This window comes from Glycine soja, chromosome 10, assembly GCF_004193775.1.
Source record: "Glycine soja cultivar W05 chromosome 10, ASM419377v2, whole genome shotgun sequence".
Classification (NCBI taxonomy): domain Eukaryota; kingdom Viridiplantae; phylum Streptophyta; class Magnoliopsida; order Fabales; family Fabaceae; genus Glycine; species Glycine soja.
In genome coordinates, this window is record NC_041011.1 from 48,141,071 (window position 1) to 48,213,159 (window position 72,089).

Consider the following 72,089-nt stretch of genomic DNA (forward strand, 5'->3'; position numbering starts at 1 on the left):
GAAGATATAAATAAAAATTAGATTATTATTTTTTACTATTCAACATGCTAGAAAAGATAATATAGTAGTGGTAAGAGAAAAAACATAAGAATATGTTTGAAAAAATTGAACAACAATTATCAAAATATAAAATAATACAAAATAGTAGAACGAGAAATGAAAAAAATGTAAATAGATCATAAAAGAAATAATAAAATATAAGAATAAGATGATATATATAATTAGTTATTATGTGATGCTCTCTTAAAGTAATAGATGATTTTGAATCTCCAACTTATATCACTCATGAAATTCATTGGATGATGGATTGTAATAATAATTTTTTTTTATTTTACTTACACACAAAAAATGTCATTATTAATTGTAACAACCAAAATATAATGCGAGAAAGAAAGTGTTAAACTTAGAAGAGAAACAATGAGCAAATGAAACATTTGTGAAAAAATATATAAGACTTATAAAAAGGTATGGTAATGATTACAGTTTTTTAAAACTGAAAAGTAAGAATTAATTTGTAACAAATTAAAGATGTTTATTAGATGTAAAACAATGAAACGGAATGAGGGATAGGAAAGCATTTAACTCCACCGTTAGTCGGTTGCTGCTGTCTGCTACGCAGTATATATAGGTGTGAACCTTCCTAAAATCATTACTTTTAATTAATATGATTTAAAAATTATAGCATAATAAATGGTTTAAATATGACCTATTTAATTATAAAAGCAATTTTAATAAATAAATAATGGATATTTTATCCTATATTTTAAAATTAATCATTATTTTAAAATTAATCATAAGAAATTAAAAGTAAAAAATTATTTTAAAAACATAACTTTTAATGTTATTTTAAACATAATTTTAATATGTTCAATTATGTTGAATATTTATTCAATCAAATTAACGGTTTTTATATAAGTAAAATTTTGATCCAACGACCAATAAGATTCCAAATTTCTTTTACATAAAATATATAAATTTAACACTAATTCTAGATCAATATTTTTGTATTCTCACCCGTTCAACATTTTTTTTTGGAAAAAAATTATATTAATATTTAATTATATTGAGTCAAATCAATGGCTAGTGTTACATTTAAAGTTTAATTTAATGACCCACAAATGTTCAAGTTTTCTATACATTCATTATATTAAAAATAATATAAATTTCAACTCATCACAAGAAAATGGAGTATTGTCTTAAAATAAGTTAACTATTAATAATTTAATATATATTAATTAATATATATTAAATTATTAATTGTTTACTTATTTTATGACAATTGTCAATTTTCTTTTATCATGATTTTAAATTATAAAATATATTATTTTTAATTAAAAATTCAAATTTTCACCGATTATTATTCATAAAATATATTATAAATTAAGTAAATTAAAAAATAGGCTTATATATATATATATATATATATATCTTAATTTATAGATTTTTTTATATCCTTAATTGTGGTTTTGAAAAATCATCTATAATTAATAGTGAAATATTAAAAATTATTTTAAAATTAAGAAAACCAGATAATAAAAACCTAAATTAAATAAATTAAAATTTTGATGTGGAGGAATAGAAAGTGCATAAAAAATTATACGGATAAACATGAATCCCTTAATGTGTACCATTTTTTGTTAATTTATTTACAGTAGTGCGGATAATAATTAAAAGCGTTGACCGTTGACTCATGGAAAGCATAGTATCTTTTTAACTATATATAGCCTGCCTTAGACTTCTACCATGCCAATTCATTGAAACAATTTTCTTTTTTCTTTAATTCCATTTCTAGTTTTCTACCACTATGAGTGCTCCAAAATTCTCAGTGTTTTTCTTGCTCCTCGTTGTTTTGTTGTCTTCAATGCAAGAATCAACCTCTCATTTAGACAACCATGTAGAATTGGAAAGGAAATCATCAGAAGAAAAAGTTTCTTCCATGTTTATTCAGAGCTATTCTGCTATTCTCTCCTCTTTGAACTCAAGGAAGAGTAAGTTCAAGCAAATTCATGCCGTTTCTCACCGGCGAGTTCCTAGTGGACCAAATCCTCTTCATAATTGATCACATATACTCAAAATTCTAGATGCCATGCATATAAATAAATTAAGAGTTGGTGGTTGCCGCTAAGGCTTTTTCTGGAGTATAAGAGAAACTTCTCTAGTGATTATAGATAAAAGATAACTACAAAATACATGTTTTTGGCTCTGGTCTCTCTAGATTGTTGCCTTTGAATGTGTTTCTCTTTGTTGACCGAAATTTTCTCCATGGTAAACCTTTTATCTGTTTAATAATTGAGTTTTATATTTTTAAGTACAATAAATATGGTTCTTTGAAAGTGAATGGTACATCGTGATGATAAAAACAATTACTAGTATATATTTTTTAAAATCATAATTCTTTTGCAATCATTAATAAATATTGAAGTATATAATCAACTTTGCAAAAAAAAAAGTATATAATGATATATATAATCCATATGTGTAAACAAACGAAGAAAATTGAGTAGAAAAATATATTGTGTTAAGTGAATTACATAATATATATAGAGAGAGAGAGAGAGTGGAAGAGAGTTTTAACAATAATATGCTCTATTTACATTTTGTTAAACAAAAAAAATATTAATTAAGTTGAAGATATAAATAAAAATTAGATTATTATTTTTTACTATTCAACATGCATGAGAAAAGATAATAATATAGTAGTGGTAATAAGAGAAAAAACATAAGAATATGTTTGAAAAAATTGAACAACAATTATCAAAATATAAAATAATACAAAATAGTAGAATGAGAAATGAAAAAAATGTAAATAGATCATAAAAGAAATAATAAAATATAAGAATAAGATGATATATATAATTAGTTATTATGTAATGCTCTCTTAAAGTAATAGACGATTTTGAATCTCACTCATATCACTCATGAAATTCATTGGATGATGGATTGTAATAATAATTTTTTATTTTACTTACACAAAAAAAATGTCATTATTAATTGTAACAACCAAAATATAATGCGAGAAAGAAAGTGTTAAACTTAGAAGAGAAACAATGAGCAAATGAAACATTTGTGAAAAAATATATAAGACTTATAAAAAGGTATGGTAATGATTACAGTTTTTTAAAACTGAAAAGTAAGAATTAATTTGTAACAAATTAAAGATGTTTATTAGATGTAAAACAATGAAATTGCATGAGGGATAGGAAAGCATTTAACTCTGCCGTTAGTCGGTTACTGCTGTCTGCTACGCAGTATATATAGGTGTGAACCTTCCTAAAATCATTAGTTTTAATTAATATGATTTAAAAATTATAGCATAATAAATGGTTTTAATATGACCTATTTAATCATAAAAGAAAATTTAATAAATAAATAAATGATATTTTATCCTATATTTTAAAAATTAATCATAAGAAACTAAAAGTAAAAAATTATTTTAAAAACATAACTTTTAATGTTATTTTAAACATAATTTTAATATGTTCAATTATGTTGAATATTTATTCAATCAAATTAACGGTTGTTATCAAAGTAAAATTTTGATCCAACCACCAATAAGATTTCAAATTTCTTTTACATATAATATATAAATTTAACACTAATTCTAGATCAATATTTTTGTATTCTCACCCGTTCAACATTTTTTTTTTGGAAAAAATTATATTAATATTTAATTATATTGAGTCAAATCAATGGCTAGTGTTACATTTAAAGTTTAATTTAATGACCCACAAATGTTCAAGTTTTCTATGCATTCATTAAATTAAAAATAATATAAATTTCAACTCATCATAAGAAAATGGAGTACTGTCTTAAAATAAGTTAATTATTAATAATTTAATATATACTAGTTATTAGTAATTAATATATATTAAATTATTAATTGTTAACTTATTTTAAGACAATTGTCAATTTTCTTTTATCATGATTTTAAATTATAAAATATATTATTTTTAATTCAAAATTCAAAATTTCACCGATTATTATTCATAAAATATATTATAAATTAAGTAAATTAAAAAATAGGCTTATATATATATATATATATATATATATATATATATCTTAATTTATAGATTTTTTTATATCCTTAATTGTGGTTTTGAAAAATAATATATAATTAATAGTGAAATATTAAAAATTATTTTAAAATTGTATTAATGTGATCAATTTAATCCTTCATTAATATTCAATCTGATTGAACTAAATCAATAATTATCATTTATTGTAACTTTCAATAAATGACTAAATATGATTAAATCAGAACCATGGTTGTAATGAAACTAAACAGCTTACCCAAAAACATTTCACTACTAATTATAGTAATTAGTTAAATTAGTTCCTAAAATTTATAAAATGATAAAATGGTATTATAATAAAATTATATTTATTTAATACATTAAAAATTCAAGAATAATTTAATATTTATATTTATTATATGTAAGATTTAAAAATAGGTGTTATAGTTATTAAATAATAATAAATGAGTGATAAATGTATCAGCAAAATAATTAAATTAAAGGAAGAAAAATAAAATATCAATATCTTCAATGAAAGAAAGAAATAAAACAAGTGAATGACCAATTTAATCTTTGAAATTATAATAACCTGTTAAATTGGTCCCTATAATTAATAAAATGATAAATAATTCCTATAACACAAATATATTTATTTAATAATTAAAAACATTTTAAAAAAACTAATATTTGTACTTACTTTAAGAAAAAACTAACTAAGCATATATAGTAAATATTAATTGAGGAGTCATAAATGTAAAAATATATCAACAAAATAATTTAAAAAAAAACAGAGAAAATATCAGTATGTAAATAAAAGAAATAATTTAAAAAAATAGGTATTTTGCCTAACTTGAGTAAGGATGTATTTAGTATCGGTTTAACCTATGCAAACTTGGGGAAGAATATATAGACATAGGAAACTAACAAGAAACATGATAAAAAAAAAATCGAGGAGGGGAAGGGGGGATTAAAATAGAGAATTAAGGGAGATGATGAAATAGAATCAGGATAGCATCAAAGCAGTATCTCAACAAATCTTAACAAATATAAAAGAAGAAAAAATAAAGAATTAAATAATGGCGAAATAAATATCTCTAAGGAAGAAAACAAAGAAAACCAGATAATAAAAACCTAAATTAAATAAATTAAAATTTTGATGTGGATGAATAGAAAATGCATAAAAAATTATACGGATAAACATGAATCCCTTAATGTGTACCATTTTTTGTTAATTTATTTACAGTAGTGCAGGTAATAATTAAAAGCGTTGACCGTTGACTCACGGAAAGCATAGTATCTTTTTAACTATATATAGCCTGCCTTAGACTTCTACCATGCCAATTCATTGAAACAATTTTCTTTTTTCTTTAATTCCATTTCTAGTTTTCTACCACTATGAGTGCTCCAAAATTCTCAGTGTTTTTCTTGCTCCTCGTTGTTTTGTTGTCTTCAATGCAAGAATCAACCTCTCATTTAGACAACCATGTAGAATTGGAAAGAAAATCATCAGAAGAAAAAGTTTCTTCCATGTTTGTTCAGAATTATTCTGCTATTCTATCCTCTTTGAAGAATTCAAGGAAGAATAGGAAGTTCAAGCAAACTCTTGGCTTGAAAGTTCCTTCTGGTCCAAACCGTCTTCATAATTGATCGCATATACTCATGGCTCTAGATGCCATGCATTTAAATAAATTAAGAGTTAGTGGTCATGAAGTTAAATTTATTTATCTTAATTTTTTTTCAGTGCAAGTTCTCGAGTGATTTAATTTAATAGATAATATATAAAAGATTATATTACTGCAAAATTTATGTTTTTGGTTCTGGTATCTCTAGCTGAATTTAGATATCTTTAGGACGACATCATGTAATCATATAAAAAAAATCTAATCATATGCTATTTAAGAATTAAAATTCTTTTTTAATATTGATTTGTACCCAGAGTTGAATGATCGATGTGATTTTATACGTTTGCATGCTCATGGATGCTTCATTCTCATTTCTCTCGTATAAATATATATATATATATATATATATATATATATATATATATATATATATATATATATATATATATATATTTGATTTGTGGTAGAGCTTAAAAAAAATGGAGATGCAAAATAATTAATATTATAATTTTGATAATATTGTTATTTTGGTTATAAAAAAAGATAATATTGTTTATTTATGAAAGATCGTAAGCATTTAAAGATATTATTTAAATAATTATATTTTTAAAATTTGTCTTTCGTGATATTATTTTTTTTTAATTAATATCACTTCTCGTGTTTTCTTTTACCATTTTTTAATTTTATACCGTCTACTACTGAATCAAAAAATTGAAAACTGTATCTTTATTTTTTGTGAAAATCCTTACTTGTAAAAAAGTTATATGAGAATACACAAAAAATAAAAAATTTCTGTGATTTTTAACGAATTTAAAGAAATTATATTTTTCAAAGTTACAGTGTTTGCAGCAAAAAATAACAAGAAAATAACAACTCATAGATAAAAAAAATTGCATAAAAAGCCCACAATAAAATTACATGCAAGGAAAATATGCCAGTACAAGTCATTGTATAAGCTTTCTTATAAAAAGTATAATAATCATAGAAAAAAATTATATTACAAAAAGATAATTAATTAATGAAATGAGTGAGGGTGGACATAGGACAGAGTCAATATTGTTGTTTAGTTTTAAAAATACTAGTATGATACCGTGCATTTACACAGGTTATTCTCGTTGTCACGCATATTTAAAATATATATGCTTATCAAATTGATTTTTTATATTAAGGCAAACATAATTAGCCATTTAAATTCTCTAAAAATGAAAAAAAATATTTATACAATAAATAAATAATTAAAAACATGTCAGTACAGGTCATTCAATCCTGTTTGGATAACAGACTAAAAAGAGTTTTTGTATTAGAAAAAAAAATTATATTTTCGATAGAGAAACATCTAAAAACACTTATGATGTGTATTCAAACAAATCAATTTATAAGTCTTTTTAATAAAAACTATAAAAGTCAGAGAAAAAAATTATATTACGAAAAAGATAATTAATTAATGAAATAAGTGGTGGCGGGTACAGGACAAAGAGTCAAATAAGGTGATTTACTTTTAGAATATAGTCACTTACGGTCACATTGATGGTTGTAGTTTTGTGATGAATCTTGACATCGTGATTGTATCATCTGTATATGATGGTAGGTGGTTGACACCTATAAAAAATTGCTTGACTTTTTTTTTTTGGTTTATAAATTTAATAATTTATTGTTATTTAGTTTTTAAATTTAATTATTTATTTGTATTTTAATTTCTGAATTTAATGCTTACGAATATTTTGATCAGAAGGACGTGATAATCATCGACTATCACATCATTGTTAGAAGAAACAAAAATAATTGTTTGAATTAATGAAAAAAGCTAAAAATAAAACTTGTTTGCTTTATTTTTATCCATACCAAGCAAGATTTTAATTTTTTTTATTTTTAGGAAGAAAGTGAGTATTCGGTCAAAGAAAAAAAGCACCAGCTCGCGTCTGCGTCTCTTTTCCCCCAAAACAAAACGCACAATTCACGTTCCCAAGCCACTGCGTCTCTTCCCCTTTCCCCCAAATACAGTGCCGTCGGCGATGACGACTCCGGGTGAGTGCGCCGGAGACGATGAGCAGACAGCGGACAACGGTCAGCGCTGGCCTGGGTCCGCCGGCGGTGACGGGATTCACCAAGTGCGTAGGCGAGCTGCATGTTCTCAATGGGGTTATGTCAACGAACATGGGCTTTGGCTGCGTTTATTCCCCCTCATTCAAGTGAGTATAATCATGGGCGGCAGATATTATCTAATCTTTAATTTCAAAACTTTAAGATATTATCTAATCTTTAATTTCAAAACTTTAAGATTTTTTTTTAAAAAAAATTTAAAGATATTATCTAATTTGTATGATCTTTAGATTTAAAAATATTATCTAATCTCTTAAATCTTTAGATTTAAGGATGCTACCTTTATTTTAGAGTTTGATTTCTTCTTTTTACGATTAAAAATTCTTGAGCTGAAAAACTTGTAGCCTGAAGAAGTCATAACCGTGAGAGAATCAAGTGAAGGAAGTCGTCTTTCATAGGTAAGAGCTGCTGAACTACATTCAAGTTGTGTTTTTTCGCTGTTTTGTGTTGTGTCTTTTTATTCTTTGATCTTCGTTGTGTATAAAGTTTGTTTCCCCAACAATTTTATTTTAGTTTTATGAGAACCGACAATTATTAAAGCTAGGTTTTGAGGTTTGTTAACAGTATGGAGCCATAGAGTCTTTTGACATTTGTCTTGGGTAGTTTTCTTCATGAAATAATTCACCTTTGAGTGACCTTGGAAAAAAACCTGAATCCCAAGTCGGCTAAAAATAAATTTAAGATATAGTATATAAAAGAAGGAAAATTCTCATCCCTTGAGCTAGTTTTTGGAGAGGGCGTGTCTTGAGCATATCTAAGAATTATTCAAAATGGCTACCACTTATTGACTATTATTGGTTATCTTGCCTTAAATTTTTTAACAAATAAAATACCAGAACAGAGCACCGTATCACCCATCTTATTCATAATGCAAATTGATGCCTGATGTGATTGTAAGTTATTTCCTCTTGCTGAAACTTTTTTCTACCTTGCAGTGATAGTGGGACCATAAAACCAACATTATCGATTAGCATGGATCAAAGCTCAAGTTTGAATGCATTTGTCAATGACAATAAGATCCCAAATCCTGCAACTGAAAAGACTCAAAATGGAAAGCGCAAATACAAGAAGAAAGAGTACAATTTGCCTCGCCGTGCTTCAAAACGTCTTGCTGGAATCAAGGTTGATCCAGCTATAGAACTTAAAACAAGCAGATTCAAGCGAGTTGCTATTAATCAATCATGTGAGAGCAAAATGATCACAAACATGGATGAACACCCTAGTTGCTTGCCTGTTGGTATAGTAAATCAACAGTTTGATGCAGTAGAAGGTGGGACAGAAAGTAAGAGCAAATTTGACTGCACTTTTGAAGAGTATATGAGACTCCTTGAAAATGGAGAAAAGGTTGATGGAATGTCAGATTACTCCCGTGACTTTCCCATTGCAGAAATACTAAAAGACCCATGTATTGCATTTGCAGTACAAGTTCTCACTGGAGATACATTTGAAACCTATTACAAAAAGTCCCAAATGCCTTCTGAATCTTTGGCAGCTGTTGAAGGGCAGAATATAATAGACGTTGAACAAGAAGAGTGCAAAACAGTGTTATCACCCCCAGAAAAACTTATTATTCCAAAAGAGTGTGTTGCTGCTGATGAAATTGGTCATACTGACCAAGGGAATGAGAATTTAGGAACTTCTTCTGAAATGCCACTTGAAATTTCTCGGATGGATTCGTTGCTAGAATATGCAAAATCTCTCTTTGATAGTGGCAACGCTATCCCTTTAGACACTGACTCAAAAGAACTTCCTTCAGCGACAACCCAGCTCATCAAATGCTCAAGTAAATTGTGAGATGGCAATGTAAAGCGTCCAGATACCTTAGTCGGAGTTAGTACTATAGCATTTAATATTCTTTTTGTTGATCTAACACTACTGTTCTAGATAGTTTCTGTTGGAGCCAAAATGCTCCAACGTAATAAAAGTAGATAAATGTTTGCTTGAGTTTAATTCTTGTAACGTCTCAACTTCCCATTAAACCTTTAACCTCCTTTCTTTAGCTCTTTTAATAGTCTGCAATTCTTAATTATGGTTTTGTGTACATTGTAGAAGTTGTTATCATACCCCTTTTTGCTGGTCATTAAGGGTGTGTTTGATTTAGAGAGGAATGAGATAGATAAAAATAGAAGAGAGATAATTTAAAATAGGAAAAATAGAGTAGAAATAAAATGATAAATTGTGTTGTTTGATTTAAGTAAAATAGGTGAGAAATAATTTTTTTTGCCTTGAAAATCCCAAAAAAAAAGAGTCAATTTTGTTGATCTAAAAAATTGATTTTTTAGGCCAAAAAAATCTATTATTTTATCTTAAAAATCGATTTTACTGTAACAGGAAATGTGAAAATTTTGCCCACCACTTATATCTTTACTCTCTCATATCAAACTTTACCACTTCATTTCCGTTTTTTGTCTTTTATTTCTTTCTGTCCAAACGAACAAAGACTAAGTGAGCTACTGACCCTGCAAATTTGTAAATATATCTCTTGTTCTGCGAGTGTAACACTTGTACTTCACAAAATGAAAAAACTTGTATCTAGAACTTCAAAAACATGTGACTATAGTCTCACACTTTGTCAAATACGAGACTATAGTATGTGTTTGGTGGCTTTTGCAGCAATCAAACACCTGTTTGTCATTTTCACTCATTGGTCAATGTTTCAAAAGGCAAATGTGTTGTGTTTTTTGTCATGAACAACAAAATGTAGTCAAACAAGACTTTAGCAAAAGTAATTCCTGTGTTTTGAGTTAAGAATCTCACAGTAAATTTTACTACGAACTTTTAAGATAAATTTTTTTAAATATAAATTACTTTACTTCAAATTTAGTTTTAACCAACATTAATTTGACAAAATCAGGATCATCCAAGATCAAGTTTACAAAATTACTTTACGTCGGAAATAATGCTATTTGTCACGCAGCTAGCTTTGGAGAGCTGAACACCTGATTAAGAATAGGAATTACATGATGATATAAAAATGAGAAACCATTTTGCCTAATACTGAATTCTCAAGGTTTTTTTACTTGCTAGTTGTAAATTATAGTATTAATTTTTTTTTATTGATAATAGTATTACTATAAAATATTTTTGTTTAAAATTGTGTCTAATGTTTATCACAAACCGTGAGTATATATAAAATAAATATTCTACTCTCAATATATAATTTATTTTATAATTAATGATAGATCATAATTCAAACCTTAAATCACTTGATCAATAATTATAATGATCAATAATTATAAATCGTTACCACTTATCTCAATTCTTATTAATTTATTATATTAATTTAAATGCACACATTTTTATTTTTTTTAGAAAAGATATGTTACTAAGTTAAGTGTAACTTTATATAACACTACTACTACTATGCTAGTGGAGAGAGAGAGAAATACTATATGAGTCTCTAATTATAAATAATAAATCAAAACCAAAGTTGATGCTTTATTAATTTTTAAAATTAAGTCCTTTAACTGAACTCGTCTCCATCTCAATATAAAACTATAGTTTAGGTGATTAGTTCGTACCACACTTGTTTTTTTGTTTTAACCTTATATCAATAAACGATAGAATATTACTTTAAAAAAAAAATACATTGGTTCATAGACATTGAAATGTTAAATGCATGATGATATTTGGGTTGAAGTTTCTTCATGTTTAGTAAACAAAAAAATAATGTATTTCATTTTATGTTCTTGTAATTACAGTATTTTTTTGTTTTTAATTATTGCAATTATAATTTTCAAAAGATGTAAAATAAATTATTATTATTAATTGTAAATTGAATTTAATGTTTATGTATTATCAGTGTTAAAAAATTTATATCGTTAACTAATTAGAAAATTCGTATTACTATGAATTTCTAAGATAATATATAATTACTATAAAAATTAATAAATTTATCATATACCATAATTTATAATTAAATAATAATATTTATGATGAGAATTAGAATAAATGATTTATAAATATTATAATGATTACAAAAATCATAAAAACATAAAAAAGGACTATTTTTTTTATAGAAAAATTGAATGGATTTTAATATTTTGAGAGATTAATAACCTGAATATATTTATTCTTAAGTAAAAAAAGAAAAGGAAAAGTTTTAAGTTTTCAATTAGCAATAATAGGGTTGATGAAGTTAAAGGAAAAAAAAAGATAATGAAAGGGAAAAACTGAAAAGGAAGTCACATATGTGATAAGAAAAGAAGAGATAGAAAGAAAATTAGATAAAATATATTATCGGAAAAAATAGATATGAAAGAAGAAGTAACTAGTAAGTCTATCTTTAGGGTAAATAATTACTTTTTGTTTCTAAATGTGTAATTCGTTGATAAATACGTCTTTAAAATTCAGTTTCTAAAGATGTAAAAAGTGTAACAAATATATCTTGTCGTTAACTTACGTAATGCTAATGAAATAGTTTACATGACACAAATAGACAAATTTGTGACTGAGCACAGCCATCTCTAATAATCAACATAAGGATATATTTGTCATATAATAATATTTTTCTTGACTTTTCGTCTTTTCACTCCCTGGAATAGGAATAAGGCGAATAATCATTTTTCTCCCTAATTGTGTAATTCGCTGACAAATGTATTCCCAAAAGATTAAAATACAAAATTTAGTTCTCAAAAGTGTAAAAAGTGCGACAAATATATTTAATTGTTAACTTTTGTCCGTCACCATTGATAAAATAGTCCAAATTCAAAGAAATGAAATATAAGATATATTTATCTTTTATTTATAGTAGATTGTGACTAATTATTATAATTTATAAAAATTTAGAAAGATTAGTATATTATTATAATGTTTATTTTGGTAGACCGGTTAATATTTATTTTGGATAATTACTATTGTGACAGATAAATTATGGTCGATAATCAATATTATGTTTATTTTAAATTATGTTTACCAATATATATTTTTAAGTGATTATTGTAATGTTATGCTTTTAACGATAAAAATAAATGAAAACTTACCCTAAAATTATATTTTACCCTTAAATGAAATTAAATTTCAACTATAACAAATTAATCTAATAGGAACATACTGATAGTTAGGTCCAATAAATTATTGACATTTTCGTCCAATAATGATAATTTGTTGACATTTTAATTCAATGGAACGCATTTATGTAAAAAAAAAATTACTGACATTTTTCTCTAATAAAAAAGAATATTAACATTTTTGTCCAACAAAAAATTACTACATTTATGTCTGAAAATGGTATATCTTACCGACATTTTCGTCTAATCTGGTTAGCATGATCACATTAACAATCATTTAAGTGACAAATTCGTCCTTCTGTGTCAGATAGACTATTTTATCAACGATAAGAGATGAAAATGAATGATCGAATATATTTATCGTACTTTTTATATTTTAGGACACTAAAGTTTATATTTTCGTCTTTCACGTTTATTAACAAATTATACATTTAGGAACAAAAAGTTATTATTTATTATTATTTTTTTAAACGGTTTTATACTCTAATTAGCGTTTGCAGTTTACAACTTCTCCTACCCAGCTGAACACCGCAATAGGATTTGAAATTGAAGGTAACTCTCTCTCTCTCTCTCTCTCTTGTTTTTCCACTTCCATTTTAGATTTTCAATTCCGATAGGTGTTTGTTTCCTGAGTAAAACGGAACATCATCACTTTTTGCCTCTTTCATTCAATGCTTTCAATTTGACTGTCTTACCTATCAAAGGTTTTGTAGCCGCGGTCTTCATTCGATTTATGTATACCTCCTTTTTCCTCTAAAGACGACTTAATCAACAATGAAATGCGCTGATTAGTGGTTAATAACATAACTGTTTCTAGAATGGAAAGTTGCATTTGTTATTTGGTTATGCTTTATGAAGTTCTCTACAGCCATTGACATTGTTTGAAATGTGCTTGAACGGCTTTAGTTTTTCATTCTTCACCTGGATTAGACTCTAAATTCTAATGTTGCATTTCTAACCGTGTAATAATGAAGTTGCTCTTTTTTTCGGTAGTTTTTCGTTTCCCTTCTCCTTATCCCCCCCCCCCCCCCCCCTTCTTTTTGTCTGCAATCATGGAATATGATGCCCAATCCCTTCCATTTGCTAATTTTATTTTTCTGAAATATGTTAATTTTCAAAGATTTCAAACTGTGCTTGATTTGAAAAATTTTGTTAGCGATCAAAGCTTTGGATTTCATTTTATAGTTGCAACATATCACTACTTGATGGAATTAGGAGTTTCAGAGTTTTTAAGTTCGTGCAGAAGTGTATACCTAACGATGGTTGATGGAATGGAATGGAATAAAGTAACATTACTATACCATTGTTGATGAAATGTTGTAACGTCTTCATTTCATTAGGGAGATTAATGAATAATAAGTTGGTTTCATCCCATTCCATCCCATATCCCCCAAGTTTTTTATTTTTTGGGGAGTGGGGGTGGAGATTGGATGGAATGGAATAAAATGAAAACTAACGTCATTCCATTTCATACTTTTCCTTCAATCCAAACATAATCCATCTTCCTTTAATTATCATGGCTGCAGCAGTAAAACCTTATTAATCACTGGAGGTTGTAGTTGAAGACATCGTTACATTATTACCTCAGTCTTTCTGTGAAATAATTTGCTATTCTAAATTCTAATTTCCTTTTTTTTTTTAAATTTTGAATTTTATCTTGTAATGCAATATTTTATGTCCTTTTCCTTATTTATGTCGTATTTGATCAACTGTGTGGTTTTTCTTCCTATACATTTGCACTGCCTTCTATTTAAGTTATTATCAATGTTAGTATGTTCCCAACAGAAAATCTATAATTGTTAGTTGATATGGCTGGGTTATTTTTATTGGAATGCTTGGTTTTCTTGTGTATTCCATTTGTTGCTTCATCAAATGCTCAGTTGATGTATATATTTATAACTGCTCTGGCATTCTTCATTGATTCTTTCCTTCATCATTCCTCTTTTTTCTTTTTATTTTTCTTTCATAATTTGCTTTGGGACCTCAAGGACTTACGCACAAACTTATTATCTTTTGCCAGTTGACCAAGCCACTTGAGGATAGCTTTGCATACTTTTGGTGTTTGAAGAGCTCTTCCATCTGCCAAAATGAAGTAATACTAGCAGTCTGGTTTATATTAGTTTGCTTATTTGATTTGCAAAAAGAAAAGTATTTTCATTTGATTGAAAGTTGGATACTCCAGATCATTTTATACTGTATATCATAATGAGAAACCTGTTCCTCTGAGGTGAACTGATGAATTTCAATACTATGTGTCTTCCCTTTGTTTTCACATTGCAGGGGACGTGTAAGATGGAATGAAGATAATATTGGAGAAATTGAAGCAAACAAGCCCATGAGGCAAAAAATCACTGAACCTAAGACTCCATATCATCCTATGCTTGATGATGACAGTATGTAATGAAAATCAGTTAAACTGCATTTATCCTTGTAAACTTTCTTGCACATATCAGAATAAGTATCTTTGTATGCATGTGGCTTTCTATAGGAATATTATTAGCAGGAAAAATGAGATATTTTGTTACCTTCAACTCTAGTATTGCGTTTAGTCTTCTGGTAGCGAGTATTAAATTCTAAACTTGAGTTTGTTTTCCACTTGATTTGGTTTCTATATGTTAAAAACTACTTTTATGGTTTAATGCAATTCTCTGTTTTGGAGTTTGATGAATATACTTGTTTGTAGTTTTACTCTCGAGACTACTTTTTAGCTTGATGTTATAAGTCGCTTTATATGAAGCTGCTTTTCATATGAATAACCCAATCTTTTAGGTTCTCCATCCCCCGTGCTAGGAGATTTTGACGGATATAATGGTGATAAAAATCTCTCACCAAATGCTGAACAAACTGGTTATAATAATGGGGCATATTGTAGCAGAAAAGGAACTAGACAATCTGACGGCTGGACATCATCTGAGGATGAGGCAGAAGAAACTGAAGAGGATGAGGAAGGTAATGATAGGTTGTCATTTGGTGTTTCTAACAATGACCATTACCTTTTTTTCATTTTTTACTGCAATCATTATTTCTTACATCTTCTTGCTCATAAGAGATTGTTGATCAATTTTTCCTACCTATAATTTATATCTTTTGAGGGATTTCATGCTAAATAACACTTATGAAACTTTAGGATTTAACCGAGTCAAATGACATTTATAATCCATTTAACTGACCTCACCTTGTGAGATATAAGACTTTGTTGTTTTAATTTATCATATTATTTCCTTACTCTGGTATAAATTAAGTGTGACATGGAAGGATAAGGTGGAGATAAGTCAACCTGTTTGATTTTGACATGATATTTAATATGAGGTTTCAGTGTAAAAAAGGGGACTTAATTTAAATTTGCTGTGTAAGACAGCTACAAGAAATGCTTGTATAGTACAGTGAGTATAGTAAATATTAAACAAGTTGATTCTGTCTGAGTTAGGACAGATCAGGCATCTTTGGCCCTCACCGAAAAAACTCTGGGCAATTTTTTTTCATTCTCCGCCATTATGGGGTAAATCAAGGGTCTGGAGTAATTTTTTGTATTGATAGATTCCATTATTCTATTCTGACCTAGATTATTTTCCTTGGTAACTGTCATAGCTGCCCCTAACTAAGTTTTCATCACTGGGAATATTATTTGAAACAGATAGAAGTTTGAGTTTCAGAGAGCACAGAAAGGCCCACTATAATGAATTCCGCAAAGTCAAAGAGCTGCAACAAAAGGCTTCTCTGGAGGATGGAAGTGATGAGGATAATCATGCTGAGGTTGCCAACGGGGAGAAGAAAAATGACTCATCTTCTCCAACGAATGGTACGTGAAGGAGACCAACACTGAGAAGAAAAAATGTCTCTTCCAATCAATGCTTCCTACACGATCAACAAATAAAACCCACTCCAGTTTCATCAACCTTTGTGTATGGCGGGGATGGAAACAACAGAAGGATTTACTGTATTTATTGTGTCTTTTGTGTGTAAAATATCTTTTCTTTTTCCACCTGGTATGTACATCTGAACTTGCATGATTCGTGAAGTCTCTTGTAATATGCCAAATTAGATTTTTTTTGGCAAGCAACAAACATTCTGGTTATAAGAGTGATGATTTCGAAGATATAACACTCCAAACGTGGCATTTAAGTAATTAAGGTTGCATGATTGGATGGATCAAATCAACAAAATATTCATGCTTTTACCTAGGAAATTTTAACTCTGCAACCCCGGATGAATATTTTTTTTATATAAAGGATAAATTATAGAAGAAAAGAATTTTCATTTTTTTTCTGGCCCTCGAACTAGGATAGAATGGATGCCTTGACCACACAAAAAAACCAGACGCATATAAAGAGCCAAAAAATGTCAATTATTCAGAGTGACTAGTGAAGAAAAGTGATATGGCTTCTAATTCTATCTCCCAAGCAGCTTCAATGGCCACAGAAATCTGCACCCAAATAGCTTCCATATTCTCAAAGCCCACCCATCCATACCCTCCCCCACTGGACCTTTTGGTCACCGAACTCGCCTCCGTTGCCTCCCAAAACGGCCGCGTTTTTCTCTACGGCGTGGGCCGCGAGGGCCTCATGCTCAAGGCCCTGTGCATGCGCCTCTTCCACTTGGGTCTCTCAGCCCACTTCGTCTTCGACATGACCACTCCCCCCATCGACGCTGCCGACCTCCTCATCGCCTCCGCCGGCCCCGGCGGCTTCTCCACCGTCGATGCCCTCTGCGCGGTGGCGCGCTCCAACGGCGGAAGGGTGCTGCTCCTCACGGCCCAGCCCGAGACAGGCTCGTGCGTGAAACACGCCAACGCTGTGGCTTACGTGGCAGCGCAGACCATGGCCGATGATGATGCGGACGCAGAAAGGGACGCGAAATCTCGGCCGTTACTTCCGATGGGAAGTGTTTACGAAGCAGCTCTGTTTGTTCTGTTTGAGATGGTTGTTTACAAGTTGGGTGAGGCCTTGGGTGAGAGCCCTGAATCCGTTCGATCGCGCCACACTAATCTTGAATGAAATTATATCAGCCATTCGATCTTACTATGTGTTATGTAATGAGTGAGAGTGATCGTTATTATCTTCTTCTAGGAAAATTATTCTACTTAAAACAAATTTTGTACGTAAAATAATTGTTTGAACTTTTGTAAAATTGTTATTACGTACTTTGTTCAATTATAGTTGCATTTGTTTCGACAACTGAAATAGGAGTAGAAGTATCAGCGAGAACTTCGACTCCAACTTGCTCCTTTGTAGGTTGAGAGTTCTGTTACCTCAATGGCGTTTTCTTCAATTATGAGTTCAGGAAACGACGTTGCCTTCGAGGGGTAAGACACGCTATGACTTTGTGCATCTTAGCCTTCTGCCTCTCCAGCATTGTGGGCATTACTTGTCAAAACTGGTATATCTGAATATGTTAGGATATAAGTACATGTATTAATTCTAATTACTTGAAATTTAAATTAAAAGAGTGAAAACAATTTGTGTTCAAAATGTTTACTAATTATTTCTTTGTTTACACCTGAACTGACAGCGGGGATATTTTGATTTTCTTTTCCCGATAAAGAATTTAATCTTATAAGTTCAATCCTAGAACTCTCATAAGAACTCACACAATTGGTGTTGGCAGTGGTATGCTCCTCCCAATGTTAGCAGAAGCATCTTCTATGGTGTTGGTGCATGGAGAGGAAGCTACCATTGTTTAAGGAAGATAAAAGAGAAAAAAGTAGTCACGAGAGGAACAAAAGCTCAAGTATGCAAGTAGCCAGGAGGTAATGGGAATGCCACTGACTTTGAGTTATGTATAGAGAGTTTTAAAAAATGGGGAAAAGTTTCAAAATTTGAATAATGTCAATATCTTTTAAAAATGATATTATATTATGACATTAATAGGTTTGGCTGTTAGAGTCATAAAATAGGCAATCATCTCCTATCTCTTAGCATGAAAATTGTAACCATGATGATGTGCATTAAATGCTGATTCGACAAGATATTAAAATAATATATGAATATTTGTTAAAAAACATTACATTTTCTAAAGATATTACTTAAATATATTATTTTTGGGGGTATATGTTATTTTTGTTATGTGAAATTTGATTGAGTTATGAAAATCAAATTTTAATATACTTGATTCAGATAAGTAGAAAAATCTCTTAAAAATGATTGAAATATGAGTAAAACTTTAAGCTTTGAAATTTTGTTAAAAATTGTTGATTTTAATAATTTTATTCATGCACGTGAAATTGGAAAAATACAGTATTTGTTGACAAATTGAAGTATTAATTATCACGATTAAGGAGAAATTATATGAAGTTAATTATTGCTGTCAAATTAATGTAATTAGAAATATCTTTGTACACAGTGGGAATTATTTAATTTTTCAAAACACTAATAGCCTACCGTCAAAATTGGAAATGCTCTATAGATCATGTCTGTATGTATTTAATTCCTATCTTTTATGAATACTTGCTTATTTTATTACATATTTTTAAAACGAATGAATACTGTCTTTGTACCCATTTTATATTTTTTTTAAATGTAAAAAATAGTGTCTATTGTTTCTACGGTTAAAATCCAATTTTGACCATTAGTCATATGTCTTTTAACAAGTCTTTGTCCATGTAAAAAAATTCATGTCTTCATTCCTTCCCATAAAAAGTCTGTGGACTGAATTGAAAAAAGTCTTCATTCCTCTTACAGCTCTTCATTTTCCTCAGATTCTACTCCGATCTCCACTGTCAGATTCTGCTCCATTCATCTCCACCTTCTTCTTCTTTATCTTCCCGCCCCATGCCTACTGTATCCTGCACCTCTAACGTTGCTCACCAAAACTTAAATGCACACCCTTCTTTCACAGCGTTGCAGCTCCAAGATGGGAAGATCTTGGCCTTTGATTCCACCGCTTCTAATAAGACACCAAGGACATACCATTACCATTACTGAAAATGCAAAGCTAGCTGGACAATGCCTGAAAATGGCGCAAAATTAACTGACACCATCAACAGTTGCCATCACCAAGGTTGAGAATACTGTAATACGCACTAACACATACAATGATCTGATTGTGGTATTAATGAACTAGGACGGAGAGTTGAATAGATTCAGTTCAAATAGAGGAAGCTAATCAATCTGTAACAAAAATGTCATTGAAAATGAAAACAAAAGCTTTAAGTGAAACCATAATTAAAAAGCCTGAGTTGAACAGTAAAACACGATTAACACCACTATGTTGGGAATGTTTAACTATATTTAGTTTGTTTGAGAAAAGAACACGATTAAAAATTATTACATTTTGAAATCTGTTTAAAAGGATGAAACATAGAGAACAGAACAGAGCTCTCTATTTTATCCTATCTGCACACCAAATGCTACCAGTGGAAAAAGGGTTTTGTTGTTTTAGTCTTGCTTTTTGTAGCAAAATTGAAAGAAAAACTTACCATTAGTGAAATGCTTATCTAGAGAACTTTCTGCCACTTGCAGGTTGTCCCGGAGACCTTGGAACCAAGTCTTCAACTAGCAGCTGCTGTGCTTTCTCAGGTAACAATTATCATTGAATATCATATTCTTGTGGGAACAGAAATATTGATATAATGGAAAATATTTTGGCATGTCTCACTCATAATATTTATGTTAATATAGTCTTATTCAAACATGACAGATTCAGTAGTAAATGAGTATGACTATTTCTTGTTGTGATTGAATCTTGTGCACATTAGCTGAACTATTGTTAATTTCCCTATATAAATAATTTACTCGAGTTGATGATCCTGTGCACATTAGCTGCAGGTAGATAGTTGATGATCCTCAAACTCATCCTAGACATTATTAGTTTTTATTGGTGTATTGGAAAGTTGCTACTTGTATATCTACTCAAATCTATGCCACCCCCAAACTTGTTTTCCATATATTTGCTTTTTTAGCTATATGCTACGATCCACTTAGTCTGTTCATAAGACTAAAGTTGAGTAATGATTTCTCTTTTTGATGTGTTTGGATGTTTTTATTATTAATAGGACATGATACTATGCCTATAAATTTCTTTGACATATGAAAGAGAAATTACAGTTAGACGCACAAGACTTTCTGTGCTTGTAATGCCTTTCTATAAAGCTACAGGAAAGGATAAACAAACGAAAGAAAAGAAAAAAGAACAATAAGAAAACCCAATTTCTGCCCCCCTTAACAATTAATCGTTTGAATCATATTACATCCATCTTCCGCCAGCATTTATTGAGTTCGAGATCTTCTGTTACTAAAGGATGCCAGTGCACTGACCTACTCTTGAGGATCATTTCGGGTAATAAAGCATTAATTGGAAAGGTGTGTGTTTATGAACAGTTCAGAAGAGAGGTAAAATCATAAATTAGAAGCTACTTCCATGGAGGTTGCGGATGTTTGTAGATAAATGGGTAGGGTTCCAAACCACTGTTTGGTTCTTTTCGTTTCCCACTAACCCCCGAACTTGAGGGTTGCGACATGGATCTTACTTGCTCCTCCGCAGCCGTTTCCTCCTGAGCAGGAAAGAAATAGAAGTGCCACTTTCGATGTAGGTAACACTAAAATTATCAATAATGGATCTTAGTAATTGTGTTACTTTTAAATTTAAGGATAAAGACTATTTTACAAATAAAAATACGGACTATTTTTTATATTTAAAAAAATAAAGATTAATTTATAAAATGAGTTACAAGGACATGAATCAAAATATCTGTTCACTTCAATTTTATTCTTTTCAATCTTAATTTTTTCTCAAAATTTTACTTTTTTCATCTCTATTTATTATTATTATCGAAATACTTACAAATTAATTATTGAATAAAAACAATTTTATTTAAAGTTATTCTCTTATCTTATGAATTACAATTTTATTTTAATGAAAATGAATATATTTATCGTAATTTACATTAAATATTAAATAACTTTCTTTTAAGTTAAAAATTAGAAATTTACTTTGACTAAAAAGAATTCATAATCGAAAATAAATTTTATATTTTATTTTTAAATATTTATTTATTAATAGAATCATTTAATAAAAATTCTTTTATCATCTTAAAAATATTTTTCTTTTGAAAAATAAATATAATTTTCATGATTAATAAAAATTCATGTAAAATATGAGCAATTTAGTATGGTTATAATATTTTTCAAGGAGAAATTGTGTTTAATTTGTTTCATAGTGTGACACCCTCTACCCCTCACATATATATTAATAAAGGAATAAAAATTTAAATATTAATTAAAAGTATTTTTAAAACATTTTTAAATACAAGCTTTTTAAATGGGTAAAAGGCTCACATTCACTTTCTTCTACATCATATTCAAACTTGTCCAAATAAATAATAAAGTCATCTCGACTCAAAGAAAGTCATATAAGTCTCATACAATTAATATAGAACATATATCCTAATGTCACATCCTATCAGAGCGTGGTGTTCCCGTGTCCTCTAGCATGAGGTTCTTCATAATCATCCACCTATTCATCTGTTCCCCCGTAGACATGGCAACGGGGCGGGGCGGGGGCGGGTTTTAACATACCCGCCCCCGCCCCCAAACCCGTCGGGGATAAAAATTGTACACCCAGACCTGCCCCCAACGGGGACGGGTTTCCCAGCCCCGCCCCAACCCCACCCGCGAAAATTGTAGTAAAAAAAATTATTTTTTTCACAGTAACAAAAAGAACTAATAACAAAAGCTTCTAAAAAACCTGTTTAGTGAGAAGATAATTAAAACAAAAGCTTCTAACAAGCTTAGAACATCTTCAAATTTTGTCTAAATATTATTACAACTCATAACCAATCCATATTCAAAACGACAAAAGCTTCCAAAGAGCTCATAACATTTTAAGTTCGTTCTCAATATCATTCTAGCTCGGAACCAATACATATTCAAAACAACAAAGTATTTCAAATCATCAAAACAGAAAAAAGTTCCAAATGAACCAAGTTTAATAAAAATCATCATCTTCAAGGCGGGAGATTGCAACAGAAGTAACGTCAGTTATAAATGGTTCTGTTGGTTCACCTATATTGAAAAATAAAAGTTAGAATATAAATATTTAACTTGACAAATTTAATTCAATCTTTAAAAAGAATACCTTCATCATCAGACTCCATTTCAGTGAGTAAAATAGCATTTTCATTTCCCACATTAGAATTAAAATTACCTATCAATATAACACAATATAAACAATGACAATCTTTAAAATATACAAAATTATTAACTAATTCAAATACATTCATATTTAAATGAATAAATTAAAAATTTACCCGATTTCTCAGCACTCCATAACCAACTTCTAGCACACATCAAAGCCTCTAAAGTGGTCCAATGAAGTCGGCTTCGATGAGGGCTTACAATATAACCGCTGGTACTGAACGCAGATTCAGAAGCTACAGTAGAAACAGGAATCGCCAACACATCTCTTGCAATTGCTTGAAGTGTTGGATACTTGACACCATTCAACTTCCACCACAATAAAATATCAAAATTTGGACTTCTTGGTAAAACTTCCTCATCCAAATAAACATCCAACTCTGTTCTAACATATGAAGTTCTAGCTCTTTTTTTCTTAATCACAAACAAATCAAATTTTTTCAAACCATCACTGCCAACATTACCAACATTAGCTTCCAATATTTGAGAATGACCACTAGAATCATTGTTCATTCTCAATTGATAATCATAAAGCAAGTCATAACACAATTGTCGGATTGACTTAACTTGATGATCAGCATCATTTCCATAGAAGATTGCATAATAATATTCAAGCAAATCAGTTTTGTACCTAGGATCCAAAACAGCAGCGACACCCATTATTTCATGAATCACACTCCAATACTTATCAAACTTTACCAACATGTTCTCGGCCATTTTTTTTATCAATTCATCAGAGGATTCAATCCACTCAAGTATTGCTTCTTTGATCTCACAAATCTTAGGAAAGTATTCATTGGCAGTTGGATACTTAGTGCCAGAAAACACTTCAGTGATAGAGTTGAACAATTTCAATTTTTCACAAATATCTTTTGCAAATTTCCATTGTGAACTTGTTGGCAAACAAGTGTACCCATTTCTCCGAAGTGCTAATCGATTAAATACATCTTCATACAAAATGGCAACTTCAAGCATCTTGTAAGTGGAATTCCATCTAGTCGGACAATCTAAAGCCAATTTCTTGGTGCAAGAGATTTTCAACTGATTCGCTGTCGACTCAAAATATTCCTTCCTTTTAGGTGTTGCAGTCCAAAATGCAACACTATCCCGGATCCTCTCTACCCCATCTTTCACAACTTCTAAGCCATCTTTTACAATCAAATTTAGTATATGTGCGCAACAACGCATATGAAGTAAGGCCCCATCCCTTAATAGTGAATCTGGTTTCAGCCTAGCCTTAATTTTTTCAACCATTGCATCATTTGTGCTACAATTGTCCAAAGTGATAGTAGACAATTTTTTATCAATGTTCCAATCCATCAAACATTCAACCAACACATCACTAAGTCTTTCACTTGTATGAGGTGCAGGAACATAAATAAACCTAACATAATAAGATTCACTATAATATTAATGAAACTTAAATAAGAAAGTTAATAAACCATTTACATTAATGCATGCAACAGAGTACTAATGAAACTTAAATTTTCAAGAACATACATACATTCACATAAGTAAACTATTTTTTGAAGAAAATATAATTACCTCAAAATCTGACTATGCAAAGTCCAATTTCCATCAATGTAATGAGCAGTCACAGCCATATACCCTCTTTTTTGATTGCTCGAAGTCCACATGTCAGAAGTAATGGCCACTCTTCCTTCAAGCCTTTCTATCAACTTCAACAATGATGATCTCTCACATTCGTACACTTTGAGTATCTCCTTTTTTATAGTATTTCTACAAGGGACTTGAAATAATGGTTGAAGAGAAGCTGAGTATCTTCTAAAACCAATATGATCCACAATCGAAAGTGGATATTCATGCAAAATAATTGCATGTGCAAGCTCTTTCCTAACATTTTCAACATTATAACTCCAAGTACCCAACTCTTGTTTACCTTGCAAAGTTTTAGCAGTAAGAAATGTCTGTCCTTTATCCGTTTTACCTTCCAAAATCTTCTTGTGAGGACAAATCAATAAATGTCCTTTTAAGTGTGATGTCCCGTCATTTGATGATCCACCAAGATCTTTCTTGCAATAATTACATCTAGCCTTAACTTTTCCATAAACAATGATCTTTTCAAAATGATCCCAAACTTCACTTCTACGCCTTTTTGGACGGTTTTGTGTTGCTGCACTATCAACCTCCATAGTATCGGTTGTTGTGGGAGTAGGAGCAACAATTGACGGGTTAGCACTTTCATTTGGAGTTGGTTGATGTGAACTTTCTTGTCCATTTGGAGTTGGTTGATGTGAACTTTCTTGTCCATTTAGAGTTGGATGATGTGTACTTCCTTGAGAAATGAGTGGACATTGTGGTTGAGAGGTACCTTCATTTGCCATCTAAAACCAATAATTCATAAAAAATCTATTAGAGTCACATTTCAATAATTCCTAATGAAGCAAGAAATGATAGGAATATTACAGCAATATCAACATTGAGCAAGTAAAAAAAGGAAAAAGGGACAGTTGAAATATGCTTAAACAATAATGTAGACCTTGGTAATACTCACCTTTAAATTGTTGGCTCAAGTTTAAATACTAATCACTAGTCTCTATGCTTATAATACTATCCCCTGTAATGGATGACCAAAAAGATAAAACAATAAGGGTTGAGAATGGAAATGGAACATATAAATAAAGTGATAAAACACAAACACAAGCAATCAAATTAATCATATTCCGATGTTAGACAAATTCATCATATTTGTTTGAGTATGCTTACTTTCAATTTCATAATACTATGAATTATATCAATAATGCAAAGTTTATTTGTTAAATAATAAGATCTGAAGCATTTGAAAGTGTTAAGACCTATAATAGTAAGCTTCTTCGAAAAAAAGATCTTTAATAGTAACATAATAGTAAGAGTCCAGTTATATTATAAGGCTTTTCATGGTAATTCTTAACTTACTAACATAAATTATAAAATTCTATACAAGCTACTGTTAGAGCAATCAAACAGGTCACAAATTAAACATTGATTGCATTGAAGGAAGAACCCAACTCTTCAAACTAATTGCACATAATAAGTTTTTTATTTGGCTAAACTGTACACACTAAGACAGGACAGGCAGCAGCAAAAGATAGTAAATAACTTAGATTCAAAATGTCAATCTCATCACTTTGCACAATGATGCTAAGATAAGTAGTTATCTTAGATACTTAATCAAACAACTTCAGAAAATTACAATTGAAAATCTCAGCACTAGTAAAAAGAACATGACACTCCGTCACAAGATTACATACAACCATGTCTTGTTAACACAGGAAAAGGGACTCTAATTAATGTTAGCTGAAATAAAAGTTGAAAAAAAAAGTTCTAAACAAATGCACAACATAGGAGTTTGTCTACTTTTCATGTTTTCTGTGTTTGTTTTCTCAAAAACAAAAAAAAATGTTTCCTGTGTTTGTTTTCACTTTTAATAAGCATAAGAGAATGTAGATCAATATTTTCTCCATTTTTTGAAAAAAGATCTAGCATTTTTAGAAATTTAATAAATATCAAAACATTGTTTTCATTATTTCTGAAAATGTATTTATAGACTTCCTTTCATCTTTTATAGTCTGCTTCCATTGATGCACACATAAACTTTAAGAATATAAAAATTAAAAGTACCAAAAAATACATTGTTCTAACTCTAATTTTCATTCATGAGAGAAAGAAAGACCTTAAGTTAGAGTATTCAAAGAGCTTGCCAGTAGAAGAGAAAATGATGAGAGCAACATCAGCATCACACAAAACTGAGAGTTCTTCAGCCTTTTTGATTAATCCTCTTCTTCTCTTCGAAAAAGTCACTTGCCTCGCCGTTGCGTTTTCATTTCAGCTAAGTAAATAAAGTTATCAAGTACAAAACTTCTCACAATCAAAAACTGAACAGGAAGACGGTAAGCTAGCTCAACACATATAAGATCCTCTTGATATATTTTCTATCCCTTCATAATTATTTAAAAAAAAATGGATCTATTGTAGTTGTGGTTGAAGAGATGCAGAGAAGTGAAGTCAAGTTTTTACAGTTTAACAAAAAAAGCACAGTGTAATCGGAGGAGAATCAATAGCGACGGTGGACGGCGGAGAAGGGAGAAACAAGTTGACTCTGAAATTCCATTAAAATTAAAGCAATTAAATTGGAGAGAGAAAGAAACGGACCTGCACCGAACAACAAGGAAGAAGCAACGCAGAGGAGGCTGATGAGTGATGAAGGAGGAAGCAACGCAGAGGGCTGAGCAGAGGGCTACGATTTGGTGAACAGTGAAGAAGGAGGAAGCAACGCACGCAGAGGAGGCTGATGAGTGATGAAGGAAATTAGGTTTTCACTTTTCAGGATCCTTCTCCATATATACTTGCTAATTTAAGGGTAAAATAAGGGTAATTTGGTAAATTCGCGTATACGGGTGCGGGGCGGGGGTGGGTGCGGGGCGGGTGTGACTACCCCCCGACCCCGGCCCCGGCCCCGCATTAAAACCACGGGTTTTCCCCGCACCCGCACCCAGACCCAGTTAATTCGGCTTTTCCCCGTTAAAATCGGGGCGGGGGCGGGTGGAACCCGACGGGTGCGGGTTGTGTTGCCATGTCTACTCCCCCGAACACAAGTTCAAGATCATCACAGGATCCAAACACAACAACACACAGAGAGTGAGTTATCACATTCCTAGCTAATAGAGAAACAAGACAATTAAATATACATATTATATAAATGAGATACCACTTGCTTAAACATAACTCACGTAACTTCACCACTTCGTCATTTAAAATTCACTTTTCAATTATCAATCACATTACACAAGAATCCCACACTTCGATCAAGATATAATAAAACATCAATTAACAAGCATATGCAATAATTATGCTAAGACTCAATTCTATATGCAATGTGGTACCATGTCAGTGAAAAACCACCCTGGGGCGCTTAGGAGTACACAACAAGACACACCACACAATGGGTTTGTCAGGTCACTCTCACTAAGTAAGATCATAGGGAGACCAGTCAGGGTCACGATGTTTTGCGAGAATGCTCCAACCATATGAGATCAGCATAGGCTTAAAGGAGCACTCAAACCCGGTGACCCCCAAGGTCTACACTCCGAAGAGTCCGTCAGGGCCTCTCCCTCCTGATTCAGGTCCAACCCCTAAAATAATGTTTTTTTTTACATGCAGACACTGCTCATGAATTATACAATACCCACGACCTTACACTCGTGTTTTAAACACGTTCAACACAATTGCGCTACGATTTAACACTGGTTCCTAAATAGGAAACCTACATTTTCTCTTTAACACTGCGCATCAACGCTTTTCTCAAGATAACGCTGGTCGGGTATTGTACAATTCATAGCTTACAACACAAGTAATTTCACATCAAGTGTTAACTACACACTTATCCACAACTAGAACTCATTCACAATTTCACATCTCATAGTGTCACAATCCACCATCACATGTTTACACGTATCTCACAAATTAACACATGTTCAACTTTATACTTATACTCAATCTCAATAACAATATTATAATCTCAAAGCAACATGTTATTCTACAATTCATCACATACTCACAATTTGAATTATCATTTCATGTCCTCAATATAACAATTTATATAAAAGACTATCACAACATGAGTACTAAAACCTCTCAAATAATATTACACAATCATATCCAAATCATAGGTCCAAATATACAATATCAAGAGCACAATTTATTAAGCAATTTTCATCAGGACATCAATATTTTATTTATAATCATAAAGAAAAAATTGCAATTTAACAAACATCCCAAAATAAAATCCCAATTTAATCCTCTAAGGATCCCTACACATGTTCTCACTAATCCCCAACTGTGAATAACTCATCCCTTACCTCTAAGCGGGCTCACGTGTCTTCAGCCAGCGATAGCAACATTTCTAGCGGTTCCCGAAAATTCTTTCAATTATTCATCCGACTGCTCCGATAGAATTCCCAAACGTCAGAGAGACGGAGAAGAGATTGAAACCTCCACTTGTACTGTCTTCTTACGATTCCTTTTTCTCCCTCCACGAATATTATCTCGCAAATCCCAACGGTGGAAGCGTGCGGTATTGAATTTCGAACAACATATCCAAATTTCACAATAATCCAACGGTTAACGAAACCGGGATCGTAGTTTTACCAAGACAGCTCTGGGTTTCTGCGGGAAAGAAAAAGGCTACAATGCGAAGGGTTTTTCTCTCATTTCAGACATGATATTGAAATTCCCAACGGTGAGAATGCTCGGAATTGTGTTTCGAACATGATACTCAAATTTCACGACGATCCAACGGTGAACGGGTTCGAGATCGTCATTTTTCTGAGACTGGTTTGGTGGGCTGCGGGAAAAAGAAAGGATTTTGAGAGGAGAAGGGGAAAAACGAAAATGAGACCAAAAGGAGGCAGCTGATTTAACATAACTATTTATACTTAGGCTACTCAGCCTATTATTTGCTCTATATTCATTTATTTATTTATTTATTACTAAAGAACTTTTTAAATTTATTTACGAAAAATTGGGATGTTACACATAGTGTTATTGTGTGTTGTTTTATTACGTATCGAAGAATTTAGATACAACGTAACACTGATAAATTATACGATAAATCAACTAGGAATAATAAAAAGTCACATCGAATAAAACAACCAAGCTTCTTCACATCTCTTTCGTACCTTATTTTTTAACCCCCATTTTAGATATTTGTTTCAATTATTTCACCTCGTAGTTCCTTGATTTACTTTATTAAAAAAACAATTATTTATTTCTGTCAATTTCATTAAAATTATAAAAATATCTGGAAAAATCTTCATCAATTACACGTTCCTTTCGGAGGTCAATAAATGTCACGTTATAGACGTTATAAAATTTATTGGGATGTTTAAGTTAGTGAAATATTGTTTTTCTGACCAAATAATTGTCCTACCATACCATTGCTACCAACCATATCAATGAAAGTTGATCTGATCAAAGAGGTTAATCTGTCACAATATTAAATTGTGATTTTGAATTTTTATCGAGACATAAAATTTAGGATTTGATTGTATTTTAAATAAGAGTATCTACTATATAAAAATACTTAACAAAAATAAATTAAAAAAAAAACAAGTAACTGAGCCAAGTTACAAGTTGAACAAATTTTTATTAATTCAAGTTGGGTTCATCCCGACTGGATTGGTCTCATTTGGGATCCTATATGTTTTTTTTATCAATGGGAAATCAGGACAGAGAAAAAAGCAAAGAAAGAAACTACCCCTTAAGTTCAAGAGGGTCGTTGAATAAGAGTCTCATGAGAAGAATTCCCTAACTTAGCAAGAAAATCGGCTATCCTATTGCCTTCACGTAACACAAGCGTTGATAAATTGCTAGGAGCTCTGCATTCGTATTAGTTGAGACCACCATAATTTCCGACCCTATATTAAGAAATAGAGAGGAAACACATCCAAATACACTGATAAAAATACGTTAGTTACTGTATCATTTACTATTTTTAAATAAAATAATTTTATCACAAAATTATCATTAAATTGAAAGTTTTTTCATATAAATTATGTCTATAATATTTTATATTAATATAAAACTATTCGACACATCATTCATATCAATTTAAATTAAAGAAAAATAATTATATATTAATAATATAAAAAATTATAAAATCATTTAATTACAATCCATTATATATAAAAAATTTATTAATTTTTAAAATAATTCAATGATTTATAATTACATACACGTTAAACTCTTAAAAATTTATCTTTATACAAAGTTTTAGAATGTACTGTCATGTACAAAGCTCACCATTGCTCAGTCCATATCTAATTAATAAATTTTTGGATTGAATAAAAGAGAACCAAAATGTTATTAGGGCAATGCTTGCTTTTACAGTTTTACGGACAATTAAATTTATCCCATTTGACACCTTTGCGGCGGCATTTGTAGCTTAAGAACAATGGTTCAGGTTAGTGACCCAGTCAAAAGTATAACAAATAAACAAATGTGCACAGTACTATTTTTTTTCCGACAAAAATAGAAAAGGTGTTTTATTATAATAAAACCTTACAGTACATCGCAATATAATATATATATATATATATATATATCGCAATATAAAACAATAGGACGCAAATAAAAACAAAAACTTTATGTAAATATATCTGGATCCTTGATTGAACAAGGTAATATTAAAATGAATGTATCTTGTATAAATAAAAAAAGTTAATTTTTTATTTGTAAGAGTAAACTAGTCTCTTTGATTTTCTTTTTCAACTAAACAATGGAAAAGAATATGGTTATTTTATATTTCTTTCCTATAATTTTTAACCCCTTCGAAAGAAACAGACCCAGAGAGATTAATGTTGAAGATTTCATTTGAGTTTAAATATGATTTAGTTTTGGGGGTGGGAGGTTGGTGAATTGATGGGTAGATGATTAAGAAAGTATGGAGATATTTTGATTTTAAATAAAAAGTAAAACAGATGGGCAGCTAATAAAGGCACCATATATCCATATTCCCATCATAGCACCCTTTTCTTTCTCTTCTCTCTCACCCTCAATGGAGTCCACCCCCGACACCCAAACGCCGTCGCTTTGGACAGATGAGAAGCATCTTCACTACCTCAACACCATGGAAGCCTCCTTCGTCCGCACAATGCTCCACCACTACGCCGTCGTTTCACCCCTCCGCCTCGACCGTTACCTTCCCGACACCTCCGAATCCACCTTGGATTCCAAGCCCAAGAAACAAGCAACCGCAGGTACCCCACCACCACGCACTTCTCTCTGTCTCCTTCACCAGGTGGCAATGAATCATAGCACAGCGTTTGGCTGCACATTTCATATACTATTATCATTAGTCTTTGACTCGACTAAGGTGGCGTGTCGCTGACACATAACTCTGTTTGACCAAACAACACGTACATCGTAATTCGTCCAAAATACGGAATATACCCTTTAGATATTTCTGCATAAAGTATTTGATTTTATTTTTTTCCTTTCCTTCTTTTTTATATTCCTCAATGGTCAATCCTCATCACAAATTCACAAATATCTTCACGTACTTCAAATTTGACATTCATTAATCTTTCTCACTTTTCTTATTTTTTATTTTGTGACAGATTCAATGGGTGGTAGTAGGGGCAGAAGAACGAAGAGGAGATCATCATCAAAAAATAAGGTGCAGAATTCATCACCAGCGGAGGAGCAGGTGAGTTTGTGTAGTTCTAAGTGTCTGTTTCTGAAGAATAGGAACAACCTAGTTTGCACTTTGCATGAGTTTCTTGCCGTTTTCCTCCATTCTAATGCGGGGGAATTTAATGCACGTTTTGTTTGCTCTCCCTATTTGTTGGCCCTTATCAATTTCATTTAATTCCACTACTTTTACACAACGTAGGGTGATATTTTGCTAATGTGGGGGCGCTTTGTCTTTTCAGTTCCTGTATATTTGGAAAAAAAATATTTTCTCTACGCAAAAATAACATATTTTTTCCCTTTATAAGAGATGTTTTGTGTTATATGGTACGGGGAAAATTAATACAATTCGTGCAGTACTGGAATTGAAGTCCTTAAGCATAAATGAGACAGCTCATATTTTGATTTCAACAAATTAAATTTGAAATACGAACTCAAAATGTAACTCATACATTGTCATGCATTTTAATGAAATTGTTTATTAATGAATCCAATTACACATTGATAATGGTCCCACGTTGTTTATTTTACACCGAAAAAATGGCTTAAAATGATGATTTTTTTTTACATATTGATTAATTGGACTGATTATTCTGTGGGCATGATTTGTCCCTTCACATTTCATACGCCTTCATAATATATAATTGGTTTAATTATCCAATAGTTTATATTTTAATTTTCAAAAGATTTACGTGGTTAAATTTTTTTAATTTCATAAGTTAAATTTTTTTAACGATAAATACTTTTAAAAATTAAAATATAAACTTTATAAATTAAAAAATTCATTTATTAATTATAAGAATTAAAAGGGATAAGTTTAAAGCTGTATAATTTAAATAAATGATTTTCTGCCGATTAATCCAAATATGACTATTAAGTTGGCATATATAGGGAGTAACGGGTGATTTACGTATGTCCCCACAGGACGGCTCAAAACTAGAAAAGGGAATAGAAAGTGCTGCTTGCGGTCAAGGAGGGGATGATAAAGAACCGATTGAGAACTGATGTATGTTTAGGGTACCCCTTTGGAATCTGCCAGCAAAGAAAGATTCATGGATTTTCTTTTTTCTTTTTATTACCAATTTTCTTCCCGTCTCTCTTTCTCTCTCTTTGCTTTCTAATTTTTTTGTTATTTTAACTTCTTCTCAACGTTTATCTGGTATTTTTCTTTTGGTCCAAATCAATATCTTGTATCGCGGCAATGTTTGGTCACTCATTTTCTTTTCATTTTTTCTGCTATTTTTTATTTTTATTTTTTAGTGCTTCTTATATTTAGTTGGTATTGTTTATTAAACGGTTTTCTCCTTTCGAAAGAAGCTTGCAAGAGTGTGCAGTAAGAGCAAGAATTTGAATAAAGTATTATTTCGATAACAAGATACTATTGTGCATCTATGTCCATTATGCATCTACCTAGCTAAACTATAGATGGTTGATGATTTTTATTTTTTGACGTTACATTAAAGTGCTGCGTACGTTTTTTTAGCAAACTTTAGTAGGGATTAAATGGAAGATATTTTATGCAAGTTCTAGGTAAGATCTCACGAAGATTATATGATGGTGGCCTGGGTACGTAGAATAATAGGCGAAGACTAGATAAAGCAACTTTTTGTGATATTTTCTTAGTTGCGTATATGATTTGATTCTTGTACAAAAAAAAATGATATGATGTTTATTATGTTAAATCATTAAAATGTCAATCAACGCGTAGAAGGTATCAATCAATATATAGTACGTCATAGGATTATCAATCTTTTGCCCATGATAGAGGTAGTTGGTGGGCTAATTCTTTCAAATCCAAGTTTGGCAATACACTGTATGCACTTTTCTTCATTTGGAAATTCAATGTGAGGCCACCCGCACCAACTTTACATCATTGCTCGCCCTTTGAAGTGAAGCCCTTTTCTTACATTCGCTGACCTTTTATTTTAGGAAAACCCAAACCTTATTTTGGGGTTGTTGTGATTTGAGATCAGAAATTAAAGGAGAAAAAAAATATAGAGTAAGTGACAAATGTTATAGTGTAATGATAACAAAGGAAGAGAAAGATATGAGACGGAAACTAGATGAAAAAAAAAGTTGTTTATTTTAGGATTAATTATATTTTTATCTCTGAATTTTTCCTGAATTTTTACTTTTACTTTTAAATAAGTTTTTCATATCTTGATAAGTGAATGATTTTAGTCTTTGTCATTAAATATTAGGGTCAAGTAATGAAATGAGATAAATTTTATTATTATTAAATTATATTCTGTGGTGGTTATTCTGACAATTAAAACCCTAAAAAATGCTTCACAGTGACTATTCTACTCACATCAGGGGATCTCGATCGCTTAAGTTTCCTGAGTACATCATGGACTCGAAACTCCCAATCTTCTTCAGAGTAGCATTTATGATAATCATTTAATAATTAATGAAAATTGTAGTTTTAATTTTATTGCAATGTCTTTTTAAATGTCAAATTAGAATAACAACAGAAAACAAAACCTCTCTCTCATTTTTGTTGAGCGTTTCTATTTCGAATCTGGGATTTTGTTTTGTTGTGCATTAATTCAGATCTGGGTTTGAAATGCTATTGTGTACTGGCAGCGCAGAGGACCCTTGTTTCTGCCGCCGCATACGACATCACCACCGTTGAAACCAGGCCACCTTCATCTCTCCATAGTAGAAATAGAGACCACCAGATCTAGGAACCCAATCACGCTCCTTTCATTGTAGGTTCTGGATCTCGAAAGTACTTTATGACAGTGACCAAGGGTTAAGCTTTATATATATATATATATTCATTTTAAAAGATCTCTACCCATAAAATTTATTAGAGTTTAAAAAAATAATAACCACATAAATTTTTTGAAATTAAAATATAAACTTTAAAAATTAAATAGTTCACTTATTAGCTATAGAGATTAAAAAATAATTAAACCAAAAAAAAGACCTTCCAATGTGGATTTATTTCGTCCTTCATTCTAGATATTCCATCTTCTTATAATAATAGTTAAGTCACCAAAAATGTTAGGAGCAAAATATATACCAAAAAGTGAAGATATAAAAGGGACGGAAGTGTTCGTTTGTTTTAAAATTTTAATAAAGTTTATTTTATTTATTAAATATGATCATAACATGCACTCATACTAATCTTAAAATATAAAGTTTTGCATTAAATATATATGATACGACGTAAAAATTCTATATTATAAACCAAACGAATTCACAGAGAAAATGGTATTCAAACATAAGAAGGTAAAGTCAATATAGAGCTTAAATGCACTGCGCAGCTAACTGTGTAGTTTAATGCTCCTTTATTCAAAGGGTTAAGGGTCTATTGCCTATTAAAGAAAATCATAGTGTCTATTTATATAGGTTTCAATTGGATGGTGACCAATTAAAATAAATCAATTCATAATTTAAATTTTTAAACATATATAAATAATAATCAAGTCATCAGTGTGATTTTGAAATTGGAACTCCATTCCATGTGCAAGAATTATTGGATTGTCCCCTCGGCTGAAACTATGCTTGTAAAACAAATACTAGTATATTTTAATACTATAAATTAGAATATATAATTTAAACAGTAAAATTATCGACCAAAGAAAATTAGTTTAGTTAGTTAAACAATTTGCATAATTGAAACTTCTATTTATGCATATAAAAAATAGTCAAATTATCATTCTTTTCAATTTTTTAATTAATTGTTTTAATATTCTTTCTTTAGATATATTTCGTACATTATTATCAGGACTAGTAAGAACATATATCTTAATCATATTAAATTATTATTTTTTATGCTTATTTATGTATATAATAATAATAATTGACAGAGTAAATTTACGAAGAAGATAAATATCATAATTATTTCATACATATCTACTTGAATTCGTTTTGATAAACAATTTAATCAAACATTTGTTTAATAAAAGTTTTTTTTCTATTTAAATGCTACTCATTTGCTGTCCATTTCGGTCTGCATGTCAATGCCCACTGCCCAATTACCTAGGAGTCTATAATGCTCGGCAATTACACACTAGAATTTACTATTTCCACCCCATTTTTACTTACACACTCCTCTTTCCCATTGTTTTTTAATTTTTTCCCAAACTACCCTAGTTAGTGCACTGCCCTAACCTTTCTCCATCCAATCTCTTCTATAAGAAATACACCCTCCCCTTCACTCGCTCCTTTTTTGCAGATTTTATGGTTGAAAAAACAAATTTTGTGGTTGATTGCTTCTAAAAAATCTGCTAAGTTGTGTGACTTCATCATTGGTTCATCAATTTTCATTATCAACACATAATTTTGAAAGTTGGTTTGGAGTGGGGGAGTTCTTTTTTTTCTTCAGAACAAACTTATATGTAAGGGATAAAGAAAGGAGGAGGAGCGTATTTGAGAGGATAGTTTAGGGAAAAAAATAAAATATAACTGAAAGAGAGAGTGTATTATTAGTAATAAGGGGGAGTGTTCACAAAAAAAAAAAAAGTAACCTCTTGAGGGGAATAGAAATAGTAACTGATTACACACTTCCTAATAACTTGAGCTGGGTCACTTTTTGTGGCCCAAATATAAGCTCTAGAGGTGAGTAAGACCGGTGTAACTTAATATAGAGTGTAATAAATAAAAATTTATTAAGTTTTTTGTTAACATATATCAATAAATTATATTACACTCTTATATCAATAATATATCTGTTATTAAATTTCATTTTTTTTGGAATTGAATAATTTTGTTTTAGCTAGTAGAGTAGTAGTAAACTTCCTCGTATAAAGTAACGAAACTAGTAAATGTCGGGGCATAATAAACTAATGTCTTATTCAATAAATAAAAACCTGGGAGCTGTACTGTAGCATCTTACATTAACAAGAGTGAGTTAGAGAAGAAGAAGGAGCAAGAGCAAGTGAGTGACGACGATGCTGGAGTTGGTGTTGTTGTACAAGAACCCATTGCTCCACACATCCCTAACCCTAATCCTCGCTTTCACCTTTGCTTTCTTCAAGATCCCACTCCTCTTCCTCCACGGCCTCCAGACCTACATCCACCCCGACTCCCAACCCCAATCCAGCAATGGCCTCAGAGCCGCCATCCGCCGCCCCGGCAGCATCGACGGCTACCAACCCTTGTCTTCCAAAACCGCCGCCGAAATAAAAAAGCGGAACAAGTCCAACAACAACAACAACAAGTCCGATTTCGACGAAAACAATGCTCAGATTTTCAGAATCACGCTCGACCACGCCCACCTCCAGTCCCGTCTCTTCATCGATCAGTTCTGCGTCGCTTTCACTCTCTCCTTTGCTGCCCTTTTCACCCTTCTCCTCCACACCTTTCTCGATTCCCCCGACAATCGTGGGTTCTTCGCCAACGGCGTTTTCGTTCCCTTTCTCGTATCAATTTTGAGTCTTTACTCGTGGGGCTCGCTTCTCGCCAAGACCACCTTCGAGAGATCCGCGTCCAGGAGATCGGAGAAGCACTTGAGTGTTATTTTTGGGGTTTTGGGGTTCTTCTCAGGGCTTTTGTTTGTTCCCGAGGGTGTGGCTTTGGTTTTGGAGTTTCGTTTTGGGGTTCCGCTTGATGGGTTTTGGAGGTTTTTCATTGCTGCATTGATGGGTTGCCTTGCTGGCTTTTTGTTCATTCCTGCTTCTAGAAGTGCACGTTGCTTTTGGCTTGGGACTGATCAGATTCGTTGCAATTTGTCAATGATAACTTGCGGGTGGTTTACCCGTGCGATTCTTTATGCAAATCAGATGCTTGTTATAGTTGTAGCTTTGTTGTGGATCACCCCCTTGGCTGAGATTTTTGTAAATAAGGGAAATGGTGTGGCAAAGAGTGGATTTGGTAATGCCGAGAAATTGGTTGGGAATGTGGGGTTCCTGGCTTCTGATTTTGGTAGCTTTAGGAAGTGGTGCTTGTTGGGGTCTGGTTTGTTGCAGATCGTGGCTTTGAGGCCTAACCTGCAGATGTATCTGAATGAAGCTTTGTTGTCTTGGTACCAAAGGCTTCATGCTAGCAAGGTTCCTGACTTGGATTACAGTAGGGCGAAGATGTTTCTGCATAATCACTACTTGTGCCTTGTGGTTTTGCAATTCCTCGGCCCTCCTGTGCTGGTGCTTCTCTTTCTTGGATTGTCTCAGATTGATAATGCTGTTTCCTTTGGAAGTTTTACTGTGTTGAATGATTTACTGCCCGGCTTTGCTTTCTTCAAGGAAGTGGCTTTGTTTTTGGCTTGGTGGGTAACCTTTCTCTGGGCACTGTTCTCTTCGGTGATCCTTATGCTACATCGCCATTGTGTTTTGTATGTTTCTTGATTGAGCCTTTGTTTTTCCTGAGTGCGATTTTATTGGGCCTTTGGTGAGCCTTTTGTTGTAATTTGAATACTTTCATTTTGGGAGGAGTGTTGGACTTGTAACAGAAGTTTTGCAGGTTAGTTGGCACGGTTTCATTCTTTAGGAGATATCAGATTTTCAAGTACAACTGTGTTGTATGTTGCTTTTGGCATAAGAACCATACACAATAAACTGACTATAGAAAGGCCAAAGTCATATGAAAGTTCACATTCCTTTCAAAATATCATGCAGACTTACATGTGTTGTAGTTTGTAAATTAGAGGTATATCTACAGCTGAAACATCTTGACATATATCATTCTATGCAATGGTAAAGTCTAGCACTGGATTAGCCATCTGTGTATTTTACCTTTGAGTATTATGTTTGTTCATCATCCTTTTGACCTTTTGTTTTTTTGTTTGTGCTTCATACTCTAGCTGGAATATAAACATTTTTTTAATTGTTTTTTCTGCCTAATGGTAACATTATTGTATCATTGTTATATTTGTACCGTCAGGTGCTTTCTTTCTTTCTCTCCATGATGACAGTGTATGAACATAAAATGATGAAACAAAGTACAAGTATTGTATGTTAAAATAATTTCAAACTCCCTTTAGTATTTCAAGATCTATGCTTACTGTCAGTTGTACTTTTAATTTGGTGTAATTGTGGTGCATTTATGTATAGTTATGAAATGTAAAGTCACTAAAGTGCATGTGACATTATATTTAGTTTTGGAATCGAGTTAAATAAATGCAGAAATAAATCACAGTTATGCCTTGGCGTAAATTTATTGGCTCATCATTCTCTGCCATAAGAACGTCCAGTTGTAAACAGAGACTAGAAATGTTAACATTTTGAGGTCTTTGGAATATGCTTTCTGTTCATAAATGTTTTGTACTTTGACTAGAAATGCAGCTTGGCTTGAATTTGCTATATCCTTTTCTCTCCCCCAATAAGAGCTTCACTACATTTACTATGTCTAGAAACTACAGCATGAGCCTTATTTTCTCCACATAACACCTGTATATGAATCTGAAATGATGTATGACAATCGGAATTCTGGTTGTAATATATTTAAACTCTTGTTCATTTAAGTGTTTGAAGATAAAAAGCAAAATACTAATTTACTCGTTGCAGATACATACCAAATTAATCATATGTCAATGTAAAGAGCATGACATATACATTTTTGGGAGTGTGCATGTACACATTTCTAATGATGCAATGCTGTTGTCTTGTGTATTGGATACCAATGAAATGCTGAAATTAACACATTATTTAAAATTTATGGTTAAGACTGTCTTCACTTGTTATAGTATTGGCGTATATACAAGATGGGTTGAGACATGGATCATATTAGGTGAGAACATGAGAAGTAAGAATAAATTAGCTGATCTTATTTATCATGTTTTTTTCACTTGATAAACTGAACCGTTGGTCCACAATGCTTTTATCTGTAGTAGTTTTAGCTTCCATTATGTATAAGCCAATTTCTCTTTTCAAGAGTAGGAAGCACCTTTATGTTGAGATTGACACTTTTGCGATGGCAATGCTTTTAATAATTGCTTTGCCAGCCTCTCAGATGAAAGAGTACCTGTGGGATTTGTGAGAAATAATTTTCTTGTTCAGTGATAGTATATTCTGTTTGATTTTAGGCGTCTTTCTACTTCTATTGTATTGGCATATGCACATTTCTATCATTCTTCCTAATCTTTGATCAGGGGCACTCACTGTACTCGTGGAAATTGATACTTTGCATATGCCTATAGGAGGTATGAAATCTGAACATCATAGGTTAATATGAAACTAAGATTCTTACTGATTTTATGTAGCCATCTATTGACAATAATATATTCATTGCTTCAAAATTAGGTAGATATTCCCATAGATACACACCGAACTTCTTAATCGTTGTTTAACATCACCTCATGCATGTGAGAGCATGTTTGTAGTGCACAGGAAAAGTTTGAAAGCTGTGTTTGGATTAGCATTTGCAAATTTGATCTTGGATAATCTTGGTCTTGTGTAAAATTGTTTTTAGTTAAAGGTTGGTTTGAAGGGTAGATTTGTGGTCAAAACTTTTGTATCAAAAGAAAGTGTGTTGAAATTTAGTGTGAAATTCTTAAATTTTATTTTTAATTTTTTTTACTTATAATAAAATCTTATTTTAAGAAAAATTTATTTTAATGGAAAACAATAAAAAATAATTTTTATACACAGCCACACAATTGCTTCCTGAACGTGTTTTTTTAGATTATTAACAAAATGTGTTTTTTGAGATAAAAAATCTGTTAGAAGCAAAAATTGAAAATGAAATAATGAAGTTGTTTTTCATTGTATTGTATAAAATTTTGAAAATAAGGTGGCATTTTTATTTTTGATTTACCCTTATTTTATAAGTTAACATATATAATTTAGTGAGTGCAAATTTTACACTGAAAATAAGTTAACATATATACCAAGGAGGTGTAGTTGGTTGAGCTGATCTAGAAGTTATTTGAAAACCTCTTGATTCTTGTGTCTTTTATATCCTATAGATAAAAAAAAGTGAGTGCAAATTTTACTTTTTTTTTTTTTTTAACTATCAGATCAAAATGGGCCACCTGACCTAACCTAATATGCGAAAGCGTGAAAAGTGTGCACTGTGCAGGACCTTGACCCAACCGTAACATCAACACATGTAATACATTCCAATATCAACAACTTCATAATTTCAAAAATTAATTGTAATATTTTATGAATGTTTTGATATTGTGTAAGTACATAATGATATATAAGAATTATGATTACGTTGGAGTTATAAAATTAAATTCTGAAGGAATATGCTATAATTTCTAATCTTCTATATACATAAGAACATGATAAAGCCTATCGTAATTTTGTTGCTGAGATTATTACATACAAGTCATGAGACCAGGTAACGGTAACTACAATGCTTCGGATTGCTTGCTTGTCATTCTTCCAAACGAAGATAAGAACATAAATGCAAATTTAGTTGTCTCGAAACTGTTGCTGATGTTGAAATTTTGGATTTGAAGTGGGAGACCAAACCGAAGAGGTGAGTCATTTACATTAGAAGAAGGATCCTGGGCCTTCGGATGCTGGGAAAGAAACAAACCAAAGAGGTGATCTAACAGTAATTTACTCACCTGCTTCACAAGTCACAAAATGAGTAATTTCCCAAAGATTCAGCAGTTTATGACTTGATCTAACAGACAGATATCTTAAGAATTTTTTTTAAAATACTTACTTTCGTTAATGAGTGAACAACTCTTAAAAATATTTTCATCCATGTAAGTAATGTAACTCTTAAATAAGATATCAAAATTCAAATTTTCCGCGTGAAAAATATGTGATTAGATATGAATATTCTACTAAAGATTACCAATAATTGTATGATAGAGATTATCTATCAACAAAAATGATAATATTTTATATTAATATCGTGGTTAAGCAAAATATGTGTATCTATCTTTCTTTTTATGTATGAGTCTACTTTTCTCTTCTTTTTTTCATTTGAAATTTATTTCTACATTGCTGTGTTAGACAAGACCTTGCAATGCGTGTTCCTTGTCATCCTAGCGAGTTTGGCTCATCTGATCACAAAAGAAGATACTTGCTATGAAGATATTTTGATCCCGCCATTAATCTTTGAAACCGAGAACGCAAGAAGTATCCACAAGAATATTGAAATTATGTAAAGATCTTTCACAAGCAATTTTCTTTCAAGATATAAGTTTCAGCTCTTAATTATTATTAGTTTTTTTATGAAAAAAATGCTTACTTCGCACGCAACAACTTGCCAGTTACAAAATACTTCTCCAGTTCTCTCAAATCCCACACCACGCAACCATCCATTTTTGGTATAGGACTTGATTGTTTGTGTTTATCTTTCTTTCTCTGTTTCTTTTTCTTGCAGAGATTGCTTGTACTTTTTTCCCATCAAGAATTTCCTTTAAAATTTGATGAGATAGGAAAAATTAAAAGGAAAGACCATTTTTATTTTTGGATTTTTAATTTAAGCAGAGTAAATAATCTAGATAGCTTAAATTACTTAAATGGTGTTTTCTTATTATTTAATGATGTTATGCATAAAAATTGAACTGTTTTAAGAAAATAACAATTTCAAATTAAGTATTGATGCAAATAGATTCCATGCTTTAATAAGTCTAAGTCTGAACTTTGTTAAAAACAAAATTCCTAATTGGATTTATGAATCTATTTATTTACCGTGTGTCTTTTTTAAAGAGAAAATATCTTCTCTAGTACTAGAGACGTCTAGTAGGAGAGAAAAAAAATTCTATTAGATGTTCAGTACTAAAAAGAACTTTAACTCTTTAAAAGACTCAACTTGACTCTTGAATAAAAATTACTTTGGTCAATACACCTATTTAAAAGTTTATTTTGTTATAAGTTCTATAAAAAAAGGTTAGAAAGTTTATCCATCTAACTAGGTCCGTTGGTAATAGTTACATATTTGTTCTAGATAATTGTGTTATATATATATATATATATATATATATATATATATATATATATATATTACCCTAAATAAGTTTTTTTAAGTCTAAGGTGTGTCCTTTTTACCTAAATAAACTAAAAAAAAATCAAAGTTTGGCCTTTTTAATAATTAAACAAAAAACAATTCTCACCCTCAAATCCATAACCACACGAGTCTGGATAAACAATAAAACATTTACACCACCTAACAGGTAGTAGTAGAGAAAATATCAAAAACCAAAACTCAAAAAAAATCTAATACTCTTGACATAGGTGTAACAAATTATTATATCTAAAGTTTTTTTTTTTTTCTGAATGATCTAAAGTTCTTAAATAAACTTTAGAGCTGCAAACACACGGAGACCCAGTGTTTTGTAGATAATATTATTTAATTCTAAGTTTTAATTTATTTTCATACTTAATTTGCTAGTATTTACAAAAAAATTATTATTTATTAAATAAATTTTAAAATAAAAATGTTTCATTTGAATAATTTAATGAGGATAAAAATAAAATTGATTTAAATTACAATTTGATCTTTTATTTATTTTTTATTTTCAGTATAAAATAATTTGTCATTTAATATATGTGTGTCAAAATTTGACATATTAATTGTTGCCCTATGGAAGGAAGGATTAAAAAAATGTTATTGATTGAAATTTTCTTCTGAACCCAAACATAATATTTACACGTGTTTGAAGATCAAACCTGATCACAACATGTTGTTTGAAATTAATAATGATACCCAAGAACTTTATGAGCAGAACTTTCTTCCAAGACAAAGTGTGGTGATGGAACTTCTATGAAACTTGTCGGAGAATTGTTAGGAACTCATTTTAATACCCCCAAAAATATCAGCTATTAAATGCTATGTGGCTAATTTTACGTTTAAGAAAAATAAAAAAAAAATATTGAAATGAAACAAATGGATTATATAGCTGCCTTTGTCGGGAATCTTTTCAGATTCACTAGATATATGGCAGATATTTTTCAATTTTCATGGTTTCCAAACATAGATGCAGACAAATTTTAACGCTTTATTTTCTGATTTTAATTAGTATTAAAAAGTAAGAAATGTAGAAGTTTCTTGATTAATTAACGCAAGTAACTACCCAAATGTGGAAAACCTACCCCACATGGGAAGGAAGTTTCGCGAGAAAAAAGAGGTAACGTAGAAAACCTTATTCTATTCTCTCCGCTATTTCTCTTTATATATTTCCACATTCCACGTGAACCTTCTAGAACTATAATAGACTTATATTCCATGGCTCCGCCGCTCGAACACAACGGCGTTTCCACCAGCGGTGACTCTCTGAGATCTATTCCGACGCCGTTTCTCACCAAAACCTTCCAACTCGTCGACGATCACACCATCGACCATGTGATTTCGTGGAACGATTCTGGATCGTCCTTCATCGTCTGGAACACCACCGCTTTCGCCAAGGATTTGCTTCCTAAATATTTCAAGCACAACAACTTCTCCAGCTTCGTTCGCCAACTCAACACTTATGTAATCCAATCATCTTCTCTATCAATTTCTTTTTTCCTTTTTTTACTTTTTATAATTTTTGTTAATTTGTAGGGATTCAGAAAAGTTGTACCTGACCGCTGGGAGTTCTCGAACGAGTATTTCCGAAGAGGCGAGAAGCGGCTCCTCTGCGAAATACAGCGACGGAAGATCCTCCCGGCAACGCCGCCGACCCGAGCGACTGCGACTACGACCGCGGCGGTTCTATCTCCGCTGCCGCTATCTACGATTCCGCCGGCGAAGCTGATCGTGTCGCCGTCGAACTCAGCGGAGGAGCAGGTGATTTCGTCTAACTCGTCGCCGGCGGAGCTGTTGGATGAGAACGACCGGCTGAGGAAGGAGAACATTCTGTTAACGAAGGAATTGGAGGAGATGAGATCGCTCTGCAACAATATATTCAATCTCATGTCGAATTACGCTAACGTTCAAGCGGACGGTGATTCCGCGGGGGCGGCGGCGCGGTGCTTCGGCGAGGATGCGGTGGAGGAGATGAATCCGAAGCTGTTTGGGGTGGTGATTGGTACGAAGCGAGCGAGAGAAGAGAATGATACGGTTTTGAGTCTGCATCAGCCGTTCCATGCGGACGTGAAATCCGAAGCGTTGGATTTCGCAAGACGTGGCGAAAATAAAAAAACGCCGTGGCTAAATCAATGTCATAGAGCAAATCAGAGAGTGTGTAATTGACACACGACGTTGTAACAGCAGCTAGGAACACGTTAGGTTAAGCTAGGGGCGTCGCAGAGAATCAGAGTCCTGAGCACGGAGACGCGCGTGGCAAATGTACGTCGTTAACCGTTTGGGACTTTTTTCGTAGAAGCTTCTCAGAAGAAAACGATACTTTCGCGTTCATTTCCTTTTGATGTTTCTATTTTTTATTTTTTTAAGTTAAGGGCATATATTGGACTTGGCATGTATATTTGCCTTGGAAGGGAAAAAAATAATTATTTCTCTATCATATTTTGTTTTCTTTCCAACTGAATAAATAAATAAAATACACAGAATGGTTTGGACCAATAAATAAAAAATATATATACAGAATTGTTTGGGCCATACGAGGTGTGACGTGTTTATATTTCTTTCTTTATATTTACCCTGTAATATTAATTTTAAAATGTTTTGGGAAATACAATTAAGATCCAAGTAACATTTGGAACTTTTCTCGCAGAACTTTCTCAGAAGAAAGGGTTACTTTCTGTCCAAACCTTTGATGTTTCTTTTTCTTCTTCTATATATGTTAGGAGCAGGGTATATTGGACTTGGCGTGTAGACCTTGAAAGAAACGAAACTAATTAATTCTGCCATACTTTGTTTTAACTATTTTAATGATATTTTTAATTAAAGTTAATCTTAGGATAATGCTTATAATTTTAATTAAAAATGAATTTTTTTTAGGTTTATGAGTTAATTGTTTTTATTTCAAAACTTGTTTGCTTATCATTAATTTTCCCAGCGGCAACAATGTGATTTAAACCTAGAATTCCGTACAAACTAGTAACTACCTTATCACTAGATTAATCATAGTGGGCTGTTTTTTGGTTTAATTTATACATACAATGAAATTTATGTAAAACAAATTATATTAACAATGTATACATTAAATTTTAAGTTTTTTTTGTCTTTTTGAATTGAAAATGTACTTTAACAAATACAAACAAATCTCTAAACAATGTATTTTTTTTACACTTTTATAACAAAAAAAACTTATCGGCCTTGTTTTTTTTCTTCTTTTCTTTCAACCAAGTACATTGCTAGTGTTGAAAAGTATTTATTTGAATATTGAGCTGATTCGCAAAAATAATGGGTAAAAAAAAAAGGTTTACTTTACTTATGAATGAGTATAGAATTATAACTTAAACTAAAAAGACTATATATAACCATGAGTTGTTGCAGCAGAAAAGTCTAAAATCGTAATTTGAAGGGAAACTAGACAAGATTTTACTCAAATAAGACTTGTATTTTTCCAACGGAAACAAACGAGCGTAGTATATTGATTTGACTCATATCTAATTCATAAACCATGGTAGAACGTAGAAGTTGGTGGAACTTTATTGTTTCAGCGAAGACTATTATTACTATAAAATAGAACCCGACATGCTGGATCTTTTGTCTGGATTGAAATTTCAATAGAGTGGAAGGCACCTTTGGAAAAAGCACAATATTTGAACAAAGTAAGGACGCCATTTTTTTCCCATTCACAGCCGCAGGTTTCGCTCTAGGACGAAGGTGCTCTTTTTTTTCCTACCGCCACTCACGACTGACATCAACTATCAAACTTTTCGGCAGCTGCATTTGTTGAACTTTACACGCTTACAGTAGTGAAGTAGTAATATCTCTCATGAGTCCATGGAAAAAAAATATACGCTCAATTTTAGATTGTCGCATATAGCAAACAATGACATATTGGAACATCTATCTATCATATATCATTGTTTAAATAAATTATTTATTTCAAATTTTAAATCTTATAATGTCATATAAATTTAAGAATTTTACAAGAAATTTACTTTAATGCTAAAATTAGTAAAGTAAGACTATATTTAATAAAAATAGTTGAAAAAGTAATAGAAAGTTAAAAAATTAATTTATTAAATTATAAATATTCAGTAAAATTAACGGTTGAAATAATTTAAAAATATAAAATAACAATAAAATAATAAAATTATGATTTATTTAAAAAAATAAATAAATAATTTCATAACTATATTAAGAATAAAAATAGAATAAAATATAAAAACCTAAAAGCTAACGTTTAAAAAATATCAGTTCAAGTAATGTTTAAAAAACGTTAAAAACTACTAAAAAAAATTATTTAACCGTCAAATAAATTTTTTAACTACTAAAAAAAAGTTAGAAATTAATTTAAATGTGTCACCAAATATGACCTAAATACTTAACTTGAGTCACACTAAATTTTAGATTGAAATTTTTTTTTTTTTAATAATCAATTAAGCAACATTAGTTTATATAAACAACTAACTTAAATAATACATTATCAAATTATCAACTCCAAATGAAAAAATTATTAAATAATATTATTTAACTTTAAATAACTCATTTAAGCACTTACATTACAAATATTATTATCATAAAAAAAGGGTTAAATTCATAGAATCTTTTATTTTAAAAAAGGACTTAATTCATCACTTTGAAGATGTAATGACCAAGATTAAGTTTAACCAAAAAAAACATGAACCAAAAACACTTTTTTTTTCTTAAGAAAAAATTACTTCGAAGTTACCTTACCTGTCTGACATTCCAATTTAATTAAAGAATATCAACAAAGAAAAATTCCTACCATGTTCGTTTATTTAAAACATTTTGAAAGAACTAATTTTAAGAAAATTATTTGGTGTTCAGGTATGAACTTTTATCATATACTTTTTAATCATCACTCTTAAAAATGAGACACTTAGACCGTGTAATTTACACTTACAATACAAAAAGTTATATCAATTTTTTTTACACTTAGAATGGTGCATCTTTGTTCATATTTAGTTTGATGTTTTTTTTTACTAAATATTTAGTTTGATGTTACTACTTGAATTAGTGGGTAGAACCAAATTATATGTTATATTCAGTAATTTGTAACATACTCTATCTATTTAAAAAATAGTTGGAAATCACGTTTTTGGAGTTATTATTGGTACCATGCAAATTGCTATCGGCTCTTACTAAGGTGTTGAATTTTATTTTTTTATTTTATAATTATCTTTTTAACAAAATTATGATTTCGTTGAATAAAATACACAATAATATCATGATTTTGTTGTTATATAATTTCTGTGTCCCTTAATATAATGGTGTTATAATTTCATCATATATCTTTTCTCCCATATATAACAATATAAGTACGTTTTCTTCATATAAAGAGGAGTGTGAAAAAATTACACAAAGAAAACATGTTTCCACATACAGAATCCAAAATGGAAACACATTTTAGTTGTTAATTTTTTTCCACTCCTTTTTATACACAATGGAAATGTGTTATTTTTCACTAAAAAATAGTGATAGAATTAAGTTACCTTTTTACTTGAATTAGTTTTAATATTAATTATATTAATGATGACACACATGTTTTTAATCATAATCAAAACAATATCATGAATTAATTTGATTACAATTAATAAAGGTAATTTTTAAAATAATGAATTTAATTATCTTTATAAATGGTAACTTGTATCCAATTAATTTAATTTTAATTAAAAAAAGATATTGAGTACTATTAAAAATGATGAATTATATCACAATTAATTTGATTATTTTAAAAAAGGTAATTTATATTTATAATCAATAGAAAAATCTTTAAAAAAAATTCAACGAAAATAAGATTTTGGTTAATTTTTTTAAAATAAAAAATACACAACAGAATTACAACTCTATTGTGTGTTTCAACAAATATTAGAATGAAATCGTGTTTTTGTTGTATATTTAACCGGGGGTGAGGAAAATGAGGGCACGGGTAAGAGGAAGGGGAGAAGAAGGAGGGCTGAAGTGTTTGAAGGGATAAAATGATTTTTTTTTTCCAAGTAGGGGCCAAGAGTAATATTTGTAGTTACCAATAGTAACTCCCTATCTTTTTAGTAGACCCACCGGGCCTGGACCCAACAAAAACAAAGTATCCCGGGTGTTTCTTTAACCATTGCTTCTGGGTTCTCTGGCAAGTGGCTAAATTCTGATATTGAATATTTTTTCCTTTGCTTCTTTACATTGAGATGAAAACGTTACTTTAATATCCTTTTTTTATATACAGAAATATTGATATCATGACAGTTATTAATTGGTTATATATACATTATAATTTACACCTCCACTGCCTCTTTACATGGAGGCTATAACGTATTTTAATATCTTATTTTTCTAGAAATATTGATATCGTGGTAATTTTTAATTGGCTATATCATATGTACATCATTATAATTGACACTCATCTAAAGATGTTTACACACATTTTGCTGTATAGTTATAAATTTGTAGTTGATCCTTCAATTGTAACATCTTAAAAAATTGGTGATAAGGAAAAGTGGACGAAATTCCGTATTCACATTCCCCTCGCTCTCATGGAACTCGAGTAGGTTATGAATCCACACATAATCTTTTCAGGTGTAATTGCTGTTTTTTTTTATAAACTTTGTTTATTTGTGGGTATGGATATGCTGAAATACTAATATAAGGTGGTGAGTTTGTGGGCTTTGTTTGGATAAGTTACTTTTAGCGTATGAGCATTTTTCTGCAAAGTAAGAAATCATCGAGTATTGATGAAGGCATTATATATCATGATGAAGATATAACTTGTATGCATGAGTTCAGTCAACATCTCTATCAAGACATGGAATCATTTGGAAAACAAGAGCTTTTCTATGTATTGATAAACCATAATCTACATACAAATACGATTAGATTACTGAACTCTAGCTTCTAAAGTTTGCAGTTAATTGTTGCTGTAAATACCATATAAGCTATCAATGACTTATTTTAATCTATTCAACTACTCTCCCTTCATCCCCTTCAAGAATTTGTGCACTTGAAGCATGGTAGGCCTGTTTGCAGGATTGTCAGATATGCACACACAAGCAATTTGCAGCATTTGAAGCATCATCTGCTTCGAGTCAGCATCAAGAACTGTTGGATCAAGAACATCAACAGCTTGCCCCTTCTTGATCTTCTGACAAGCCCATCCAACCAAGTTCCCGCCTTCGATCTCTTTAAAATCTGGTCCTGTTGGCTCTTTTCCGGTCACTAGTTCAAGCAAGATGACACCAAAACTGTAGACATCTCCTCTTGTTGTGGATCTCCCACTCTGCCCATACTCTGGTGGAATGTAGCCAAATGTTCCAGCAATATCAGTGGTGATATGAGTCTCACAGGCACTGATAAGTCTTGCCAGTCCAAAGTCTGCAACCTTTGGCTCAAAATCTTCATTGAGTAAGATGTTGCTAGCTTTAACATCCCTGTGAATGATGTGAGGTATGAAACCATGGTGAAGGAAAGCTAATCCTCTAGCTGCACCGGTTGCGATTTTGTAACGTTTGTTCCAGTCAAGGATTTCAAGGGCCCCAGTCCTATTTCTCAACCAAAGATCTAAGCTCCCATTTACCATGTATTCATAAACAAGGAGCTTCTCCTCGCCGATTGAGCAATATCCGAGCAATGCAACAAGATTATGATGCTTCACCTTGCCCAAAGTTTCCATTTCAGCCATGAACTCGCGATGACCCTGCGTTTTAGCCTCACTAAGCTTCTTCACAGCAACTGTTTTTCCATTAGGTAAAGTGGCCTTGTAGACAGTTCCAAAACCTCCATCTCCAATTATATTTGCCTTGCTGAAGTTGTCAGTTGCTTCAAGGATATCCACCAAAGTTAACTTCAGGAGAGGCTGTTCAAACATTGCAACATTGATACTCAAAGGTTCCTTTGATCTGCTACTGCTCAAGAAATAAAGATTGTGATCAACATAACTGTTTAGTTTGCGCTCCTTAAGCTCCTCAGGATCATTTTGCCTCCTGCTAATCCATTTATGCAGAAGAAAAGCAACGCTTAGACTTAGCAATATGATTGTAACCGCAATTACAGCAAGACGCCATGCATTATACAATATTGATCTGCCAATGCTTTTATCCTGAGAATCTATACCCAACATCTGGCCACACAGGTTTTTGTTCCCCGCAAGTCTAACTCTGGATAGGTTCTGGCAAATTCCATTTCTTGGTATCGGCCCTTCCAACCTGTTTTGAGACAAATCTAGGTGATTCAGATTAACTAGGCTGCATAACTTGTCTGGAATCCTTCCAGATAGTTGATTACCTGAAACATCAAAGTATTCCAGTTGCATTAGATCCCCAAGGTCTAAAGGAATCTCTCCAGTCAACATATTTCCATGAAGATCCAAATTTGTTAAGTAAGAGAGATTTGCCAAAGATTGCGGCAAGTTCCCTTTGAAGCAATTGTTACTTAAATTCACTATCTCAATTCTCCATGTCATGGAGTTTGAGAAGAGATTCCCTATTTGGCCAGAAAGCCTGTTATTCTGCACATAAATCCCAACAAGGCTTTGCACTCCTGAAAGAGAGGATGGAAGCTCGCCACTGAGCTCATTAGAGCTCAAGTCCAAGTGAGTCAGCCCCTTCATGTTCTGAAAACTAACTGGAATTGGACCAGACAACTTATTTCCTGTCAAATTCAACTTCACCAAACTACTCAACTTTCCAAAGCTTTCAGGGATGGTACCTGATAGCTGATTCTGTCCCAGATACAGACCCTGGAGTTTGAGGACACCACCAAACTCTTGGGGAATGGAACCTGACAACAAGTTGCCAGACAAATCCAAGGTTGTAAGATTCGTCAAGAGCGAGAGTGATCTAGGAATGCTACCAGAAAGCATGTTGTTGCTGACTAAGAGATCCACAACTACCACACAGCTCCCAAGTTCATCAGGTATGGGGCCAGACAATCTATTGTGAGAAAGATCAAACACACCAAGGTGCTGAACAAAGCTCAAATCAGGAATGCTAAGTTGTCGAAAATAGGAAGATTTCTTGGCAGGAATAGACCCAGACAGATTATTGTGAGAAAGTACCAGGCACTGCAATTGGCTCAGTTCCACCAGTTTCTCAGGAATAGACCCATTCAGCTGATTGTTTCCAAGGTCCAGTGTAGTGAGGGAAGTACAATCACCAAGCTCAGTTGGAATACTCCCTTCAAGCATATTCCCATTCAAATTAAGAACTGAAAGACTCGTGAGACTCCCAATTTCCTTAGGTATAGTACCTGTCAATCGATTATTGCTAAGAACAAGCCTCTCCAGCATAACAGCACTCCCAATCTCCACAGGAAGAGAACCCTCCAAACGGTTATTAGCAGCAGAGAATTCCATCAGGGTTGATGAATTCCACAGACCAGAAGGTATCTTCCCACTAAAATTGTTAGAATCAAGGTCCAGCACCATCAAGGGAAGCTCAGAAAGATACTCAGGTATAGAACCAACAATTCGATTGTTCATCAAAACCAACTGAGTAAGGTTCTTACACTTAACAAACACTTCCTCAATAGTACCAGAAAGAAAGTTGTCATCAAGATCAACCTCCAAAAGTGAGGCAGCATTACAAAGCTCCTCAGGAATGGGACCTGTCAACAAATTACTGCTCAAACTGAGATGCTCCAACGCAGAACAATTCCCAAGCTCAGGTGGAATCACCCCAGAAAAACGGTTAGCAGAGAGCAAAAGAGAATCAACATTGTTCCACTTTCCAAGCCAAGAAGGCAAAGGTCCATGAAGCTGGTTCTTCTCGGCAGAAAAGGCTAACATGGGAAGATCAGAAAGCTCCTCAGGCAGTGACCCAGAAAGTGAATTGAAAGAGAGCATGAGAGACCTTAAATTCTTACATTTCCCCACCTCAGCCGGAACCGACCCATTAAGCTGGGCGAACACAAGGTCTAGAATCTTCAAACTCTCCAACTCCCCAATGAAGTTGGGAATGGAACACCTCAGGGGGTTGTAAGAAAGGTCGAGTTTTGTCAAGGATTTGAGGTTGGCCATTTCCTCGGGCAAGGGACCTTCGATGGAACAGGAAGGGGAGTAGAAAATTTCAAGTTTTGAAAGCAACCCAATTTCCCTCGGCAAAGTCCCAGACAAATTGTTAATCCCCACGTAAAGGGCACTGATGTTCCGCCAGTTTCCGATTTCCGGCGGGATTACGCCGGAAAACGAGTTGTTCGAGATATCAACGGAAATCAAAGACCTCGCTCCGGTGAACAGACTCGCAGGAAGAGAACCGGAGAAAAAATTGTTACTCAGGTCGAGAAACTCAAGCCTTGTCAAGTTCCCGACACTCTCCAGCACTTCTCCGGCGAGGGCGTTGCCGGAGAGGTCGAGGGTGCGGAGGCTCGTCAAGAGTCTCACCTCCGGCGGTATTTTTCCGGCGAGCGAGTTGGAACCGAGTCGGAGAGTTTCGAGCCGAGGCAACCGGCCGAGTTCGCCGGGGATCTCGCCGGAGAGCTGGTTGTCGTGGAGGTTGAGGAGAGAGAGCGAAGAGAGAGAAAACAGCGACGGAGAGAGCGTTCCTCTGAGGCTGCGACTGGGAAGAGAGAGCGAGGTGACTCGGCCGAGCTGGCACGTGACGCCGAGCCAGTCGCAGTGCGGCGTTGAAGGGTGCCATGAGTTGAGCACGTGAGGGTTTTGGAGACCCTCTTTGAAGGAAAGGAGGGAAAGCTTGTCGTTGCTTTGGTCTGCTGCAATGGCACAAAATAAAATCTGGAACAGGACGAGGTACGAGAGTACGAGGTTTAAGGGTAGAGCCATGGAAGAAAAACGCAGAGGTAAGAAGAAGGGTTTGGTTTGTTTAGAGGATTATGGAACATGCAAATGGCATTGGAGAAGGTTGAAGATGATAATGAGTAGAAGTAGAAGTAGAAGTAGAAGGAGCATGAAAGCGAAGCATTGCTATGAAATGAAGAAGTTGGTACGAGAGAGAGAGGAGGTACAGTGGCAATACGAAAAGAGGTTATTTGTCAGAGGGCAGCACGCATAGCACGTGACTTCGACATTCCTTCCCTAACGCCAAATATTACTTTGCATTCAAAGGTAACGTCCCAACAGGGTAAAATTTTACACCTCACACACATGGGAGAAAAGAGTGTGCTCTTTTGTCATAATTTTTTTTTAAACGTGTTTTTTTCTCGAAGAAAAAAAAATGTTTATAAAATGATATACAAGTAATTATTAATTATTGACTGTTGAAGTAAAATGTAACATTAAATAAATTTAGGAAAATAATTTTTTAAATATTTTTAAAGTGTGTATTTTGAGAAAGAACATAATGATATGGATAAGATTTAGGAATTTTCAAATTGAAACTGATTAAAAATTAAAAAGAAAATTATTAAAAAAAATTGAGAACCAAACCAAATTGATGATAAACTTTGAATTTGTTTGGATGATTTTGTGTTCAAATTGATGAATTTGATTCGTATCGCGGTTTGTGTTTTTAAATTTTATGGGTCTTTTATTTAAGAGTTTTATAATATTTTATAGTGTTATGTATAGGAAAATTTATATAGTATGTTCTACTTTCTTTTTTTTTGGGTAAATCTATAAAAATGATGTAATATTTTAAATAGATTTTGAAAATATTATAGGATGAGTAAATTGTGTTTTCAAACAAAGAAGTCAGTATTTTAAAACATTACTTTACAATTGAAATAAAAAAAACATCGTAGTCGTGATTCAAAATATAACAAGTTTTGAATCACAATTTCAAGTATTTTATATTATTTTAAAGAAAATTATGACATTTTAAAGTCGTGTTTTATAACATGTATTTTTTATATGAAGTTGTATTTTAAAACATGACTTATTCATATTTTATAATATTTTCAAGATTTACCAATTCTTATAATTATTTTAAAAAATTATCCCACTTTTATAAATTTGTCTTCTTTTTCATACTCCTTTTTAGGATATGTTTGATTTAAAATATATGAAAATTTAATATATTTTTATTATAAAATATTTAGCATATTAAGAGTTTTGTATATTGTTATTGCCAATTTTTTTAATATAATTGAATTTAAAAGATGAAAAGAAAGTATAAAAATATTAATAGAATAATATTTTTGTAAAATCCCAAAAATCGGTCCAAAATAAATCGCATAAAATTTGTTTGGTTTGAAATTGATAATAAATTCAAACCGAATGACATATAATTTTTATGTTTAATTCAAATGATTTTTTATAATAAAAATATCAAACCAAACCGCATTGTGAATACTCCTAAATATGGAGAGAAAAACAAAATGTGCACTGTAATGCGGTGAAAAGAGAGAGAGGGAGAAAAAAAATAGTTTTAAAAAAAGTATTTTTTACTGAATTTTTAAAAAGTATTTTAAAAAATGAGAGATGATAAATATGGTAGATAATTAATTAATAAGCATTACAGATACAATTAAAATGTATGACAGTTGTTACCTAATAATGCCAAAATTAATGCATTTTTTAAAGATTATCCTGTCCTTATATTATTAATTTTTAAAGAACAAATTACATTTCATAAATAAAGATCGTCCTTTTATGATTTCATTAATGCATATTGTATTAATTTTTGTTTTCCGCTCAATAAATAAGTTAGAATAACTATCTTGAATCAAGTAATTTTAAAAGTAGGATGGTAAGTGCTGTAAATTTTTTGGTATCGTGTTTCATTCATATGAAAAAAAAAGGAAATAATTTTAAGAGTTATTTTTCAACAAGAGTATTTTTAGAAATATTTCTTAACTTCTTATCTATGTTGATTTATCTTTTTTTCTAAATTGAATTTCAATTTTTTTAAAAGAAATTATCAAAAGTTAAAAATAATATTGTATCATAATATAAATTATTTATCATAAATTTAAATTATAATTTATATGTTCAAAAATATTTATTTTTTATAAAAAATAATTATAATATAATTTATATATTTAAAATTATTTTTATTATAAATTTTAATTATATAAAATAAACATTTATTATATGCAAGCTAAAATACTAGTATACATATAATTGTCAGTTATTGATTGCATGTTGAAGTAAAATTTACAATTAAATAATTTTTCAACTTCTGAACAATATTAGATTTGATATTTTTAAATAAAATCTCAAGTTTAAGTCATATAAATGAGAAAACATGATTAAGAGAGTAAATATTTTACATTAATATCATAATGACAAAAAAATACATATCTTTTGAAGTGTGTTTATGTTGAGAAAGAACAAAATTATATGAAAAGAAATAGAAGGAAACTAATAAATGAAATATGTAATTTTTTTATCAAATAAAATGAAAAATATGTGATACGGTGAAAAGAAAGATACAAGTTTTAAAAAGTATTTTCTGTAAAAAAGAAAGGTTTCCAAAATAATTTAAAAAATAAAAGACGATAAATATGGTAGATAACTATTTAGGAAGCATGCATTAGAGATACAATGTTAAAATGTATGACGGTTGTTAACTAACGGCAAAATTAATGCATTTTTTAAAGAATAAATGTCATTTTTAAAGTATGTTTTATCCTTTTATAATTTATATATTAATGTTTTTTCAAAGATTAATAATAATAAATGACATTTAATGAACAACTTAAATATTATCCTTTTATACTTTTACTAATTCATGTTTATTTTAATGTGATAAAATTAATATATGCCTTAAAAAATAATATTTGCACCTTCCAATATAAAACTCTAAATTTTGTGTGTTATATATATCATGCATTATGATTGAACTGTCACTAGTAGTTTAGTACTTTACTACTGCATTGGATATTTGGATTTTGGAAACTAAGTTCAAAATGAATGTTTCATGCAAATACCATGCTTAAGTTTTTTTTTTGTCTTAAAAAGTTAGAATGTCAAACTGTATCTGCACATATGTTTTAATATCGTTTTGTGGTATTCTTAAGAATTAATCATTGTTCGCTCAATCTCCTTAAACAGTTACTAACTGTACCTTCCTTTCTTATTTACGAGCTATCTAACCTTATTGGTTGAGCTCATACAGAAAACACGGGCTTTGTCCATCTTTTTTTCATTGAATTAGGGAAGTTTGTCTCTTCTCTCTTCGTTTCTTATATGCTATTCACTTTGTTTTGATAATAAAATTTATTGGGTGATTTAAAATACCTATAGGATTGGGCAGACTGTGGGATTTGCACATTGCACGGCTATAGTTACATTCGTTATAGAAAGTCCAAAAAGATTCCAACTTTTCTTTAAATTATATATAGTACACTTTCCTTTATCTTCATTGCTTTGGCATCAAAGGGTTATGCAATATGCACTCTTTTTGTTTGTTTCCATCTCTGCATGCCATGTCAGTCATTTCCCTTTAATATCTTTTTCATCACTTTGTTTATTATTACTTCCTTTAAGTTGTTTTCCATAAAGTAGTGTAACTAAATAATAATATTCAATTTTTGTGTGTGTTGTTTGACTATTATAAATCCTGTCCTTATAAAGAAATAAAAATGATATTCAAATGTAAATCAATTTATTAAAAAATATAAATTAACAATACATGCAATTAGTAAGTATTTTGTATATTTATTAGTACTTTTACTTTAAGTCGAAGTTAAAAGAGATAAAAAAAAAAGTCTAAAAATTATAACAGATGTATGTAAAGTTAATTTTGGTAAATTTTTAAAAAAATTGAAAATAAATAAAAACGTATGGTTTTGAATTAAAAATATTATATATAACTATTTAGGAATAATATTTGAATTTAAAATTTTAAAAACTGACAAATAGACATATGCTATATTTTAAGGGAAAGTAGACTAAAAAATAAGTCACTGCAGTACGTTTAATGTATAAAAGTATTTGTCTTTTGAAGAGGTATAGAAGTATTTAATTTAATATTTAAAAATAGATATTATATATATGTGTGTGTGTTTTTTTAAAATTGAGGAATATAGTTATCAATGCTTTTCTTATTAGGATATTATACACACCCGAGGATTCAATCTAGAACTATAATCATACATAAAGGATAAAGGATAAAGGATAGTAATTTAATATTAAAAAGTGACATAATATATATATATATATATATATATATATATATATATATATATTTTTTTTTTTTACTTGCAACTTTATAATTTTTTTGCTTTTCGAATTCTCATTCCAACTGTATCCCCCCACTTCCAAATTAATGCACTGAATGCAGTGTTTTTATTTATAAAAAAAACTCCAACAAAATGATGTCACATTAATATATAACTTAATAATTTTATCAAAATTATGACACGATAATATCTTATCCATGTTTCGCATGTACATTCCAGCTTCCATGCATGGGGTTGTTCATTTTCCTCGTATATTTTCCTTATACGCTATATTATTTGTTTATTGTATTTATTTGGTGCGGGTGAAGTATTTAGAGATAATTGTGGCTTTGTTATCTTCGTTTTTATAATTGTTATGAATAAGTATATTTTGTAATTAAGTTACACTCAAATTATCAGATTTTTTCTCTTTTATAATTGTTTCTTTTTATGTGAAGCATTAAGATTTTGACACTTTTTAAGTTTTTGTCCATGAAGTGCTCAAACCGGTAAATTTATAATATTTTAGTGGTGTTTTTTTTGTAGAAACACAAAAGATGTCTTTGAAAAGAAGTTGAAGGTCTAGAGATTCTTGCTCAGTGCAACCTGGTTGCTCAGTGAACAACATTTGCTTAGCGCGAAAAAGTTATATGGAGAAGTCTAACATCACGTGAAGACGTGTTTAGCGCGAGTCGTGCGCTTAGCATGTGATCACTTACTCCTCACTTAACGTGAGATCGCGAAAAACAAAATAAAATTGCATTTTAAGTGAGAAAAAAAGGGAAAAAATTATTCAGCCCCCACACTAAAGAACATAGGGCACATCCAACAAGGGAAAACCATCCATTTTGGAGCAATCTCTCCACGTCCTCTCCATCTCCCTTCATTCTCTTCACCCATCTTCATCCCTTTTTGTAATTATAAGCCTCTCATGACAATGAGAGACTAAATCACTCATTATTGGAAACTTACCAATCAAATACTCTTTATGTAATTACTCTTACTATCTATTTAATATTATTTTAGTTTCATTGTCTCTTTTTTGTGTTTATTTTCATGCTTGTGGTTTAATCATTCATATTCATGTTATGTTTTAGGGTTTAGGTATTGGAAAATATTTATCTTTTAAAAACTATAAAAGATCATATAAATAGTTCACTTCTAGGGATAGAATGGTATTATTTAGCATGTTGTATACATCTTCGTTAATAATATAATTTAACTAGTTTATCTAAGGGATTAAGAAATGAATTAGGTAAATTAGGTTCTTTTATGTGAGGAATCATGACTAGAGTATATGAGTATATGTATGTGATAATTTGAATAATATTGAATAGAGAAAAAACATTAACATTGCATCAAGAGTAGTTTCAATAGGCTAAACCTCAATATATCCGTAATTCTGCACCGACCGTCGCTTCACCTCTCCGAGTGTTTGTTTTTCTCACCTTGCACATGCTAAATAATTAGTTTAATTTTATGTCAATTTACTTTTAATGTCACATGCCACAAATATCTGAATCAATTTATTAATTGTTTGAAAATTAGATAGACACAACTTTGTACAAACAAAATCTTTGTGGATTCAACATTCGCACTTATGTTTTATTTTACTATTTTGACGAATTGGCCGGTGTATTTGCCAATGAGTTAATACTTTTGCAACGAACATTGATTCATGTTGTACAACTTGTGTTGAATTATGGGCCATTTATTTGGGGATGAAAGCTACTTGGGATGGTGGCTTCAAATCCTTCATTGTTGAATATGATTCTACATCAGTTATCATATTGATTACAATGCCTTGTTCGAGTGAGCATTCGTGCTTTTGTTAATTTGGTTGATATGATTCTTAATTTTGCTAAAGAAGGTGGTTCTTTCTCTTGGTCTCATACTTTCAGAGAAAGTAACTAGATTGCTCATCGTTTAGCTAATTATGCGAGACTTTTAGTTGTATAGAACTTGGCCCTTCAATTCAAAAAAATAAAATAAAATTGTTTATTGCATTTTGCAGATAACATGCATATTCATTGGCGGAACCAGAACTCTGAGCCAATTGATACCAATTGTTTTTAGAAATAATAAATAGTAATAATTGTTATAAAAAAAGGAATGGAAAATGTCCAATTGAATAAAATATAAAGTAATTAGAGAAAAAAATTGGAATGAAACGGTTAAAAAAGCTAGTCATTAAAATTCAAATATAAACAATTAAAATTTAAAATTGATTAGGAGGATGAAAATAAGAGAGAGAAATATGATTTAAAAAAGAATAAATAAAATTGAATATTGGATTGTTTGGTTGAAAATAAATAAATGAAAATTAGGATATATGGATTGAAATAATAAAGTTATTTCAATTTTATTTGAATAAAATAGTAAAGTTGTTTAAATACTAAAATACTAGTTTCACCTTATTTTTGTGAAAATGAAACAATATTTATTAACTGTCAAATTCATATATATATATATATATATATATATATATATATATATATATATATATATATATATATATCACCTTGTTAATAACTACTCTTAATCTTCTTTTTTTCTTTTGGAGGGAAACTACTCCTAGTCTTAAATATTTGATAAAATTATATTCAGATTCTATCTATATATTTTTGTTAAAGTACATATATCAGCAGTCCAATATTATCTCCATCTTATCTTATATAAATGAAATGGGGTAGAAATTTGCTATTGTACTGGTTTTAATTCATTCTATCTACTCGATTTTATTATACAGTTAGATCATTTAAATTAAGACACGGGACAATATTAAATGTATAATGTTTGATAGTTTGCTCATACTGTATACGAGCATATAACTATATATCATCAAACTGCTGTAAAAAAAATTTATATATCATCAAACGAGTAAATTAATTAACAAAAAAATATTTTAATAGGTTTTGAGTTTTAAAAACATAATTTCGATAAAAATTATATGAAATATTCTTTTTGTAAAAATATTCAAGTGCAATATTTTTTTTAGAGAAATTTAAATGCAATGCATATATTTAAAGATAATAATTCTAAATTCCTCTATAAGATTCTCCTTTTTTTCTATTACCTGTTTTATATGGTAAGTGTTGAATAAAATATTTTATATTAAATTTATTTTATTTTATTTTTTATAAAATATTTCCTCTATACTGAAATATAAGTGCCATAATAAGTGACATTTAAAGTACATTCAAAAGGATTAAGACAAGTACTAATAAATAACTTAATGAGTGAGATAATTTTATTAAGTTGTCCTCCTTTATTATTGAAAAAATGATTTTCTCGATATTAAAAAATTACTGTGTTGATTATTTATTTAGGATACATTTTTTATTTTGTGTAATAAAAGACTACTGATTTCAACATGAAAAGTATTCAGATTTTTTTAAATGATAAAAATACTCAGGTCAATATATAAGATTTTAAAATGGACTAACAAACATTCAAATTCAAATAATTAAATTAAGAAAAATGTTAATATGTAACTTAACACATTGATTAAAGAATTAAGATGAGAAATACTTATATTAGGATTCGTAAAATTGTGTTGCCACAAAATTTTTTATATTTTTTTTATGATTTGTATAATAAATATTTTTTTTAGTTTATTAACCAACATCCCTAAAAATAGTAATTGGCAATAATCTTAAATTAATATTGTAATTTACATAAGCCAAAATAAAGAATGATTTGATTGAAGATAAATGATCATGATGGCTTGTTTGAATTGATGTGGGTAGAATCTTTTTAGAAAATATGTGAAATCCACATGTTTTTTTCCTCTCTAATATTTGAAAATCAAATATACTATTTTCTTATCCTATGATGATTTAAAAAGATTAAAATAATCATTTACTCAATTTTTATATTTTTTTCATAATTTTATTATTTATCAACTAATTTTAATTCAAAAAATTATATTTTATTTTCATTTATTTTTCTTTAACCAAATCACCTATATTTCTTTCATAATTCTCCTCTCGCATATTTTCTTCTTTTCTTTCTTCTTCACAACCTAGCAAACCCATAAAGTAGGTAGAAAATGCTTGCTAATTAGTGAACTGACATAACAGCCTGGATAGTGATTAAGGTTGGGATTTGGGCATTTAAAGATCATGGCAAGTTTTTTTTTTGGGTTTGGGGACTGTGGTCTCTGGGTTGTGGTGTGAGGTTGTTTTCGTCATTATGAAGCAATTGACTTATGTTTGTGGGGGTAGTAAGTGATTCGAAGGAACATTGGTGACTGACGGATGATATGAGAGTGATTGGGGCATCAAACCAATTAGTGTCTCAGCTGTCCCTTCCCCGGATAACTGGAACCCCTGCAACTCTCTATTTCTACCCTTTCGATATTCCATTTTTGCCCTTTATATATTTAAGGCTTTTTTTTTTATTGTGCTTTCATCTTCCTTTAACTACTGTAGTAAACGTGTTTAGATTAATTTATAATTTACACAAATCATCATTTTTTCACATGTTAACCGTTTAATTTAACAATTGATTAATGATGTATTAATAGTGTGATGAGATAAAAACTTAAAATTTAATTAATTAAAATGTAAAAACAAAAAAAAAACTAAATTACATTAATCACTCCTCAAATTACACAAACTTTCCATGTTTCTTTTACCGATGTTCCTTAATTATGAGAAAAACAGAAGTAAGGTTGTTGTAAATGTTAAAAAATCAAGAAAATTTGTCTAATTTTATGAATTTTTTTATGAGTGATTAGGGTAATTTACTCAAAGAAATAAATGTATAGAAAATTAATTATTAGACTAAAATTATGAATTTCATTTTACATATAAAACATTTTTTAAAATTGTTAAAATTTCACAATTTGGTGAATTTGACTGAGATGATAATACTGCCAATAAACTTGAGATGGTGATGAATTTGATTTTTTTTTTTTGTTGAATTGACTCTATATTTCATTAATACACCCCAATTTGAGCAATCATTAGATATGATCAAGTCAAGGATTCCCACATGGCTTGGGATTTACGTAATCTCCAATTAGTTATTACATCATCCTTTCTCATTACGGACAAGATTTGTATAACTGACTCGTACATCAAACTATTATCGGAGATGAATATCGACATATCGTTTAATTTATTGTTTGTAATTATGAAAATATCATTTTATTACTTAAAATTAATAAATCATGTAAAATTACAGAAAAAATTTATGGAAATGACAAATGTATAATCATTTCAAGGATTAAAATAGTTTTTATTTAATAATTTTAGAAATTAAATTAATTAATACTCTTATTTTTAAAGAATAATTTAATATATCACTCATATAAAGTGACTAATTAATCTAAATGGACGAATGTATTTTAGAGAAAAAATTATAAATTTTAATTACAAAATTAGTTGACATTTTTTCATCATATTTATAATTTATTATTATTAAATATATTAACACACATCATGTATAAAATTTAAAATTGGATTCAAAATTTGACCCTATATCTTAATTATTAATTTTTTTGCACATAATAATGCCTATTTTAGGGTGTACTTGCATAACCCCACTTTTAATCTTTGTTTAATGACCACCTCCGGCTGGCAAACATTGTCATCATGCATACTGCATTAGTCTTCACTTTGGTGACTATTATCCTCTAAGACCACTATTGATCCCTAGCTAGCCATCGAATATTGACCATCGTATAGTAGCCCTTTCAATTAGACGACAATTAGCACAATATAATAGGCAATGCTTAGTGTGTGTGTGCGTGTATTATTAACATGGGGCATTGTATGCATGCTTTCAAATTTTCTTTGGAATTTTACTGTTGTAAATAATTTCTTTATTAATTTTTCAAAGTAGAAGTTGGTGCTGTGAAAATCTTCAGAGACCCGAGACCACTTGGAAGACGTGGTTTGGAAAGTTTACAAACTTTGGTGGATCGAAGTTTTCTTTTCCACAAATCTATGAAGTATATATTTCGTATATATGTATTTTTAAGTTTAATTAAAAAAAATTTAAAAGTATAAATTAGAAATTCTTTAAATCCAAATATGAATTATTATTTCATTTGAAATATTTAGAACATATATCAAAAGGAAAATTCATTAAATGTTATAAATTGTATAATTAATTTAAAAATAAAAATATATTTGAAATTTAATAAATTAATTAATTTTAAAAGAGAATAAAACAATAAATTAAGTCACTCTAAAAATTTATTATACAAAAGTAAATTATTTTATGTAAATTTAGTCACCATAACTGACAATAGAGTTTATTTTAATTAATTTATCAACAAAAGTTGATCTAATTCATAAAAAATAAATTTATATTCTAAAAAGACATAAGTTTAATTTCTATCGATATAAAAAATTTATTGATAAATAATCTTCAAGTATTTCCCTAATGAATCTTGAAGTTTTTCTTAACTTTTAACCTCCAAAACCCAAACTTACCTAAACTTTTATCCCATCGTGACTCTATTTTAATTTAATTTTACGGGCAGGATTGTAGAAATGTTGCTTTAGGATGTCGCTGGAGGGTACGAGTGGAGGGTGTTACCCTAGGGTTAAACATTATCTTAAAAATATTTTCTATATCATCATTCATTACGAATTATCATATAATTAAAATTATTTTTATTATCTGTAACAATCAATACATTGACTTGTGCATCAGTGCGTGGTGATTGGTAACATTAGTCCTCTTATACTTTTTTTTACGAGTGGTCCTTATACTTGTATCAACATGACTTATATATAGTAATAAATTTTTATATATCAAATCTATTTATATAATTCGTGACTATAACAAACAACAACTATTATCAAGTAAAAATTAAGGGAAATCTACCAAAAAAAAAATGCAAATTAAAATAAAGGAGAAATACAAATATGAGAAGTTGATATATGTTTCCTTAGATCATTGTTTCAACGTACAATTAACATATATACCTGTCATATGGGTATTTTTAATTGGTTAATAATATAAAAAAAATTACCTTGATTCTTGATAATATATCACCAAACTGTTTTTTCCATCTTTATTGACAAAGAAAGAGAGGCGAGGCAATGCTAGGAGGCAAAGAAGAAGAATCGTTGCATAAAAAAAGTTGTAAAATATATTAACTCTATTGGATATATCATTTTTTGTTTTGATTTTAATATGTTATCAACTTATATAAATGAGAAAATCAATTATGGTAAGACACAATTTATCTGTTTGAGTACGAATTGCTCATTAGAAATGAGCTTTTGCTTTAGAGGCAGAGGAGAGATGTTATAAGCATCAAAGAAGGAAAAGGAGAAAAGAGAACCTCAAATAGAATCAAAAGGATCCTGTATATCGATTGAGCTAAGGCCCAAAAAGCTAGTTGAATTTATTTTAAATATTTCTACTTTTAAAAACTTGTACCAATTTCAGCCTATTATTAATGGTACCGTGACTAATAACGTCCTTTTGGATATGTACCTGTAGTTTTTGTCGTGTATTGAGCAGATTTCAGAGGCAAGGAAAAACAAGAATACAGAAAAGGTTGAAGGTTGAAGACCAAATCTAGAGTTTACTCATTGCTGAACCGTACCATATCAAGAATATCATGTGCAGCTACATCCCATTCCTATGTGGTCCCTCTACCTAAAGCACATCTTCTGCTGCATAAAGCAATGTTGCTCCTACCCTTTTCCCCAATTCACTCTTTGCTTGTGAGCCAACTGAATACACAAAGCAACCACTTACCCTTGATGCCACTGTGATTTATTTAAATATTCATTTTGGATAAACAATATTTTTAATTAAGATTTGAATATATTTGTCCAATATTTGAAATGTGAAATACATAGGAAAAATATACATTATACACCATGCCTTGTGCTTTAATTTTTAAAAACCCACAGTTCCAATGTTTGGAGGAGAGACAACCCTGGTCCAACCCTTATAACAACCTCAGTTTGAGGTGGTCCTGATCGTGGCAACTCAGACGAGGTAGAAACATTTACAATAACTATCACTTTCAATACAATATAATCAGACCCCAAAGAGTTTTTTGTACTAATCAAGCTTACAACATTCCAACCACCAATGTAAATTCTTCCCAACCTGGCTTCATTGATCCATCGCCATCTCAATTCACTTTTTTTCTTTCTTTCTCTTTTGCTTGTAATTACTTTGCCTTCAACATTACAAACAAGGTTAATGTATAACATCATCATAATTCATATATATATGTTCTTCATGGTTGTCACTATCACTGCATTGATTTGGTTTTGACAGGAAGCTACCAGTTTCTGGCCATTACTCACATGACACAGCAATATTGATGATCACACTTGTGTTTTCAATCTCTCCCACAAATATCTATAAAACAAAGTTCTGATTCCCCCTTCGCATTTCGTTAACCTGTGAACAAATGATGTTAATATAGGGTTCAGTTTTTCTTGATCTTTTAACATAAAGACTCATAAACGACTATTATGTACTATTCTTCTCATCTGGATCAGCCTTACAATTTTCTAGACCTCAATTTTGGTGTTATCTTTTTGCCACATTCAATTTACTGGTGCATGTGAGTCTGCTGTCTGCCAATACTTGCTTTAGCCATTCAGATCATGCTATTTTGATTGCTGTCATTAGGATATGTAAATTATAACTAATGTGCTTATAATAAATATTAGGCTTAATTGTACTTGTTATTTCAAACTTTCAATTTTTTTTACCAATTTCATTCTAATAAATTAATTTGGTGAATTTTACCTCCAATTTTTAATAAATTTGTAAATTTTATTCTCTGTTGTTTTATTCATAATATAATATAATTGTATTTTTTACTTTTAACTTTTCATTTTTTTTTAAATTTTACTTCTAACTTTTATGTTTATTAACTTTTGGCAAATTTTATGTAATTAAGTGTCTAACTTGATTTTCACCCATTATTCAACTTGTTTCCACTTTTTAAATTATTTTTCAAATAAGATAAAATATTCACGTTTGATTCGTATTTTTTGGTACAAAGCTGTTCGTACCACTAAAGGAACTTGCAGCGGATAATACGACGGTCGATCTGAGCAGTTTTCAACAATTTTGTCCTAACTCATGGTACGAAATTAACTAAGATGTTCGTGGTCACATTATAATAATGGTACTGAGACAGAGTAAGAAACAAGAAAGGATAGATTTTCAGAAAAAGGGGATAAATATACTTGAACATCCAAAATGCTATTTTACACATAATGAGAGAGAGAAAAGAAAGAGAAAAAGAAGAAGAAAAAAATAGGTCAAATTATCATCAAAACCTTGTGTTGTGACTAAACTTACATTAAGCTATTGTTTGGCAGTGAAAAAAAAAATGAAATGAAAGTATAAAGAAAATAAAAGAATGAAAAGAAGTAAAATATAACAAAGAAAGTTGAAAAGTAAGAGTATTTGGTTGAAGTGAAATTGAGTGAAAAAAATATTTAAATTAAAGTTATTTGATAAATAAAATAGAACATTAATAAAAATATATCATTTTACTCCTTTTTTTTTTACTGTGTTTTACTTGTTTTTTTATAGAATATTTTACTCCTTGTTATATGCATGCTTTTTTTTCACTTTATTTTAACACGTAACATATAATACGTACAAGCTTAATCGGTTATGTACTTATGTTATACACTTATACCATAACATAATCTGGTATGTGTAGTTTGAACTTTGAACTACACATAACAGGGTAAAGCTCTCAAAAAATATTTACTTACATCTTATTATGATGGTGTTTTCTTTGCTTTAAAAGGATAAATTGTGTCAGAAAAAATCTATATATGAGCGTTCTAAATGAATTGAGCCATTTTTCAATGAGGAAAAACATATAAAAAAAAGAGTTTTGAGATGAACAAGTTTTAAGAATTTTCCTTCCCTTTCCTTGCTCTTTATTACAAATTTGAATATTCGAGGATACATTACCCAATAATTTATAATATAATTTGAAAGTAACTTTTAAACTAAAAAATTATCATTGATCTGTCCCTGAATCTTACAATTAAGAAAAAGAAGAAGCCGCGAATTGAAATCGTAAGTTCATTAATTTTTTTAACATTTGCTACAGGGACTTGATTTGAGAATTAAGCCACTTAAACTCAATCGAAATTATCATGTAGTCATTTTTTCTGTTTCCTTTTGCTAATTTTAAATGGATTTCTTCGTGTTCTTATTTATCCTCCCCTGTTTTGGTGTTCAAGCTTTGTTATCATCATGGTCTAAAACTTGGTCACTTTTTCATAATTTGGCTGCATTTTTTTTATAACTATATAGACATAGCACATAGGGTTATAATATGTGTGCGTAAGCAACTGGCCCGTGACCTACCCACACTAACTCATAATTGAGTCATATGATGATATACAAAGACCCGCACTCCAAATCAACAAACAAGGTTTTGAAATTTCACGAGCACTTTCTGTGGTGGTTAACTGTTTAGAACACCCGTCCTTAATTAATTACCATTAGTGCAAGGCCAAAAAAGTGAATTCACATTAGTGTGTAATTTTCTAGGGAATAGAAAGAATCAGAGTCATGACACTGGCAAGAAAGAAAATCATGAAGTTCAAGCCAACCAGGCCCCCCCAAAGACCAAAAAACATAAGCATCAACCACTTGCAACTCACACATTTTCACTGCTATGTTAATGTGAATGTGGCTATGTCCTGTGCATACATAGTGAGTTGCATTTGAATTCGTCAGATTTTGTAATAAATAACCAAAATAAAGGCCTTCTCTCAAATGGGGTGGGTTGAGTTTGGTGCTGCGTTATAATTATGATCTTATGGGGATTGAGAGCGTCATGGGATTCATAGAAGCGTGTACGCTAATAGTGTCTCAAAACTTTGAAAATATTTCCTCAGTTTGATCACTGAGGATTTTTCAACTGCAAGAAAAAAAATTGTCCCAAAAATGGAAAATTGAGAAAGATTGTGTGATATGACATTGCGTGACCAAAGCCAAGTGAGGCCAAATTAATTCACTGATTTTGACTGCTTCTCTATCTGCTTTATTGCCGAGAGAGTGAGAAAGAAAGGGAGATTCCTATTCTATTTTTTTCTTTTGTTCACAGTTGATTGTCGATTGATGTGTATTTTTTGATGATGTACCCAAAATATGAATTCCTCGTGGCTCGTGGCATATGGGTTTTAATTTTGAATATATATGCGAAATTATAATTAAGGTGGTATCACTTTCACTTTTTCTTATGTGCATTCATTTGTCTTGAAGGGTCTTTACTATTCAGCAGTCACCACCATTGATAATAATGTATAAGATAATTAGCTACTGGGCACTCAAGTGGGAACGATGAGAATTGGTAGAAGCAGTGTACTAAAAATAGTGGATTGAAGTACGTGTTGTAAATAAGATCATGCATTGCACTGCCACAGTAATGTGCTGGGGCCCTTGGCAGATGAAGTGGAATCTTTATCGTTTCCCTAGTTCTTGTAAAATCCCAAATCAATTGCAAACCATTTTCTGGAATCCGAAATCAATTTCCACTGTGATTTTTCTGACATCCTTTGGGTACATTCGGACATGATGAATGGGGAACATTACAAGTGGACATGTGCCTCCAAAGTATTGAGCAGGGCACCCTTTAAATTTGTTCACTGTCCAAACATAATCAAATGCAATATATTTTGTTAAGAGTAATGCAATATATCATTTAAAAAAGATAATTACGAAGTGTCTTTGTTTGTATTTTTTATGTTAGTTGAAAACTTATTGTCTCAGTTAAAAAGTTGGTTTAAATAAAATAGACTTATTTGGAAATAACCATCTTTCATAAAAAAAATCGTTTTTTGTTTTTGTTTCTTGTTTATGGAAATAACTGTCATATATGACACTTTGCATTAACAATAGAATAAAAGGAGACAATTTACTTATAGAGAACTAAAATGAACAGTATACTTGAAGAGATTAAAAGTATATTAATCTTTTATTATATTTTAATATTATGTCATTTGTTTTAATTATTGCATTGTTTATTTTATTTTTGGTAGAATATTGGATTTTTATAGATAAAAATTTAAATTACAAATTTTTTTTCTTCAAAAAAGTGTTATTTGAAATTTTATTTAAATAAAAGGATAACATTTTAATTTTAAGGAAATTAAAATTATATTTCAGTATGATTTTTTCAAACAAAAAAAATGTTATTTTCTGATAATTAATGAATGAACAATGATTAATGTAAATCCATATATTATTTAACAGCTATAAAGATAAAGAGAAAGAAGTGAGAGAAGTATTTTAATAAAGTATTTTTTTATGCATAAAAATTAAACGTGATATCAGAAATTTATAATATTCATATATTTCATTCAATCGGCTGAATTAATTTTTTCTATTCTTGATAAGTTTTTGTGATAAAAAAATATTTATACATGACTATTCTTAAAGAATATAATTAACTTGATTTCTTATGACTTTCTACCTTTTTTTTTAACAATATGTCTTTCTACTTATTACTCTCAATTAACATTATATATTAGTACTATATTACTCCGAGTATATAGTAGTGTTGGTCTCCCAAATAATAGCAATTTGGAGCATGACACTTTTACAGCCACCCTAACTAGAAGCTACGCCGCACTATTGTTGAAAATTTAATGACACCGCACTTTAGCATTTGTTATGAATGATATGTCTATGCTTTTTCATCATCAACTTGCTCCCTTGTAGTAATTCTACTCCTACTCACCGCGCCTACCACTCTAGTAATTATTTTGGCTATCTCTCTCGCTAGTATTAATCATCAACCCACACTCCAATCATCATTTCATCATTTTACTCAACAGTAAATCAACCTTCTTTGCTATTATTGTTGATGTTACTCACCAGCAAATCAATTTTATTAGTATTTTGGGTTATTTTAATGGTAAAAATATTCAACAGTTTTATTCATAATTATTTTTTATCAAAAAATTTAATTGATTAGTTTAATAGAAATATTCTCTTCCAATTATATTTTTCAACCATAATACTCTTATTTAAAAAAATCGATTCTAATACTAATTGAATTCAAGTTGTTGGTTATGAGTATAATTGATTATGGCTTTAAAACCTTTATTCATTTACTACCAAATATTGGAAGTTATAAATATATAGTATTAATATATCTCCTACAATTTCTTTCATTTTAAATGCCGGATGTTTGACTACACTTCAAATTAATAATTAATGCTACCTCCACTCTTTTGTATAAAAAAAACAAACAAACAATTAATCCATTAAAACTAATGAAAACAATTAAGTTGATTAATTTTAATTATTAAAATCATAATTATAAAATAAATCTTAAGTGCCATGTCTTGGACGTTCGTGTTGGGCAAAAAAACAAAAAGGGTGAGGGAGGAGGTTTCTGAATTGTTGTTGTCTTGTCCTTTGACCAGGAAGAAATTCTTCAAAGAAAAAGTTAATCGCAATGGTCACAAAACAAAGTTGATCACTCGTTGAAACATGTGTTAATAATTGCCTAACAATTACTAGAGTCAATTCTTTAACGGGTAAGCATGGTTAGTTAGCAATGATGTTCAAAGTTAATATGACTGTATGAGCGGCGGTTGAGACTTGAGGAAGAACAAAATGAGGTGGCCATTATCATTATCATATGGATAATGGCATTTTAAACTAAAAATTAGCATTTTAGTCTAGTATTGTAGATAATACTAAACATTTATTGTTATATTATTAAAATTTGTACTAGATAAATTTTGAATGTATAAATTAATTTTAAAGTAAAAATTATAATTTAATATATAAAATATATTTTGAATTTATAATAAATAGTTGTAACATTTATTGCAACAGTTTAAATATGAAACTGTGGAATAAGATTACTTTTAATTATTAACAATTTCTTTTAAAAAAAAACTATTGAGACACTATCTGAAGATAGAAATAAAACATGATAGATTGAAAGTGATACATAGTTAAGAAGATCAAGTATAAAAATAAATGTAAAAGAAGTAATTTTAAATAATTGAAAAATATTTCTTTGTGATTTTTTTTAACTAGTTGCAATGGTAGTGCGTGGAGTATACTTTCAAATGAGAGAAACAAGTAGTATAAATAAAAATAGATTTTTTTTAT

At 30.5% G+C, this 72,089-nt stretch overlaps 7 protein-coding genes across 14 annotated transcripts; 6 read left to right on the forward strand and 1 right to left on the reverse strand.

Annotated features, from left to right (window-relative positions):
• The first annotated feature begins 7,519 nt into the window (after positions 1–7,519).
• Positions 7,520–9,688, forward strand: LOC114369958. The gene is made up of 3 exons (XM_028327238.1): positions 7,520–7,827; positions 8,083–8,136; positions 8,674–9,688. The coding sequence occupies exon 3, from the start codon at positions 8,711–8,713 to the stop codon at positions 9,530–9,532; it is 822 nt and encodes a 273-aa protein (XP_028183039.1). The 5' UTR covers positions 7,520–7,827; positions 8,083–8,136; positions 8,674–8,710; the 3' UTR covers positions 9,533–9,688.
• Positions 9,689–13,236: 3,548 nt separating this feature from the next.
• Positions 13,237–16,873, forward strand: LOC114372441 (protein phosphatase inhibitor 2-like). 2 transcript variants are annotated; one of them, XM_028329995.1, is made up of 6 exons: positions 13,237–13,299; positions 14,768–14,839; positions 15,028–15,140; positions 15,517–15,696; positions 16,382–16,596; positions 16,647–16,873. In XM_028329995.1, the coding sequence occupies exons 2-5, from the start codon at positions 14,835–14,837 to the stop codon at positions 16,552–16,554; spliced, it is 471 nt and encodes a 156-aa protein (XP_028185796.1). In that variant the 5' UTR covers positions 13,237–13,299; positions 14,768–14,834; the 3' UTR covers positions 16,555–16,596; positions 16,647–16,873. The 2 variants fall into 2 exon arrangements, with proteins under 2 accessions (XP_028185796.1, XP_028185795.1); XM_028329994.1 differs by having other exon boundaries at positions 16,382–16,873.
• Positions 16,874–16,973: 100 nt separating this feature from the next.
• LOC114372440 (3-hexulose-6-phosphate isomerase-like) lies at positions 16,974–17,994 on the forward strand. Its single transcript, XM_028329993.1, has one exon. It carries the CDS (start codon positions 17,124–17,126, stop codon positions 17,739–17,741), a length of 618 nt encoding a protein of 205 aa, XP_028185794.1. The 5' UTR covers positions 16,974–17,123; the 3' UTR covers positions 17,742–17,994.
• Positions 17,995–31,257: 13,263 nt separating this feature from the next.
• LOC114370384 lies at positions 31,258–34,810 on the forward strand. Of its 7 annotated transcripts, none has more exons than XM_028327712.1 (3): positions 31,258–31,674; positions 31,994–32,082; positions 34,653–34,773. In XM_028327712.1, exons 1-3 carry the CDS (start codon positions 31,432–31,434, stop codon positions 34,699–34,701), a joined length of 381 nt encoding a protein of 126 aa, XP_028183513.1. In that variant the 5' UTR covers positions 31,258–31,431; the 3' UTR covers positions 34,702–34,773. The 7 variants fall into 7 exon arrangements, with proteins under 7 accessions (XP_028183513.1, XP_028183516.1, XP_028183515.1 ...); XM_028327715.1 differs by lacking the exon at positions 34,653–34,773 and adding an exon at positions 32,958–33,458 and having other exon boundaries at positions 31,262–31,674; XM_028327714.1 differs by lacking the exon at positions 34,653–34,773 and adding an exon at positions 32,991–33,458 and having other exon boundaries at positions 31,266–31,674.
• Positions 34,811–36,864: 2,054 nt separating this feature from the next.
• On the forward strand, positions 36,865–38,780 carry LOC114372577. Its single transcript, XM_028330217.1, has one exon. It carries the CDS (start codon positions 36,968–36,970, stop codon positions 38,357–38,359), a length of 1,392 nt encoding a protein of 463 aa, XP_028186018.1. The 5' UTR covers positions 36,865–36,967; the 3' UTR covers positions 38,360–38,780.
• Positions 38,781–44,071: 5,291 nt separating this feature from the next.
• Positions 44,072–45,363, forward strand: LOC114369879 (heat stress transcription factor B-2a-like). The gene is made up of 2 exons (XM_028327147.1): positions 44,072–44,390; positions 44,463–45,363. Exons 1-2 carry the CDS (start codon positions 44,145–44,147, stop codon positions 45,090–45,092), a joined length of 876 nt encoding a protein of 291 aa, XP_028182948.1. The 5' UTR covers positions 44,072–44,144; the 3' UTR covers positions 45,093–45,363.
• A 4,314-nt stretch (positions 45,364–49,677) lies between these two features.
• On the reverse strand, positions 49,678–53,898 carry LOC114370119 (leucine-rich repeat receptor protein kinase EMS1-like). Its single transcript, XM_028327405.1, has one exon. It carries the CDS (start codon positions 53,701–53,703, stop codon positions 49,894–49,896), a length of 3,810 nt encoding a protein of 1,269 aa, XP_028183206.1. The 5' UTR covers positions 53,704–53,898; the 3' UTR covers positions 49,678–49,893.
• Positions 53,899–72,089: the final 18,191 nt, after the last annotated feature.

Bases quoted from the DNA above. Each gene is read 5' to 3' on its own strand.
- LOC114369958 (XM_028327238.1), top strand. From the start codon at position 8,711: ATGGATCAAAGCTCAAGTTTGAATGCATTTGTCAATGACAATAAGATC.
- LOC114372441 (XM_028329994.1), top strand. The intron at 15,141-15,516 runs GTATGTAATGAA...CCAATCTTTTAG, and splicing joins TCCTATGCTTGATGATGACA to GTTCTCCATCCCCCGTGCTA. The intron at 15,697-16,381 runs GTAATGATAGGT...TATTTGAAACAG, and splicing joins AACTGAAGAGGATGAGGAAG to ATAGAAGTTTGAGTTTCAGA.
- LOC114372440 (XM_028329993.1), top strand. From the start codon at position 17,124: ATGGCTTCTAATTCTATCTCCCAAGCAGCTTCAATGGCCACAGAAATC.
- LOC114370384 (XM_028327709.1), top strand. From the start codon at position 31,432: ATGGAGTCCACCCCCGACACCCAAACGCCGTCGCTTTGGACAGATGAG. The intron at 31,634-31,993 runs GTACCCCACCAC...ATTTTGTGACAG, and splicing joins CAAGAAACAAGCAACCGCAG to ATTCAATGGGTGGTAGTAGG.
- LOC114372577 (XM_028330217.1), top strand. From the start codon at position 36,968: ATGCTGGAGTTGGTGTTGTTGTACAAGAACCCATTGCTCCACACATCC.
- LOC114369879 (XM_028327147.1), top strand. From the start codon at position 44,145: ATGGCTCCGCCGCTCGAACACAACGGCGTTTCCACCAGCGGTGACTCT. The intron at 44,391-44,462 runs GTAATCCAATCA...GTTAATTTGTAG, and splicing joins TTCGCCAACTCAACACTTAT to GGATTCAGAAAAGTTGTACC.
- LOC114370119 (XM_028327405.1), bottom strand. From the start codon at position 53,703: ATGGCTCTACCCTTAAACCTCGTACTCTCGTACCTCGTCCTGTTCCAG.